Raw genomic sequence first — 72,089 nt, forward strand, 5'->3', positions numbered from 1 at the left:
TAATTAAAGTGAATATCCTTGAAAGAGTTAAATGAGTATCCTATCCATTTTAAAAAATAAAATTAATAAAAAATATAATAAAGTCTCTATGAAAAAGATACTATTTTCTTGGAAATTAAAGCCATGATTGGCAAAATTTAAAAACACAATACATGGGCTAAATAGACAAATGAAAACCAAATTGGTAAGCTGGAAGATCAAGCTAAGGGATATTCCAAAAATGTGTTAGAAAAAAATAAAGAGGTGCCATCATTTACTAAGTTACGTGGTATGAAGTATAGAATCAGACACTGATTTATCTTTCTAATGGGAGTTCCAGAGGAGACTCACAGAGAACATAGAGAATGGATAGAAGGAAATAAAAAAAGATATAGTAGAGGAAAATGTCTTAGTGCTGAAGAAACACTTCAGGTAGAAAAGGACCCAGAGAGAGCTGAGCAAGAATAAAGCAAACTTCTAAAATTCAATTTTCAAAAAAGGCAATGAATCTCCTAGAAAAATGGATAAAGAGCATAGATAATTCACAGAAGAGAATATGAGTGTGCCTAGTAAATAAGTGAAAAGAGCTTAATCTTACATATCAGGGAAATACAAGTACTTTATACCCATCCAAGTGGCATAAATGAAACACACCACAATATCCAGTGTTGATGATATGATAAATCAGCAATTTCATAAATGTCATTCGTTGTGGCCTGCCAGAGGGCATCTTAGTAGCAGCTATGAAAACCTTAAATGTAATTCAACACTTATGTTTCTAGGAATCCATTCTTTTTTTTTTTTTAAGATTTTATTTATTTATTTATTTATTTATTTATTTATTTATTTGAGAGAGAGAGAGAGAGAGAGAGAGAGAATATGTGCAAGCAGGGGGAGAGGTAGAGGGAGAGGGAATCTCAAGCAGACTCCGCACTGAACATGGAGCCTGACACGGGGCTTGATATCATGACCCTGAGATCATGACCTGAGACAAAATCAAGAGTAGGACGCTTAACTGTCTGAGCCACCCAGGCGCCCCTTTAGAAATCCATTCTGCAGAAATTTTCACCCATGTCCACAAAGACCTATGGACAAAGATTTTTATTGAGCTATTGTTTGTAATTGTGATTATTGGAAATCATGTTAAGTGTTCATTAACAGAAACACAAATTATGTTGTGTGAGTGTGTACATTATGCACGTGTGCACCCATCATGGAGTTCCATGCAACCATCCTAAAGGATGAGGTAGATGTTTGTGCTCTGATAGAAGGTGATTTCTAAGTGAAAAAATATCAGTGTTGAGGTATTGGGGTACTTTCATTCTTCGTGCCAGTGTTTCTTCAGCTCAGGGAAGCTTCCATTGACTATTTGATTATTTCATTTCCTCCTCTGAGAATCTTATCAGATGAATGTTCAAACTTTGAGGACTGTGTCTCTTAACTTTGCCCTCACATCTGCCACATCTTTGCCTATTTGTGTGCCCTTTTTAATAGAAACATCAACAGAAGTTACAAGAAGTAACTTATTCTTCAGTTGTTCCATATTCAATTACTGAGTTTAAAAGAATTTTTAATAGTCAAACTTTTATCTCCATTGTCTTTGTTTCTATTTTCATATCAAGCTGGTCTTCGATGGATGCAATGTCCTCTTCAATTCTTTTGGGGATACTAATTGCATTTGCAAATAATAAAGTCTCCTTACATTTGCTTTGTTAACTTTGTTTCCTTGGAAGTTGGGTCCAACTACCTGTAGGGCCAGGTACCTATCTTTTGTGATGCTGGCTCTTAAATATTTTGCTTTCCTGCTTCTGTCTGCCCTCAGAATCAAAATTTAAAATAAAAAAAAATCTAAATTTTGGTGACCCAAGAGTTGTCTAGGGTATGGGGATATGGGTTCTCTGCATACTTCTGGTGGGAGTATAAATTGATAGCCATTTGGAAGATGATTTGAAAATACCTTTAAAATCTAAATGTGTATAACCTTTTTTTTTTTTTTTTTTAAGTAGGCTCCATGCCCAGCATGGAGCCCAATGTGGGGCTCATAACCCTGAGATCAAGACTTGAGCTGAGATCAAGAGTTGGACACTTAACCAACTAAGTCACCCAGGCATTCCTAAATGTGTAAAACCTTTGATTTAATCATTCCTCTTTCAGTTTTGGAACCCTAGAGGAATACTTACCCATGTGCACAGAGATGTTTACTGCAACTTTGTTTGCAGATGTGAAAATAAAATAACCAAATAAGTCCACACACAAAATCGGTATTTCCATAGGTACTTACATATGTGAATAAGTGCATAAAACACAGTGAAGGTTAAAGAGCAAACATACTAGCTGTTATCTCTAGGTAGATACTGAGATTGAGTGATGTTAAGGGAGATTTATTGTTTAAATGTTAATAAGAACATATTAACAAACAAATGGCAGAGGTAGCCATACCCAGGCTCCCAGGACAGGCACCAGTCTGGCTTGAGCTCAGTGTGTGTGGGGTGGGGGTGGGGGGGTCCCCACAGAGGACAGGATCACAGAGAATGTAGTCGAGGATGGAGCAGGACAGCTGGTGTTCAAGCGGCCGAGAGTTCTTTCCCAAAGCCCTGTTCTTACCAGGGAGGGAACTTCCAACTGGACTTCAAGAGACATTTTAATTTATTTATCGGGATACTGGAGAAATATTTCCAAAAATTCTCATCTCTCATAATAATTTGTAGAAAGGGGACTCCATGGTCAACTAGCTAGGGCAATGTTCCATGCTATTGTTGGTTTGCAACCCTCTGGGGAGCTTCACCGGTGAAATCTAAAACCAGCCACATATGGAGGGCAGGGAGAGATGAAGAAGGAAGCAAGCCACCCCAGGTTGGTAGGTGGCAGGTGTTCTCAACACCACATCACATCTCAAGGCTGCGTGCTTGGAGCAGCCTCTGGGAGCTGGGAAGGCAAGGGGAACCCACGTTCCAAAGACAGGGCAGAGGTGAGGAGTTCCAAGTGCCTGGGTCCAGCTCATAGGTCACCTGGCAGTCATGTCTTTGTAGTGACCATTCCCAGCAACTGTAGACATTGGGATATTAGAGGCTCAGGAACCATGGTTCAGACACCTGTGAACGTAATGCTTCTCAAACTTATTTGACTCTGGGACCACCCCACATTTTCTCTAGTAATAGCAATTAACATCTTGGAAACCCACTTAAATTAATAATGTGCGCTTCTTCCCATCCCTTTCCCCCGGTAATGTACGTGAATGGGGCAAGTTCAGGAGGTTTGCACAGGTGCTGGGAGAGAGAAGGAAGCAGGGGACAACATGTTGATGGCCTTAGGTACTGGTCCTTTCCCTAGACCTCTGGGCCAATGTTTAAATCTCCTGAAGAAGCTGTGCCCACTGGGAGTTTAGATTCAAACTCAGACCACTGGGGTACCCAGAGGAATGCAGCTGGGGTCCTGGGGCAGGTGCCCATGCTCTCCAGAGGTACTGGGAGCAGCGGGTGAGGGGCTCCCTAGGCTGGGTGCCTTCCTGGGCAGGAGACAGAGACACAGTCTTCTGGAGAAGAAGAGTGTGAAACTCCTCTCCAGCAACACCGGAGTGAGCTGCAGAGAGGCATGGAGGTCTTCATGGCAAGAAGAGCAATGGCAATGAAATATGGGCTGTCACCATTAATGTGAATTCACTGTACCCACTAAGTGGTGTAATTCTGATTATTTTTTAAAAGGTGGTTGCAAGTCTCTCTGTATTTTAGGGCTATTCTGCCCAACATGGTTGCCACTAGCTACATGTGGTTATTGAGCATTTGAAAAGTGGTTAGTCTGAATTGAGATGTGCTGTACATGCAAAATATACACCAGATCTAAAATATCTTGTTACATGCCAGAATTAAAATATCTCATTAATAATTTTAAATTTGGTAAATGTTGAAATGATAACATTTTGGGTATATTAGGTTAAATAGAGAATATTAAAATTAATCCTACCTGTTTCTTTTTAAAAAGAATTTTATTTATTTATTTATTTATTTATTTATTTATTTATTTATTTAGAGAGAGCGGGAGAGGGGCGGGGGGGCAACGGGGAGGGGCAGAGGGCGCGCACGCGAGAGAGAATCCCAAGCAGACTCCATGCTGAGCATGGAACACAAAGCAGGGCTCCCTCTCATGACCTAAGATCATGACCCGGGCTAAAATCGAGAGTCGGGTGCTTAACCGACTGAGCCAACCAGGCACCTCCCTTTTTTTTATCATATGATTTCACTGATATGAGGAATCCTTTTTTTTGTCTTTAAATTATTTTATTGTTATGTTAATCACCATACATGACATCATTAGTTTGGATGTAGTGTTCCATGATTCATTGTTTGTGCATAACACCAAGCGCTCCACGCAGAACGTGCCCTCCTTAATACCCATCACCAGGCTAACCCATCCCCCACCCCCTCCCCTCTAGAACCCTCAGTTTGTTTTTCAGAGTCCATCATCTCTCATGTTTTGTCTCCCCCTCTGATTTCCCCCCCTTCATTCTTCCCCTCCTGCTATCTTCTTCTTCTTTTTTTTCTTAACATATATTGCAGTATTTGTTTCAGTGGTACAGATCTGTGATTCAACAGTCTTGCACAATTTACAGCGCTCACCATAGCACATACCCTCCCCAAGGTCTATCACCCAGCCGCCCCATCCCTCCCACCCCCCACCACTCCAGCAACCCTCAGTTTGTTTCCTGAGATTAAGAATTCCTCATATCAGTGAGGTCACACGATACATGTCTTTCTCTGATTGACTTATTTCACTCAGCATAACACCCTCCAGTTCCATCCACGTTGTTGCAAATGGCAAGATCTCATTCTTTTTGATGCAGGCACCCCTTTTTTAAGTGTAGCTACTGGAAATTCAGTGGGAGCCAGCCAGAGAGAAAATAAGTTTTTGCCCTTTGGTTTGAGAAAACGTTTTTGGACCCAGACCTGGGGAAGACTCTGAGGCAAATGGGAGGTCAACTGCTTTGTATAAGAAGGTAGAAGAAAAGGAAAGTAACAGAATGGGACCAGGACAGGTGAGTATGGCCTGAGGCCAGGTCTCAGAGGGGAAGAAATGGAGGCAGGGTGGGAGGGAGGCCCAGGAACATAGCTGTAGCCAGAGACCAGGGAGACAGATGGCCAAGAAAAGGCTCCCTTAGTCCCTGAGGCAAGGCTAGCAGTGAGTTTTGCCAGCCGTGGGGTCCGTTTGTAAGTTATAAAGTCCTAAGCTGTAGGACTCCTCTGCTGTCTCCACATCCCAAGGACAGACTGCGTGGGGTTGCGGGGAGCAGGGTCCACGCTGGGGCAAAGCAGGGCCAGGTGAGGACAGTGATGTACAAAGCAATGGCCTGACAGCCAGAGGTGAGGAGGGAAGGTGAAGAGCAAAGGTAGAGACTGAAAGGTCAGGCCACCGTGAGGACAGTGTGACACCCAGAAATCCTTGTTAAGTGTCCACCAGAGCCTTGGACCCCTGGCAGGGACATGCAAGGCAGCTGAGCGGTTCATTTGGGTTTTGAAAGGAAGGATCAGCCTAGGAGGCTGGCCAACTCGAGGATGTTGTAGTGTCCTCAGGCGTGCTGGGCAGTGGGGGTCAGGGAAGTCTGGCGCCAGTGCTGGCTGGATAGGTGAGGACGAGCAACAGAGCAGGGTTAAAATCCACACTAGTGAATCACGGGGAAAGGTCCCGAGGATGCGCTGTCAGGTGATGGAGCAGCATGGTGTGCTCGCAGGTGGGAAGCACGTTCTCCACGTGCCCCTCCTGAGACACCCACTGCCTTCTCAGCCTGCTCTGCATCTCAGGAGGCTGGCCGGCGAAGTTGACACATGCCAGCCTCCTTGCCCCATGACTTCGGGCAGGGACTGGCCAGTGGGGGCCCTGCTGAAGGTCCAGAGGGCAGGAGGGAGTGAGGGGGAGGTACTGAGCTCCTGGTCCTTCCCTGCAGTGCTTCAGGCAGGCTGTCCCTCGACCTTGAGCCCCCTCCACAAGGTTCTCCCTTTCTCTCTCTCACCGGCTTCCAACATCTACTCCTTCCCCTCATCCTTGCTGCTAGGGCTCCCCAGGATCACCAGCCCTGGGCGTTCCTTTGTTTCCAGTCTGCCCTTTGCTTCCGACAGAGCCCCTGGCAGATCTACAGGACATACATATGCTAACTTTTGTGCATGTAAGGGAGGAGGCAGAGTGAAAATACATATTCGAATTTGCATAAAAATACTAGATTGCACTTACATGTGGAATCTTAAAAACAAAACAAACAAACAGAAACAAAATCACAAATACAGGAAACAAATCCCTGGTTGCCAGAGGAGGGGGGTGGATGGGTTAAATAGGTGAAGGGGATTAGGAGGTACAGACTTGCAGTTATTTAACAAGAAAGAAACCAGTGAAAGTAGCTTACCGTAAGGGGGGACAGTGGGAGGAAACAGTGAGCTAGCGCAGAAGTGGAGTAAGATTTCTCATTCTGCCTCATTTTTATTATTTTGCTTTTGAACCATGTGAATTATTTATTCATCAGACAAAAGCAAACTGGAAAGAATCTGCTCCACCTCAAGTCGGATTATATGTGGGAGTCAGTTTAATTCCACCTAGACCTTTCACTGAGGAAACTCCAAATCTTGAGCTGGAAAAGCCAGGGCACGGAGGGAAGTGGTTTCCCTGAGTTGGCTCCGTGGAGCACCCCACCTGCCACACTCCCTCCTCCTGTCCTTCTAGGGCTCCGGCCACAACCACGCAACAACCCGTATACAGGAGAGAGAGCAAAACCAACTTACACAAGAAAGCCGATCAGGAAAACAAGGGAACTTCGAAAAGCAGCATCTCCGGAGGGACAGCATTTGTGCTGCTCACTCCAACCTTGAAGGGTGCTGCTCAGTCTGTGGGTTTTTCTATTGGAAACTTTCAGAAGGCCTGGTAAGATCCATTCCTTTGGCTGGCTTGCTATGTGAAATGCCCCAGGCACGTGCCCTGAGCTTGGAGAATGTTCAGCCCCTTCCTTACTAGACTCCCACCTTCTCCCCCGCCCTCCAGTTTTTGGTAAGTGTTGTCTTCTGGGCCTCCTATGACAGGGACACAGACGCAGAGCTCAAGCCACACCTGGAGAGGCGCCTCTCGCAACCTCGGACCTCAGCCTCACATACAGGGAACTTTGACCTTTGCTATTTCTCTGCTTTGTGGAATAATCAGAGGAACCCACTTGGGAACAGAGCTCTCATTCACAAAGCTTAGTGCTCATGCCTTATTAATCCTCCGAGTCATCATTACGAGGCAGGGAGAGGCCAAATGCTATTATAGCCTTTTAGCCAGAACAGAAGGGTAATGACCTGCCGTGTGTCATGCATGAGTCATGAGCAGAGTGGGGTCTAAACCCTGCTCTCTGGACCCTGGCGCAGCCCTCCCTCCTGGCCCTCAGCAGCGGGAGGAGGGAAAGCGCATATGTGCACACAGCTCTGGAAGGTGCTCTGCTTCTTTTCCAGTCTTCCCTGCTTGCTGTGGGAAGGTCGATGGAAGATGCACAGATGGGCCTAGCGGTTACCTGAGCAGTGTGACCTTAAGTTCAAGGTCAAAGATCGTTCCCCATAGACACACAGCTGACCGAAGAGCTATCTTTCGTCCCCCTTTGGGGGTGGGGTACCATTCATGGCGGCATTGCCCAAAGTGAGCTCCTGGTCCAAGACAATCAGGAAACACTGGACAAGGGACAGTCCGTGCCTCCCTGAAGGATCTTCCCCTGGGCCGTGGTAAAACATGACCTTGCTCTGATACTGTCAGTCCAGGCTGGTTCATCAGTCAGGCCGAATCTGGGGCAGAGACCAGGACAGATCAGTTTTATTTGGGCAGGAGGGCGTCACAGAGGTTGGGGCGGGGGTCCCTGAGGAGGTGGGGCCACCCTTCTCAGAGGCAGACCGAGGGCAGAAGGAAACTGTGTCTGAGGTGAAGGCTGTGGGGAGAGACAAACAGGAGGCAGGGCCTTCAGAAGGGTGCCAGAGAGCGCTAAGGACCAACTGGCTCAGGCTCGCGTTTAGCTTGGGGTAAAAGGTGTACCCCCAGTCTCTTCCATGTGCTACCCCTTTTCCCAGTGCCGGGATAAATCATTTTCATGTGTCTTCACAGTTTCCAGATGGAAACATGACACTCAGAGAGGTAAACTGCCCATGTTTGCACAGCTGGGGAATGGTCAAACTGGAATTTGAACCCCTGTCCGGCTGGAGTCGAAATGTTCCCAGCACTCCCCAGAACATGCCGCCACATTTACTCCTAGATCTGAGCAAGCTGTGGGGAGGCCGGGAAGGAGGGACAAAGGGGACGAGCTCAGAGGTGGAGAGGAAACGGTGAGGGTGAGGTGGAGACCAGGAAATCCTGCGGGTGTGCACAGAGCGCCGTCAGCACATGGACCGAGCTATTTTAATGTCAAGGCCAGGATGCTGCCTGAAAGAATGGCAAAGGAAAAGGTGTTTGTTTCTGCAGTTGGCCTTTAAAATACATTTTTCTTCGCCAGTTGGAGCCCTGGTAAACATCTGGATCTTCCTGAATTAAGCCTTTGACATTTAGGAAATAATTACAGGTAACAAAGCAAATAGGCTTCAGGCTTTGTAGCCAGAAGTCTCCTGCCCTCTGAGATACCAAGCTGTTCCAGCTTCCTTGGTGCCTGCTTTTACTGAACTTGCTGGAAGATGCTCCAGAGGTGAGCTGGCCATCCTGGTAAAGCTTGGCTGAACTGTGATGCAGGAGGAAGGCAGGGCCAGCAGAAGCTGCTGATCACATATCTGGCAAGGCCTGCAGACAAGGTACCTGGATGGTTGGCCTTGTTTGACTCTTCTGCGTTCCCTGTGATCTCCCTCTGCAAGGGGGCCATGGAAGTTTCTGGAGCTGTGTCCTCTCTGGGGTGTAGGACTCCCATCCCTTCTCCAAAGTTCTATAGGAAAAGTTGCCATGCAAGTCAAGCTGGAAATGCCCACCAGTTGCATTGACAGTCATTCCCAGCTCTGCCATGCCGGGTGACCTTGAGCCAGTTACTTCACTGTGTTTCTGTTTTCTCATCTGGAAAATTTGAGTGTTATAATAACATAACCTACCTCGTGGGATCTTTGGGGAGATATGCAAGGCCCTTGGAACAGTCCTGGGGCACCGAGCGCCCTGGGAGCGTGCTGGTATTACTTGTTCTGGCGAGCCTGTGGACATCACATGGTGCAGGGGGTGGGAGGATTTATTGCACACCTTCTATGTGTCGGAGAGTTTCCATAGATGATCTCCTTCAAAGCCTCCCCGTGATCCTGTAAGAAAGAGGTTATCACCAAAGTTTACAGATAAGGACTCAGATAAATCACTTTGCCTAAGGTCACAGAGTTTGGGGACTAGGAATCAGGGTTTGAACACACATCGGTCTGGCTCCAAGCTGAATTATGCCACATTTCCTCCCTGAAGCCCACCAGGCCTGAATTCTCATTCCCGACACTGGACTAGGATACTAATGAAACCACAGCCCTGGAGGCAGGAGCTGGAAACCCAGGCCATGATCACTCAGCCCCTCTGCCCATCATGGATGGGCCTTTTCGGTCATTCTCAATTCCAATTTGAGGGCCCAGTGAGGAGTGGCCAGGAAGAGACACTGAGGGAACTGAAAAGTGAGAACAAACTAGAAGAGGAGTTGGGGTCCTTGGGGCCACGAGGCAGCACACACCAGCAGAGACGTTTCCGTCTGTCCTCCCTGGCTCTGGACCACCTCGAGAAGAGCAGGCCCCAGGCACAGTGACCGGTGAGAGGCGAGCACGTGGGGAAGCAGGAGGGTGACTGAGCACCGAGCCCCGGCCGCCCTACGCTGTGATCTCGTTCAATCTCCACAGTAACCCTACGGCGTGATGATTAGTGGTGCACTTTATAGACCAGGCAGCTCAAGCCCATTAAAGTTAAATGAGTTGCTCAAAGTTACCCAACAGGAACAGTGATGCTGTTCATACAATAGATAATATGTAATGTGCAACTGCAGAGGCTGGGCCCCTCCCTGTGGCTAGAGCTTAGTAATGCCCCAGCCCCCAGGGCTAAGGAAACGGAGGCAGGGCTAGGATTCCATGAGGACAAGGACTGGGCAGCAGAGGAAGGACGAAGGAAGTGGAGGCAGGGCAGAAGGCAGTTAGGGAGACTGGGAACGCAGAGCCCCACCTGGGCTGGGTCAGCTAGGGCGGTGCGTGAGAGCCCGCTAGCGCCTAGAGCAGACTGGGGCCAAACTCGCTGCCTCCTTGCAAAGCACCAGTACGGACCTATTTACCAGCTTTCGAATGGCAGTAAGCCTTACTTCAGCCTTCCCCCAGGGGCTCAGAGGTGGAAAAGCTCAGGAGGGAAACAGAAGTTGGGGAAGTTTCCCAGGCATGGGAGGGGGAGAGGAAGCAGCCTGGTCCAGAGTCGATCGGATCAGATCAGACCCAGGAGGGAACCTGCAAATGTTGGCTCAAGTGATGAGCAGGCCGCAGGGATTGGGGTCATCTTCCACAAGCGCGCATCTTGGGCCTCCTCTCTGGAGCCCAAAGCTAGGTCCCCGCTGTACATCCCCTCAAGGGCTCCCGTATTTCCCTCCAGCTCACATTTCTTGGAATAGCCCAATTCTGCAGGGAACCTCCACCCCTCTCAGCTGTGGGGCCCTGTAGGTCCCAATGGGCCAGTCTCGCCCTCCTGGGTGCCTGGGTCATATCCTGGAGAGAGTCCTTATGATTGGCTCCACTTTCATGACCCGTACACCTCACGGGTCAGCCACCAACGGTGGGTGGAGCTCCCCTGCATCACCCCCACCCAGCCAGTGTCTTCCCTTGGGGATCATCCCGACACACTGGCAGGCATCCTGCTGACAAGTCTGGTCACACCGCAGGAGCTGGGCAAGGCTCAGGCTGGGCACTCACATCCACAGTCCAGGCAAATGGGGAGGCATGTGGCTTCACTCACTGGGAATGGGGCTCAGGAATACCGCCAGGCCCTGGGTGGCTCCTCATCAGAGGACCCTTGGCCATGTAGACAGGACTTTTTTGGTCCTCACAGTTTCCTGCTTGTCCTTAGGTAGAGGTGATAAAAATGCCCCTTAAGAAACTTTGCACGAACCAAGTTGTAGTCTAAGGCTTTCAAAAGAAAGAACAAGGGTAAAGAGGCTTGTGGGCTGCGGAGTTCCCAGTTTATAATAGCAATGCCATTTGCTTGCAATAGGAATGTCAATAACACAGATCTCCCGAGGAGCTGAAAGTGATGAACGCAAACCACACCAGGGCTAAGGAGACCTTGAGGTTTGCAGTCCGTCAGGCCATTCCAGGACTGCCTAATAATGGTCGCACAGCCCCCAACCTCAAGCAGAAGAGCAAGCCTGTGAGGGCCCGGCACCCCAACATGCTGACTGGTCTCTGCAGCCCCTGGGGCAGGCCAGACGGCAGCCTGCTGTGGCAGCACTGTGCACGCATGCGTCCCAGTCTCCAGCTCCCCTTGAGAAGGAGCTGCCCCCACCTGGTTAACCGCTGCCTCCCCAGTGCCCAGCACTGGTCTGGGGACAGAACAGGTCCTCGGGAACACTCGCTAAGTCTGTGGCAGCCCTGTCACCAACCCCACAGTGCCTGGGGGCACATGCTGGGGAAGGTCATTGAAAAGATATGAGTGCCAGTTGACCCGTCAGCCGGACCCAGGCGACCAGAGGCTCCTCACCCCCAGCCCTGTCCTTGGGATGTGGGAATGAGGCTTGCCTTTCCCGCTCCCAGAGGCTGCGACAAGGACAAGGTCTGGAGATGGTGATGTGGTGTTGAGAACACCTGCGCAGCATCCCTGGCTGAACCCACTTAAAGCCTCTCTCTCTATAAACTTTTAAGATGTGGCGGGCGGGTGCAGGGATCCGCGCGTCTCACTGCCACCCAAGACAAGCCTCATAGGTAAGTTCCCTTCGCTATTAAACCGGCTGGAGGGGCCAGCCCCTTTCTTCCATCTCTCCCTGCCCTCCGCACTCAGGGGCCAGCTCGGATTTCACCCAGGGAGGGTTGCAAACCGACAGCACACCCCAGGTACACTGCAGCAGGCTGAGGGACCGTCACCTCTCCGTGCCTTGGTCTCCTCATGGGGGTAATAATAGTCCTTGGCCCATAGGGAGGCTGTGAGGCGGAAGAAACTGCTCAGAGATGAGGTAACAGAGCTCCTCTGTCTTTTTTCTATTCTGTCAGCTGTCTCTGTGGTCCGAGCCTGGTCCGCCCTCCTGGGAGAGTGAGTGCCCTTGTTTTCCCCACCTTCAGGCCTGAGCCCAAGTCAGTGTTCTTGCCTGCCACCACTTTAGCCAAGCCAGGAGAGTCCCCGGCCGGCCATCCTCCTACCCCAGGATCCAGTCTTGGACGCCGCTCCACCCTCATTAACTGTGCGACACGGGGCAAGTTGTGTGACCCCTCTGTGCCTCAGTTTCCTCCTCTGTAAAATGGGTTTGAAGCACCACTTTAGAAGGGGTGTAGTGAGCTTTAGTGTAAGGCATCCAGTAAGGGCGACATAACTGTCTGCTAGTTTTATTAACGGTGCTATAGTACTGTCATGGCATTATCTTAGCTCTCCAGCACCCAGGTGCTCCCCGCCTTTGCTGCCAGAGCCTAGCACATAGTCATCCATCGGATTCACCAAACATCTGCTGGGTGCTGACCAGGTGCTATGCCCTGGGGACATAAGGATGTGCGGTACGTGAGGGATGTCTAGTGGTTCTTTTATCCATTTTTCGGGGTTCTAGTCTGGTTTCCTGATTGTCTAACCTTGCTAGTATTGATGCTAGAGTAACGTCCGCCACTAACCAGGTGCTCCCCATGTCATTCATATACACATTACCCAGTTAGATCCATGCACAGCCCTAGTGCGAAGTGTTGCTAAACTTCGTTTCCAGCTAAGGAACAGAGAGGCACAGAGAGGTCAGGGAACTTGCCTGCACCCCTGCAGGGAGGGGGTGCCAGCACCAGGATCTGAACAGATGCCTGTTTCACTCCTCACCCCTCCACCATGCTCTGGGAGGCCTGGGAGAGGTAAGACCTCCTCTCCTCGCGGGGCCCACCTCCCTGTTCTGGAGGGCCACCTTCCCCGGGCGCAGTGGGACCCTCCCTCCTTCTATCCCTGAGAAGCTAGAAACCCTTCAGCAGCTTCTTGTCTCCGTACCAAAAAGACTTTCCAGCAACCAGGAGCGCTGGCTTCTTTCGTGGGACTGTGTGCATTCATGTTTTCTTTGGAGGTGCTTCATGGAAAATATTAGCCCACAAACTACATAGCCATTGAGAGATGCGATCCAAAGAGGCACAAGTGTTCCAGAAATCGCTGAGAGTGAAAATGGCCCACAGACGTCCAGGTTCCAGGCCCAGATCTGGGAACAGTGCAGTGACACGTCTGTACTTGAGCCCACAGATGGCTGTTCTGGTCGCAGGTCTTCTGAGAGAATCTCACGACAAACAAAGGCAGAAGATACTGCTTTTCCACATTAGATCGGCTCAGGGACGGAGAAAGAGCATGACTGGGGGTGGGGGAGGGAGAAGGAACCAGGATGTTTACCTCCACCAGCTAGGAGAGGCCCCTGCACCCCCTTGAAAATGCACTTGCCTTTGTTACATACAGAAGGCCCAGACCTAATATCCCTTCCTATTCGTTCTCTTCTGCCCATCGGCCCAGGTGCAGGAGCTGAAGTTCTGTCACGGCCAGCACCATGCAAGGCTCCACGGGGGACGCAGGAAAGGCAGTGGGGGGGCTTACAGCCTGCAGCCTGCTTTTTGTCCTTTGCACATTGCACAATGTCAGCAGTACCTGCTGCATAGTTTTGCAAAATATAACCAAAGTGTTAAAAACATGCCTACCTCTTAACCCAGCAATTCCAAATCCAGAGATTTAGCTTAAGGAAATAATCAAGCACATGAAACAATTTAGCTACAAGAAGGTTCAGATGATTTTTGGGTTTGTTTTGGTTTTGTTTTTTACTTTTTATTTGTTTTTAATAGTAGCAAAGGATTGGAAATGAGCCAGATGAGCAAGAAGAGGGGGCTGGTTACCAAAAGATGGGTGTATTACACAATGGAGTGATATTTGGTCATTATAGTGATTTTGTAAAAGTATCTTTACTGGAAGAGGAGTCTTGATATATTATTAAGGGAAAGGAATTATAAAATATGCTGTGATCATATGTACATTAGGATCCCATTTATGCACATGTGTATGTGTGTGCGCGTGTGCACGCACGCGCGCGTGCGCGCACACACACACACACACACACACACACACATACCTCTCTGCGTATCAAAGTCTACACATGACCCAGTGTTTGGTTTTTCATTATCTTGACAAGGCCTGTGCCGGGGCCCCTTTGTTCACCCCTGGAAGAGTGAATCATCACTTCCAAGGGATCTAAAGGGGCCTTTCAGAAGGTGTGTGTTGGTGGGGGGTTGGGAGTGGTGATAGCTCATGCAGAAGATGCTTTCATCCACGTGGAGGCCGTACCCCTGCTATGACAGGATTCTCTCCATCCCTCCAGCTCCCCATCCTTGTCACCCTCCCTGGAGGGTGATCTTAATGTGATCAAGAGTTTGGAAGGAGAAATTGGACAGGAATAGCCCAAACCCTCTTGGGTCTCTCTACTTCCCTATGTTGTAGATCTCACAGGATAGGCATCTTGGTCCAGCTTTGCCAAGACTGGGTGAGTTAGATGCCTAATTCTGGGATTCAGAATGTAGTCTCTTTGTCCAACATCAGCTTTATTGGGACAAGTGACCTTCTGGTCTCCATCGGCCTTACCATTCCTTTGTTTAATTTCTCAGTGGGTTTGGGACTCAAGTGAGGACATGAGAAAGGGGATGTTATTCACGAGGCCCACTCAAACATCTCAACATTCTGGGCCCACTTTTGGAAGCAAGAGAGTGGAACCAACTCCTTTTGTTCAAGGACTGAGAAGCTAAGATGTCTGATTGCTGGGGGCTTTTGCCTGGAGGGAAAGGCAGCTGGAACTGGACATCAGAAGGATTTGGACTATAAGCTCCAAGAGCATAGGGACCTATGTGGAGTGGGCCATGTGTGGGACTGAGGGACCCTAAGTTTGGGGTGGCCTTGATGGCATGGTATGGAGGGATTAGGGTCACGGTCTGCCCTTGGCAAGGAGTGAGGTCATCGCGAGGCCCCGTTCAGCCCCCTCTCTGTGGCCACAGCGGTGCGGTGTTCCCCACCTTGACCTTCTCTCCCATCTCACGGTTCCACTAGGAAACCCCTTCAGTTCTACCTTCAAATACATCAAGCCACCACCTCCGATATCCTCCTGGTTATTTAACCATTGTCTCTCACTTGGATTGTTGTAATAGCCTCAAGACAGGTCCCCTGCTCCTACTTTTGCCCGTCTGCAGTTTGTTGTCAGTGTTAAACCTTTTTGCCCAACTGCTCTGCTTGAATCTTCCAGTAGTGTCCCATCTCACTCAGAGAACGGCCCGATCCCTTTACTGGCCCCAAGGCCCCACCCAGTCCGGCTCCATGACCTCCCTATCTCACCTCCCACACCCTATTCACACTGACACTCTCTCTCTCTCTTCCAGGCACACTGACCTCCTCTGTCCCTAAGTCGTGCCAGGTACACTTCTGCCTCAGGGCTTTTGCACATGCTGTTTCTGCTTCTGGAACACTCTTCCCCATCCTCTCCTGATGGCTCAGTCCTTCAGGTTGTTGCTTTCAGGCTTTCTCTGATCACCCCACTGAAAATTTCAGCCTGCCTGACACTCCCAAAGCCCTTCCCCTGAATGAGTGAATGGATCAAAAGTTGGGTGACTGATAGTTTTAGTTGAATTTGGAAAAATAAAAGAAGTATGACCTACTGTGTACAAAAGTGTCATGGAGAAATTCACACCAAGCCCACACGGGAAAAATCAGGCTGTATTTACACTAAAATGTTATAGTGGTTTTCCCTTTGGGGGGGGCAGGGAGCTGCAGATGACATTCTTTCTCTTTCTCTGTTTTTATCTAAACATTATTTCTAATTAATCTACAATATATTGTTTCTGTAATGAAGTAAAAGTAGAGGAGTAATTTTTTTTTTAAATGGTGCTTGCTATCAGGGAAATACAAATCAAAGCCACAGTGAGATACCAACTTACACCAGTCAGAAAGATTAAAACTAACAAGATAGGAAACAATAGATGTTGGTGAGGGGATGTGGAGAAAGGGGAACCCTCTTACAATGTTGGTTAAAAATAGAGCTACCCTACAACCCAGCAATTGCACTACTAGGTATTTACCCCAAAGATACAAATGTAATGATCCAAAGGGGCACCTGCACCCCAATGTTCACAGCAGCAATGTCCACAATAATCAAACTGTGGAAGGAGCCCAGATGTCCCTTGACAGATGAATGGATAAAGAAGATGTGGTTCATATATACAATGGAATATTACTTAGCCATCAGAAAGGATGAATATTTACCATTTACATTGACGTGGATGGAACTGGAGGGGATTATACTGAGTGAAATAAGTCAATCAGAGAAAGACAATTATCATATGGTTTCACTCATATGTGGAATATAAGAAACAGCACAGAGGACCACAGGGGAAGGGAGGAAAAACTGAATGGGAAGTCATCAGAGAGGGAGAAAAATCATAAGAGACTCTTGACTCCGGGAAACAAACTGAGGGTTGCCGGAGGGGAGGTGGGTGGGGGGGAGGGGGTAACTGGGTGATGGACATGGAGGAGGGCACATGATGTGATGAGCACTGGGTGTTATATGCAACTGATGAATTATTGAACTCTACCTCTGAAACTAATGATGTAGTATATGTTGGCTAACTGAATTTGAATAAAAAAATTTTAAAAACCTGGTGCTTGCTATAAGTTATAAGACGTCCAGAGGTGAGGATTGTCTGTAGACGTCTGGGCATTTCTAAATCTCTCAGATAGAGACTCTCCCTAGTCTAAGATGCTCCACATCTGGCAGGACGGCTAGTTCTCTACCCATCGGGTGTTCTTTGTGCATACCAGCTGAACAGCTTCTGACTATACCTGAGAAAGGCTGGTGCATCAGTAAACCTGCTGTCATCAAGAAAGGAAGTCACACACTCAACCAATGGCCACCTTGCTTGGTATCCTGGCTTAGCGTGGCCCCTTGAGTAAACCATCGTAAGGTTCACGGAGCTCTGTGGCTGACAGAGCATTTTCATGTGAATCCTATTCCTGGATCCTTGCAACAGCTTCCTATGTTACCTGTCATTCCCTTCCCCAGAGAGGCTGGGGTGGGGGGTTCAGCACTTTGGCCAAGATCCCACAGCTGGCTTCTCCCACAAACAGCCAGGAAGGAACAAGGAGTTAGTCAGAAGGCTTTCCTGAGGGCAGCAGCGTCTGGGCTGATGACAGCTAATGACAGCTAAGCCCTTGGAGTGCTTAGAGCAAACAGATGTGAAGAATGGCAGTAGGGGTCTGTCTAGGAAAGGAGATGCAATGCCTCTCTTATCTCAGCAGTATGAGAGGGCCTCTCAGGGAGGGAAGAAAGACCTCAATAAATGTTTGGGGTAGAGTGCCAGGTCTTGAGGGGAAGCTACTCTGCCATACAAAACAACGTGAGAACTATTTTTCAGCCCCCAGGAGAGTCTGAGAGAGGATAAAGGAAAGGTGGGGGAGGGGAAGATGGAGAAGGGCGGGCGGGAGTGGGGGAGGTCAGTGTGGGGCGGCCAGAGGCTCAAGGATCAGAGACATTCTTCTGTTGGTTTGAGGTTGTGTTGCTGTGACTGAACGTGCTCTTGTCTCCCCTCCCAGCCCTTTCTCTTCTGACATAGTTGGCAAATTCTGCTCTGCTCATAAGTATTTCATGTCAGAAGGATTTGTGAGGTACTTGACGGAAGCCGTGCAGGTAACAGCCCAGAAGAGGGGCCACACACACACACACGCGCACACACACGTGTACACACACGCGCGCGCAAGCGGGAGCCAGGGTGGGGCGGGGCAGGAGGGGACACAAGGGGACACAAGCACATGAGCCCTATAAGGGCATACAGAAGTCTGGGGGAGAGCTTTAGGTTCCTAAAGACCACAAATCTGATGGCTCAAGTCAACTCTACCTGGATCTCCATGAGGTGGAGAGAGGTCTGGGGGTGGGGGCTAATATCTGTGTTACATCTACAAGGAAAGTATAAGGGTGGCATTTAGGGCAAATTTATTTTCCTCTCTAAACAATTTCCCTTGTTTGAGTCAAGAAGCTAGAATTACTAAGTGCAAAGAACAACACATTTGTTCCCTGCCCCATTTCCTGCCTTACTTGGGAACAAGGCTTAATGGATCCTTTTCTTTTATAGACAATGCTACCTGCTGAATCATATAGAAACTAATCTTTTCTCAGTGGCGCAGGTTTTCAGATATCAAAGAACTTGAAAAATGCACACAAATAAGGAGCATTTGGGTTTATCCATCAGTCCTCTATGAGTTTAGTCAGCATAGATCAGTTTTCCTGTTTGCTCCGTTTGTTCCCATAGACTGGCAGTCGCCAGCGCTGGACAGAAGCTGGGATTTATCACTGTAATCCTTTTCCTCTTCCCAGGGCTGGGCTGGGGCACGAGGTCACACAGAGCTCTGATCATAGCAGAAGGAATTGACAAGTTTCAGCCTCACAACTGGAAGCATTTCCAGGATGCAAGAACAGAGGCATCCTCCCCTCTCCTTTCTCATTTTGTCCTCTCCTTGTCGTCACCCCCCTCCAAGGAGCATGTTGGAGGGCCTGTGCCTAGAACAGTCAGGATCTCCACTCCAGGAGTGCTCTGGGACCATAATGGAGACAATCGTGAGACAGCTTTATGCCCCACCTAATGCAGTCATAGTCATTACCTGATGCCACCCTACAACAACTGTGGATTAGCAAAGAAGTCCTTGCCATCCCTCGGTGCAGTGAGGGCTGCAGGATCAGAGAGGGTTGGGACTTGGCCAAGATCACCAAGTGAGTGAGAGAGTCAGGAGTTGGACCCAGATTCGTGGTTAGTGTAAGGGCCTTTCAGGTTTGGTTTTTCCTCTTTATTGTCAGACTCTTGGCTCCGTGGATGCTCCAAACGCTGCTTGTTCTCCCTTTACCCCTCACATTGAGCTCTTCCTGCTCTGCCCCACCCCATCTTCCTCAGTGCCCAAGGGGCTGGCTTTGTTGACATCATGTGTTGGTGCTGCACTGGCTGGCTTCCTGGTGGCTGTGTTCTGCAGCCCCAGCCCTCCTCTAAGGCTCCAGCTCCGCCCCCCCAGCCTCTGCTACACCGATTCCTGCTCTCACCCCCTCAGAGGCTGCCTGCTTCCCACTGTGGCTGGTCTCTGGGGGCCTCACCCTCCCCAGGGGTGGTTCCCTAACCCTGCAACCCCCCCTTCCCCCACCGATGTGTCCTTTCCTTAAATTGTTCTTCACTGCACCATTTTGAGGGGACCCTCTGGTCCTGTTGGGCCCCTGGCATGTCACATGGATGAAATGGGGCTGCCCTCAGGTCCCCTTGACCCCTTTGGTGGCCCCTGGGACACAGCTGAAGAATCTCAGAGTCCCAGAGGCACAGTTTGAACCGTGACCTACACACCAGGCCATGAAGACCCCACTCTGCTGTGCTGGGGTGTCTGCCAGCTGTGGGCCCCCCGTTCAGTGCAGCCCAAAGGGGTTTGCGGCCTGGGTCCTTCCCTCCTTCGCACACAGGTGCCAACGAGCCTTGCCTCCTGGAGCTCTGGGCTGTCCCCCACAGTCCCAGCGATGCCTGATCTCCGGGCCCTGGTCCCTCCCCCTGCCTACTTTGCCCCCTGCACGGCATCTGGGAGGGGCCCTGTCATGGAACAGATGTCAGGAGGCTGCCCAATGGCCCTGTCCTCGCCAGGGTAGCTTCAGTGTGAGTGCCCCCGCAGCAGCCGCCCTGCCATGTTCGCTCCCTGAGTAGGGGGTCCGGGGCCCATCGTCCTGGCCCAGCGCCGGCACCAGAGAACACAGGGCTTCGCCACCCCCGCCTCCCTCCAAGGGGTTTGGAAACCTGCTTCCCTGCGTAGAAACTGAGGATTCAGTCACCTGCCCCTGACTTCAGCAGGGACCACCAGGGCTCTGGGTGTGTTCACATACATACACATACTCCTAAGCGGAGGCAGGAGAGCCAGGGGCGGCCCTGAGCACGTACGAAGACTCTTCCTCAGAGTCCTGTTCCCCATCCTGTAGGGCAGGAACCTAAAGCATCTCCGGGTGGGGCACTCAGAGCCGAAGACTGCAGGGAAGGTGGCCCCCCACCCCAGCCAATGGTACCTGCTTTGCTTCCATCCTGGTCGGCACAGAAAGGGGTGGCCCGCGAGCAGGTGGCCTGAGGGCAGGTGCCCCAAAGGGGGAGTTCCCTCGAGGAGGGGCACCCTCCCACCAGCTGATGCCTGTCTCCCACTCTTCTTCCAAGAGGCACTCCTCAGAACAAATCCACAAACTGGCATGCGACTCTGACCATCTGTCTCCAGTGATTTTGATTCCCATCAATCAGGCGCCTTTATTCATTAATAACAATTTTTAAAAAGTGTTTGAATGTCCATTCACGCATTTACTCATTCAGCATCGAACTGCTGGCTATTATGAGGCCCGTGGTAGAGGCGGTGGGGCAGAGACCGAGGAACACAAGCTTCCCTGCGCACCAAAACCCACGGGCTCGTGGACGGCAGAGAGCAGGGTGCCGGCAGATGGGAGGGGCTCTGATCGGCTGTGTGTCCAAGCAAGGGCCCCCCTTCCCCTCCGTGTGTTCTCCCCCACCTCTCTCTGTTCCTGTCTCCCTTCTTGTTCCCTTTCCCTTCCTCCTCTGCCTCCCAGTGACAGGCTGTTTGCATGCTCCAGTGTCCCCCCACCCCCCACAGACGCACACGCACACACACTGTGTCCCTCCTCTGACTCTCTTCTCTCACTCCACCCCCACCCTCATCCTTCCCATGCCTCAGCCGGGCCCTCCCAACCACCAGGAACCCCACACAATCGGAGGGAGGGAGGAAGCAGCCCTCACCACAAGACAAGGAACAGAACTAGGGTGACGGGCCAGAATCATGTCAGATGTTTCCCCGGAGAGGGGAAAAGGCCACAGATGATAATAAAATGGTGCTTGCTGCCATGACAACTGCAATCATTCAGCCACAATACCAGCAGTTTAGGGGCAACAAAAATCAATCAAACGTTTATTTCCCCAGCACAACCAGCATCCCTAAGGAGATGGAAGCCAAGAAGGAGATGTCTTGGGTCCTCCACCTGTCACCTGCCTGAGAACTAGAGTATGGGGCGGGGGTTGGCCCTCCTTTCTCCCATCTACCATCAGTTGTGACATCATTTTCAGCCGTGCCCTGTGTCTAACTCTTCACTCGTGTCAGCCGGGTTGACTACGATGGTTGGGAGTCTACAGGGAGCCCAGGTGAGGAGGCCTGGCCCTGAGCTGGGGTGAGTGGCCCTGTCTCTAGCCAGGACCTGCAGGGCTGGGTGGCTCAGTGCAAACCTTGTTTGTGGACGGGAGGGCGGGAGGCAGAACCCCACAGAACTCAGCAGGAAGCAGCATCATTGTTAAGAACAAAGCCTAAAACCAACAGGCGAGACTAAAAATGATTAGCCAGGCTCTATTCTGGCTGTAGCCAAAATCACACAGATTTATCAGGTCCAGCTAAGGAAAGGCCATGAGGGGGTCATTTACACTGCTGTCCTGGGTAGTGTGTGACTGTGAACATGACTATTCTGTAACAGATCTCCTCAAGCCATGCTGTGAGCTAAGCCAGTTACAGGGCCACAGGTGGGGTATTCCTGAGGGAACGGTGACTTCTGTCTCCAGGGAAGGCACCACCTGCTCCGAGAGCGAGGCAGCACATGAGGGCCCTGGACGTTTGTTCACTCATTTATTCTGCCTCGTTAGGATGCCAGGCAAGGCTGAATGGAGGCGTGAATCAGTGCTCTCTTCCTGCCATATTCCTCCCACCTCCCCAGGCATCGTGTGACTGACTTTCAAGGGTCTCTGCACTTAAACATATTGCCACCTGCCAGAAATCTCAACCTGTGCGAGATCTTGCTGTAAGCACGGAAGCACGGCCCGGTGTGTGTGGGGCTGTTGTAAGGAAACTCGTATAAGAGAATCCACCTGTGCCAGGGCATCTGAGAAGGGGGAGGAGGTGGTTAAAGATCGCGCCACCACCGCCCATCCCATTAAATAGGATGAGTGGTTCCTAGCTGGATGGGCATTTGTGAATCCCATTCCCCTATTGGCTACAGGAAGCTTGATTTGCATATGGATCAAAGAACAGCTACTATCGCTACTGGAAATTTCCTTCTAATTCACTGGCATTGTTCCACAGGGCGAGGGGAAGCAAAGGCTAGATTCACTCACAGACGGGAGCCTCAAAGCCAAAACATCAAGGGAACAGCTCAAAACGTCAAAAAACAGCCTGACCTAAGTTCTCCCACATTTCATCTTTTCAAAAATCACAAGAAAAAGATGAGTGATCCAAAAAGAGCGAATTCACTTTAATTTCCGCTTAAATACCTCAAAGCAAAAAAGTCCAAGGTTTCAGACTCTTCTCCCACCTGACAGACAGGCCCTCATTATTCTCCCCTCTCCCTTTCCCAATTGTGCTGAAAGTCTACTTTCCAAGCCGGCGGGGGCCTCCGCGAATCGAGCCGGCGGTTGCCAGAGCATGCGTATTGCTTCGGAATAAAAGAAGTTGAACATTTACATCCGAACGTCTCATTGATTTACCACATTGCCACAGGGGTCTACAAACAAAGAAAGACTGGCTTTGAAACATATACCATTGCAAAAACAGTTTGGCAGGTTCTTAAAAAAATGACACGTACACTCACCATATGTCCCAGCCATTCCACTGCTAGGTATTTACCCGGGAAAAAAGGAAACACATGTCCATACAGAAATTTCACATGAATGTGAAATAGCAGTTTTATTTGCATTTGCTAAAACCTGAAAGCAATCCAAATGCCAATCAATAACGAACAAATATGGCACAAACAAAATAACCAAACAAATTGTGGCATAGTCAATGCAGTGGAATACTACTCAGCTGTGAAAAAGGAGAGACCGTGGTACAAACCACAATGTGCATAAATCAAAATAATTATGCTGAGTGAAAGAAGCTAGACAAAATTTACATAAAACTTATTTATATAAGTTTTTTAATATATTTATGTAAGTTCTTATAAATAAGAATTTATATAAAACTAACAAATGCAAACAAATCTGTGGCGGCTTACAGGAGATCAGTGTTTGCCTTGGGGAAAAGGGTGCAGGGAATGAGGGGATGGAAAGGGGACTTGAAGAAATTTTGGGGGGTGATAGATATGTTCACTGTCTTGAATGTGATGATGGGTTTACGTGTACATACATGTTGAGACTTGTCCACTGTACATGTTAAATGTATTTTTATTATATCAATTATGCCTCAATAAAGCTGTTTCTTTTAAAAAAAGAACCATGATGTGCACCTAACGGGGACGACTTATATACCCCTGCCTTAAACAACTAGAAAACCAGAAAACAATATATGGAACAATAATTTCCAACACTGGACAACAGTCAAGCCAGGACTGTGATCTCTGAGAGAAGGGAACAAACAGGTGAATCCTACAATGGTACCATCTCACTGCCTAGAGAAAACCCAAATGAAGCCTGGTGGTCTCTAAGAGTGAGGAGACAGGAGTTCTGAATTCTGGAAGGTCAAGGCAGCTCAACTTTGCAGGGCAGAGTACCAGAGCGGAGCAGCTCTACAAACGGAGACAACTCCAGAGACTGTCAGATAAAAACCTCAAGTCTTTAATTTCTGATCGGTGGCTGCACATGAAGAAATTCCTCGAGGCGGGGGAAAGAACCACCTGAAAGTCTCAGGACAATTTTTGGAGTGCTTACAGGGCTAGAAAGGACTGGTATTCTCACTAGCTGAAGTAGAGACCTTGTAGTACATGGGTAGCATCCTCAGAAGGGTATTGCCTTGAGGTGCCTGGGTGGCTCCGTCAGTCTGCCTTCCGCTCAGGTCATGATCCCAGGGTCCTGGGATGGAGCCCTGCATCGGGCTCCCTGCTCAGCGGGGAAACTGCTTCTCTCCCCCCACCCCCTTGTGCTCTCTCTCTCTCATGCGCTATCTTTAAAAAAAAGAGAGAGAAGGGTATTGCCTTAATAATAGAGCTAAATGAGTCCTGGACCTAGCACAAAATTTAAAAGTATTTGGTGAGACAGTCTGTGTTGTGTGAAATGGAGGTCTTGGTCCTTGGATTCCCCATGAAAACATTTACGTGGGAATCCGAGCTCATTGAAAGCCAGCCAGAAAGAAAGTAGCAAGCACAAAGCAGTTTGTTAAGGTGGAAATACACTCTCAAGGTGGGAGAATGGGCAGGTTCCAGGAGGCAGAGCTGGTCCATGGATTGTTTTGGGTCTCTCTGGGCTGGGAGGAGCTATGACAGAGAGTGAGGTGGTCTCTCATAGAGGCTGCTTCCAGGCATTTGGGAAACTCCTCCCAAAGGTCAGGAGGGGAGTTTTTGACCCTATGAGGTATGTACTGGAAAAGTCATGGCAGCTTTCTCCAACAGGCGGGGCCGTACCTGCAAGGCAAATGCATTATAATGAGTTGGGGGTTGCCCTGGGGTGGAGGTGGAGGAGGAGAGCGCATGCTTCGCACCTGTGGCTCTTAATCGGTCAGGCCCAAGGGTCTTGGAAGCTACAAGGTCAGGATGCTGTGCCCCCAGGCTTTCAACATGTAGCTTATTTATCACTGTCCTGGCCTCCAGCTCATGTCTATCATTCCCCCATCATGGACCTGAGACTTCATCTGCTTTGGGGCATTCCTTCTGTTGCTCAAGTCTGGCTTCTACCGAACAAAAGCAAGCCCTGAAAGGATCAAACTGTTTCCAGGTAACTGTGCCAGAACAAAGTCCAACACTCTTTCAAGGAATAAAACAAAACCCAATACCAAACACTGTAAAATTTTCATTACCTAGCATCCAATGGGAAATTAACAGGCATGCAAAACAGCAGGAGAATATGGCTTGTAAACAGGAGAAAAAAAGAAAAAAGAAAAGAAAAAGGCCCAGAAGTGGCAGAAATGATGGAACCAGCAGGCAAGGGTATTAAAATAACCATTATGAATCTTATCAATGGATTCAAGGATGTTAAAGCAAAACACAAACTCAACTATGAGAGAAATGGAAGCTATAAAAGAACCCCCAAATGAAACTCCTGGAGGTGGGAAATACAACATTGGAGAAACACATCATGAACAACATTCATTATCTCAACAGTGGGATTTGCTTACAGGCTGTCAAGTGATAATCGAATCACCACTCCCTTGGAGAAGCATCCCTGGCTGGAACAAACTCCATATTTCACGCTATCGCAGTGCTTCAGCCTCCTCTTCAAAGCACTTGCTATCCCTGTCATATTTCTGTTGTTCGTGGGACTATCCGATGCATGTCTGCCCTTCCCCCTGCACCGGAAAGTCCACGAGAGCAGGACCCCATGTTTGCTCACGGGTGTGCCAGCACCCAGAACACCGCCAGGCTGAGGAAAGCACTCAGTAAATAGATCTGGAATGAATGAGTGAACTCTTGTAATCAGCTTGGCATTGGATTCATCTGGCAGTTCTAGTTTAAAGCATTGCCTCTGACTTCCTTTGTCAGTGCAGGGATGCCAGCTAACCCTGGGCTACAATCCTCCCTGCAGGCTGAGTCCTGAATCAAGTGCGAACAGAAGACTCACTGAGCCCTGGAGCAAGTTGCTTAATGGCACTGACCTCTGGGTTCTCAGCTACTACATGAGGTTCCTGAAACAGAGATCTCTGAAAACTGCCCCAGCTCTGCAGTTCCAGGATGCTGTCGTGGTCCAGTCTCCAAAAACGCTCCTCCTTCTCCCAGGATCCGCACCTCCCAGTATACATGCCCTGTAGATGCTCTACCGGCACTGAATCTGGGCTTTCTGTGTGACCTGCACAGTAGGATGGAGAGGGCTGTGTGTGACTCCTGAAGCAAAGTCATAAAGGGCATGGTGGGTTCTGCTTAGGTCTCTTGTATTGCTAGCTCTAGGGGATGCCAGCCACCATGTCCTGAGAATACTCAGGTAGCCCGAGAAGAGGTCCTCATGGAGACTAACTACTGCCCCATTCCCACTGCACTCCCCTTTTCCTTTTTCTCATGAGCTGTTTTTCACTCCAGTTTTACCCGCACTCTGCTTCGGATTTTCTAGGTGACTGGGGGACTCCTGACCTGCTCTCTTGAATGAGTGTTCCTGTTCCATAGTCAGTTTCGAATATATTGCAAGCATCTGTGGGCACATAGCAGGCATTGGTTAAATATTCACTGCCTTGGTCCAGGCCTTCCAGAAAGCAGAACCTGACAAAGGATTAAGGTTCTAATAATTTAGTTAGGAGTAAGGCCAGGCCAATGGAGGTGAGGGAATATATAATGTGAAATCCCCTGTTCCTCCGTGAGTAGGGAGGGGACACCAGGCTCTCTTGGCATGGGGCTTCTCTGGAAAAGCGGGAAGGAGTCATGATCTGGTGATCATGGGAGAAAGGAAGGTGGAGGAATTTATCTGCCCTGCTCCCATCTTCTATCTCTTAGGTCACTATTTGCCTCACAGGGAGCTAGCTCCCTCGATGATCAGCCCTTCATAACTTCCCAGGAAGCTACAGTCCATGTCCCACAGTGAGGAATTTCATCCAAGTCCCAAAGTGGAGAGCATCCAGGAGCGAGTGGGCACCAGCCAAGAAATGAACAAAGTCACTGAGCAACCTAAGAAGATAGAAAGATGTGTGTCTTGTATCGTTACCTTCTTGGTTCCTTTTCGAATTCCTCAGATACTAACTCACCAGCACAGCCCAAGGAAGGCCTGGATTCTTCTTTTGACTGCATCAGTTCCTCAAGTATGTAATGTGGGCGGAGATACAACAAGTGTGTATATTACTGTGAGCGGACCCTCGAAAGCTTGAAGACAGACAGACACACTCAAACCCTGGCCTGCAAAATACAAGACTTCCTCTTCTGCTGGCTGGAAGGAGGTCTTCTCTCTCAGCAGAGGGTCTCTGAAACAGTAACATTCACCCACCAGCTTAGAAAAGTAACTTAATTGAGTAGAGCTGGAGCTTTTGGGCCATCCCTGGGCTATTTTAGACAAAATTAAAAGGCCTTGAAGCCCACATTTTTTTGGTAGGAGAAAAGGTGTTTCCTCCCAAGAGTTTGCGAGATTTCTTCTTAGAGGTAACCCCTGGAGAGTGGCTGCGAGAAGCCCAGAGAGGCACCATGAGTCCCTCCAAATTCCAGTGTGTAAGAGGCCTCGGCCAGCGCTCGTTAGCAGATGAGGATGGATGGTTGGTAGATGGATGGACAGGTGGATGGATGGATGGTTGGTAGATGGATGGGTGGGGCAGATGGGTGGATGGACGGATGGACAGATGGATGGATAGGTGAATGGGTGGGTGAATGAACAGATGAGGTAGCTGCTCAGTTTCGTGGATATCTAAGAAGTGTTGTCCTGACACCCTTAAATGCCCCCTTTCCAACAGGCAATCAAGGAAATCATTGCTATGGTTTTTACTGTCTTGAATCAGTCTCTCCAACATGCATTTTCCTTGTCCCTGACGCAGCCACCACCTCCAATCCCCCACCCTTCTGGCTTGTTATCAGCCCCATGCTGTCTCTTTGCATTAAAGTGACAAGAAGCAGCACAAAGCTGACGACAGGAGGCTGGAGCTGTAATTTGCACTGACATTCACTGGCGTGATCCACTTACTGCCTGGTAAGCCAGAGAGGAGATTTGTCTGATTTTGATCCCAGAAGAGAAGTGACAACCCCTCTCTACTCCTGCCATTCAAACCAAGATGCCAGGCTGGTCCTCAGGCTTGGGTCCGGGCTGGCAATGCCCAGCCGCACCACATGGGGCTTCAGTATCCTCTTTCCTTCCTCGGGTCAGAATTGCCTTTCAGACCTGACATCTGGCAAACCCTGAACAGGGGCTATGGTCGGGGGGTGGGTGGATACCACGTCATTCTCTCAGCTAGGGGCAGTGCTGTGCACAGGGCCTCCAAGGACTCTCCCGGGGAATTAAGGACCCCTGGGATGTCAGACCCTGGTTGACAATAGCTCAGTAGCCCTCTTTTTTTTTTTTTTAAGATTTTATTTATTTATTTATTTATTTGACAGAGAGAGAGCACAAGCAGGGGGGAGCGGCAGGCAGAGGGAGAGGGAGAAGCAGGCTTCCCGCTGAACAGAGAGCCCGACGCGGGGCTTGATCCCAGGACTCTGAGATCATGATCGGAGCTGAAGACAGATGGTTAACTGAGTGAGCCACCCAGGCCACCCCCCACCTCAGTAGCCCTCTTTCTGCCTCCATACCCCCTCTCTTTAAACTCTCCCAGCTGTCAGAGAAATGACACCGAACAGGAGGCTCACAAGAAGCTGAAGCGAGGAGTTAGCCTGTGGGCACAGCCTGCTATGTCATCTCCAAAGCCCAGTGCAAAATGAAAATATGGGACCCCTTGTTCAAAAAGGCAGAAAAAAGTACCACTAAAGGTATTAAAATAGAAGGCTCTTACCTTTCTTCTGTGGTCTCTCTCTGACTTGTCATGGTGTTTTTTTATTTGCTATATAATGCTGTTCTAAGCAAACATAAATAAATAAATGAATAAGATATTAATTATTATCATGAATTCTACCTTTCATCTTTCTGTTATACAATGACAGTTTTAAATGAACCTGTAAGAGCTTTTAACTCAGATGTGGAATCACCAAAATGACACAATTCATATCTCCTAATTCATAAAGCACATATAATTCATTTCTATCAGAGCAATGGAAATGCTGCATGATAGTGTTCTTATTTCACTTTTCTTTTTTTAAAGATTTATTTATTTTAGAGAGAGAGGGTGTGAGCAGGGGGAGGGGCAGAAGGAGGGCGAGAGAACGAGAGAGAGAGAGAGAGAGAGAGAATCTCGGGCAGACTCTGCACTGAGCCTGGAGCCCGATGCGGGGCTCAGTCTCATGACCCCGAGATCAGGACCTGAGCCGAAACCAAGAGTCCGATGCTTAACTGACTGAGCCACCCAGGTCCTTGTTCTTATTTCACTTCTTGAAACACATGCATTCTACCCACTCTTTGTATCGTTCTCATACTGACAAGTAGGGAAGATGGAAAGGAAAAGATACTATGGTCGCCCTGTCTTTACCATTCCTCCTGTGTCCTCATTTTCAGTGTCGGTGGTTGGTTAATACAGGGAGGCAACCTAAGAATACGATAGGTTTCCTTGGCCTTTCTTGGAACCTCAATGTCTTCTTTCTGCAGTCCAAACCAGTTGTGGTTGAATAGCAAGCTTGACTCCCCCCTCCTCTCCCCTGCTCAGTCAGTCATATTGGTAACACGCTTCCCTTGTACTCATTGTGAGTCTGCAGGAATTTGGTGCTCATGGGGCATCGAAAATGCTATTTGAGATGGGGCAACAGGGAATGACAGGCATGCACATTGCTCACACATCTCTGCCTATGTGCATGCTCCATTGTCTCCTTGACTTCTCTTATAAAACACAAGTTCAAAGATAAACTTATAAAGAATTTCAAGGTCATGACAGCAAAGTATTACTCGGGGAGCCAGGGAGCCGTGTGCTCCCATGGAACTGGCCCTGTCCGTCACGGTGGTGGGATGTGAGAGCTAACACTTAGAGCTTTATATGTGGGAACTCATTAAGACTTCCTGGCAAGTGCCTACAGCAGGTAAGTTTTTACCCCACTTTTCAGGTACAAAACATGAGGCACTGGGAGATTAAATGACTTGCCAGGTCACAGTACTGGCCACTGGTGGAGGCAAGATGCAGACCCAAGAAGTGTGGTCCTCCAGTCCATGCCCCAGACCACTAGGCTAAACTGCTTCTCAGGACAAATCAAGGAAAGACTTGGGGGGCGGAGCCACACAGTTTTTCCTCTTGTGTCTGTATTCAGGTCCATACAGCAGCGTTGAGGAATCATTCCCTTCACGTGGGAATCCTTAACTTTACTTCTTTAAAAATGCAGCCTTTGCTCAAACGCAGGTTAAGGGGCTTAGCAACAATTTAAAGATGGTGAGGGGGTGGGGATGAAGTTCACACCGGGAGGCCTTGGAGTCTATGGGTCCAAATAAGTCAGAGGAGGGCAGCAGGGGGTCCGAGGAAGCCCCTTCCTCCCAGCTGCTGTTAGACTCAGGAGCCTGGGAGTTTTGCACAGGAACCCAGCTGGTTAAGGCCTGGCTTGGTCTTTCTTGTCCCTTAGTAAACAGTGTGCATGCGCACAGGCACACACACACGACCCAGCTCTACCTCCAGGCTACATTCTTAGAATGTGTCCCTTTACCACCCCCACATCTTCTTTCTCTCAATGTGACTCAAAACCATTCCCCACTGGCTGCCAGGAAAGCAAGAAAGGCATTGCTGAGCAGGTTTCCCTGGTCTCCCCTTTGCATCCAGAACACTGGCCTGAGTGCGTCAGCAGGGGGGAAGGAGGACAGCCGGCCAGGATGGAGGGACATGGTAACTCCCTGTTGGTGCTTATGTAGGTGGGAGAGGGCAAGGGGAGTAGGGAGGACAGGGAATGGAGGACTTGGGGAGGGAGGGGCACAGAGGAAGTCAGATAAGCACTTTGTACAAGATCCTGGAAGATGAAGAGATCAATGTGTTGCCCAGTGGTCTTACATTGACCCTTATTGGTTTATCAGTCACCAGTCTAGACCCATTCAGCCATTTAAAAAAAATTTTTTTATTAACATATAATGTACTATTTGTTTCAGGGGTACAGGTCTGTGATTCATCAGTCTTACACAATTCATAGCGCTCACCATAGTACATACCCTCCCCAATGCCCATTCAGCCATTTTTGTGACCAACCAAACTAGTTACCTTTCCTCTGGAGTAGTGTGTGCTCTCTGATTAGCCATTCAAACAAGGGTGATGTCAAATGCAGCTGTGTCTTCCCTCTCTGTCCATGAGACCCCTAGCCCCCTACCAAGAAGACTTCTGTGTCATGTGCATTAATGCACAGTTTGTGTTTTTCACTGAAATGTTCCTGCAGACAGTGTCCCATCATTCAGGAATTGAAAACAACAAATGTAACATAACTGGGTACTGACCAGTACAGACTGGATATCCAGACTTGAAGAAAGAACATCAGGGAAGGGAAGCTGTGGCTTAATGCAATTGCTTTCATCATTCTGGTAAGAGCAGCCACGCTTCTCCCCTCTGGTATTTTTCCTTTTTCCAGAATGCGGAAGGCTTTCTCTGCTTTTCCCATCTTCCCTTGCACAGTGCCTTTATGGAGCTCTTCTTGACCAGCACCAGCATGGGGCAGAGTACCCTTCCCCCTCCTGCTTCCTTATTTGGGTTGTAATATGTTATATTTCTCTCTGGACAGGATGTTTGGAAAGCAACAGGCATGTATTTGATGCGTGGTGCAAATGTCATATGGTGTGGCTAATGTCATACCATTGACAAAAGAAGACAAGAAAAGGCTCCCAGCAGATGGCTTGGTGTTACATTTCATACTACACACAGTTGATTCCTGACAGCCCAGAGCAAACAGCAGTCACTCTATCAGTGGGAGAGATGCAAGGTTTCATGTTGTCTCAAGCAAGAATTCCCCCAAATGGCTGTTTTGGGGTCCTTACCCACTTGTCCATAAATTTTCTTTTGCGTGGTTCTTTTTTTCCCCTCCTCAAAGATACCACTGGTCTCAGGGCTTAGGGGCAATAATTGTTGTTCCTCTCAAAATAAAGGTCAGGGTCCTTTGTACAAAGTAGAGTTTATGACCCACATAAAGTTGGGCCAACACGATCTCTACTAAAGGGCCCCAGAAAATACCTCACTCCCCGCTTGCCACATCTGGCCAATTTGAGTAAGAAAGGCTCATGGATGTAAGAGCATATGAAACCAATTACGGCCTCTTGCTTATCTTTTTATAGACAGGCCAAAGAAATCCCAAAATGTTAGCAAAAAAAAGGGGGTTGAGAAAAAGTTAAAAAAAAAAAAAAAAAAAAAAAAAAAAAAAGGTGTTTTCTTTTCTTTTTTTATAGTTTTCTGCCATCATTTTCAAAGTCTCCAGCAGAGAGCCTGACACTATGAAGATACAGTTTCTGTTTATAAAAGATGGAGAGCCTGCTCCTATCCTGGTTTGCTGATTTCCAGATTTCTTCTGGCTTTAGCACAGGAGAGCCAGGGCGTTGAATGCCGAGAAGGTGGAGGTTGATCCCTGGCTGGCTGACCCCATGTCTGGGTTAATCTCTACCAGCTACCAGTCAGGTAGGAAGCATCACTTGGCTGCAGGGCCACTGTGGACCATTCCTTTCAAGTTATTATAGGTTGCCACGGAAACAAGGATGTCTTAATGTTAAGAATAATTTGCTCCTTAATGGAAACAGTCTTTCTCGAAAGGAAAGTTAACTGGGAAACCATTTGAGTCATCCCCAGTTGCTGTCCCCACCCCACCCCCGCCCTACTTTCCTCTGTTTGCCTAGAGGTCTTAATTTTGATGATCTATGAGGTGTCAGCCAGAAGGTCTTGTGCTCTGCTGTGAAGCACTATAAAAAGGCAGATGTATGACTGTGTCATCCACAAATACCCTAGAAAGTTAAGTGTTAAACCAATGTTAATAATAAATGTTTTGCTCCAAAGTAGGTTATGGTAGCATCACCAGAGCCCTGTGAAGTATAACAAACTAATAAAATCCCAGGGAGCTCAGGAATACCTTCTACGCCTGCCATTGTGTTTACGGTACGGTCAGGAAAGTTATTAAATGCCATTCCATTTTTTTCTGCCTGAAACCCTTTGATGCCCCTCCACATCTGAACTTGATCTCCAAAGATGGGAAGTCTTGGGACGAGAAATCCCCAGGGAATGGAGAAATGACTCTTTAAATGTCTTTTTAAGGAAACATGGCCACTAACCCATCACATTGCCTCAGCCCAGTACCCACCACCACTTTGCTACAAGGCCCCCTTGATCTAAATGGGGGAGGTGATCTGGGTCCTGCCTGGCCTCCAATCATAGGGCCCTGTGTTGGTCATTTAGGAACCACTGCACTTCACTTTGGCTCCTGCAGAGGTTTGTCTGAAGAGAACCCCCAGGTAGGGAGCCTATAAGTAGGGCCACATGCTTATGGGTGCAAGAATTAGAAGCTTACTTTGTTGCCCTGTCTTTGCTCAAGAGAATTCCAAGCCAAAATTCTATATTCTGGCTCCAACATATGTAAACTCTTGACAGCTCCTTATCTTCCATTGCTTCTCTTCCAACAGGAAGAGTGTTTGTTACGGTCACTGTTGTTATATTCTATTAGAAGATCCTTCCTGGTGCAGGAAAAAGAGTCAGCATCATGGGGAAAATGAGCTACGGTCAAGAAATGAAAATGTTCCGGTTTTAAGCTAGGTTCCCCAGAAGCAAATCCTGACAGATTATTCCAGTGAAAGTGACTCATTAGGAAGTGTTCCTGGTGTTCTCCATGTTCTGTAGGGTGGGGAAACGGGCCTGGGGAGGGAAGAAGAACAAACAAGGCTGTGATGTCAAGCCAAGTCCCTAGGAGGGTAATGTTGGTACAGCATAGGTCACACCTAAGTGTCCCCATCAGGGATGAGGGACTTGGAGAGTTGGTAACCTCTACCCCTCAGTCATTGGTTAAGGGCTGCAGGAGCAGGTCATATGAGGCACGGCCAAAGCTGCTGCAGCAGCCTGTGGCTTGTCCTCTGACACAGAAATGCAGGTGACCATGGGAGCGGAAGCACCAGGAGAGCCCATGTGCCCAGAAACAGCAAAATGATTGGAAGGAATAACAACATAGGACTGACAGCCACTGCTATACACCTGATCTGCAAGGGAAGAAAGACTGAGCTTATTTCCAGGTTAATTTGTTTGCTCATCACTCATTCATTCACTTAGCAAACATTTACTGACCCCCTGCTCTATTCCAGTCATTGTGCTAAATGTTGTAGATACAAAAGAAGAAGACAGTGCTGATCTTGTAGTCGAAAGCTAGGTGTCATCGGGTGGGTGGGGCACATGTGCTGGAAGGTCTGTTACCCCCCTCCCACCTCAGGTTTGGACCCAACTATTCCTGGCTTCCATCTAGGTCTCTTCTATGAAGGGCCAACCCTTCTACCTGAGGGAGCTCTCTGTATAATTACATAATCCAGGGGCCATAGGTCTGTGCTGCTTAATGCTAATACCACACCTAGAGATCTCTGGATGAAAAGCACAACATGAGTGCGAGGTATTATTAGTAATAAAGGTGGTGTTTAGTAATACCAAAATAAATAGGCTGACAGGAGTTTTGCTCTGCATTTAGGGAAGTGTTCCGGGTCTCCTAGGCCCTTTATCTAAGAATCAAATGCTCCCAACCTCTATAAAACAATCCTGCCCTGGTTTGTCTTAGGACCTGAGCATTTTTCTGGCATCTGCGCTTCGGTAAGTGTCCTGCTGATTCCAAGGACCGGGGCCGTGGGGGCGGCATCCCAGCAGCAGTCCAGGCAAATGGGTTACCTAAGGTCACATCCACCTAGTGCCCTCGACCAACAGGCCAGGGCCAGGAAGGAAGGAAAGGGAATTGGAGTGGAGACTGATGGCAAAGTGTTTATCTGTAGAGTAACGTGGGTTGGGAAAAGTACAGTGTCCTTGCCCCTCCATGCTTGGGACTGAAGACTTGAAGATCAGAACAGGCCCTCAAGGTTGGCATGCCAGATAAAACAAAGGGCACAAAGCTATATCCACACTTCAGATAAGCCGTGAATACTTTTTTTTTAGTATAAGTATGTCCCAAATAGCTCATGGGATATGCTTATAATAAAACCTGATTTGTTGCTCATCTGAAATTCAGATGAAACTGGGCATCTTATATTTTTATTTGCCAGAGTTATCAACCCTGGCAACCCTACCCCCAAGGTCTTCTCCAGCAAGACTTTACTCCTTTAATTCCCTGCCCAGGTGAGAAACGGAAGGCCAGATAACCATGGGGGACTCCATTTCAGCCACACGGTGGGTACAGATCTCTCCAATCCAGCCATTTATCTGAAGTCAACTAAAATTACTTTTTAAGATCTTCAACTGTTGCTGGGATGAGGAATGGAGACCCCAAACTGTTCTTTAACTCATTCTTAAGTTCCCTAATGCCAAACAGAAAGCCCAGCTGCCCTGGGGAGATGGCCGGCAAACATGTTCATGGGCAGGAAAACTGAGGTACAGAAATAACTAAGGTAAGACTCTCTTAGCAGGGGCTCAAATTCCAGGATTTCTTTTTTGAATGTAACTCCTTACATTTTTTCGCCCTGTGATCAGCTTCTCCTATGCTTATGAAGACAACAATGCTTTATGATTTATAACTGCCAGAATGGAAAGCTTATGTCAAACTGAATGCCGTGTGCAGATTTTAAAGCCATAGGGAAGTACAACCATCCCCAAACCTCAAACTTGTCAGCCCTTTTCTCCTGCCATAGCACTTTCCTGGCAATTACTTCATTTGAGCCTTGACATGGTCTTAGAGGCAGGCAACACAAATGCTATTGCACCCTTTGGCAGGTGAGGCAGGTCAGGCCAACACAAGTCGAGGGCTTTGTCCAGAGTGACAGGGGGTGGGGGGTGGCAGAAACCTCATTTATGGCCCTGGTCCTTCCCATCTGAATCAGCTGTTAGGAAATAGACCTGGAGCCAGGGTTTGGACTTTAGAGTCAAGGTCTGGGATATATCACTGAAGGATTCTAGACCTTGCCTCCCATAGCATATCTGGTAGAGGCCACACATTCATTCCATAAATCCATATTGAATATGTATGGTGTGCCAGGCATGGTCCAGGTGCTGGGGACAGAGCTGGGAGAGGCGGACAAAGTCCTGGCCTTCATGGGGCTTCCATCCTGGAGGTGGTGTCAGATGGTGGAAGATAGGGACAGAAGGAAAGGGTGGGAGGTGAGGCTGCTTTATGGAGGGTGAAGAGGAAGCTCTTTCTAGAGAGGGGATGCTTGAACCACCAGTGTCTTGTGCCGTCTGGGTCCTTGCCTTAGCGGACAGAGGGACCGAAGAGCTCCAGGATGGGAAGAAGCTCAGTGTCTGAGGGACAGGGTGGGGCCAGAGGGCCAGAGTGGAGCTGACAAGCTGCAGAGCAGGGAGATGAGGTCTGAGCACCAGGCAGGCCATGGTCAGGAGTTTGGATTTTATTTGAATTGTGATGGGGAAAGCATATCTTAGCTCTTCTCACCTTCTCCTGTAAAAGTCAAGAAAGAAAGAGGATGTGGGCGCAGGTGCAGAGCAGGTGGCATGGAGAGTCCATAGAGACCCTCACAGATGAAGGCCATGAGTCCCTTGGCTTTTGGAAGGGGCAGGTGACATCTCTGGCTGTTGCCTCCTGTTCGATGTTTGGCTCCTGGAGCTTGGAGTTTTCCCAGGATGTAAAGTTCTCTTCCCTGAAGCTTCAGGTCTTCTCCTAAAAGCTGGTAGTTACTCTGATAAGGCTTTAGATCCCGCTGCTGTAATTTTTAGGCCCTGGTGGCCTTTGGACACAGGCTGGAATGTCCCAATGTGCCTCTGCAGGCTGCCAAGAAAAGACAGTCCAAGTCTGAAGTGAGGGTGAACAGAGCAGGGCCCTGGCACAGTGGCCGAACACTTCATACACCCAGCTCCTTGGACTCGGGAGAAGGCAATCTGTCTCCTTATCCAGGGGCCGTGTTAGAACATTTAGACTAGTGGTTCTCAAAGTGTGGTCCCTGGACCAGCCGCATCAGCATCAAGTGGGAAGTTGTTAGAATTGCTAAGTCAAAACCTCCTGAGGTAGAGCTCAGCTTTCCGTGTTTTAACAAGTACTCCTGATGATTCTAATATCGAGTAGTTTGAGAACCATTGCTTTAAGGGAAAGCTGGGCAGATGGTTTAAAAAAAATTCTGCTTTAGATAAGACTTGGCTCTCAGTGTAAAGTCAAATCAGAGCAAAAACAGAAACCTTCAGGGCACAGGGATATGTGATGCCAAAACCCCAACCAACCACTGAGTCTAACATCTGAGTTGTAACTTCTCCAATTCAAAAGAACTCTGTGATGAAACATATTAATAAAGAATAAACTTTAGCTACTTCTCCCAAATAGGTTCCGAGCCCTTAGTTTATCCTTGGCGCACTCTGGATGCTCCTGGGGTGGATATTAATTCATTCATTCTCACGCTCAGCTGCTGAAGATACAAAGATGGTAATACCCTCAAGTAGCTTGAATTAAAGAGAGGAGTGTGACTTGTAAATGAAACATTACAAAGCAGAGTAGTAAATACTACAAGAGCGTGGTGGGTTGGGGTGAAGGAGACAGAGGGAAGGAAGGAGGAGGGTTATCTCAGCCCAACTGGGAGGAAGGAAACATGGGAGGTTGGCAAGGGTTAACCCAGTTCACCCCGTCCGGAGGCTGAATCAAATCATGATGCAGTCAGATGGGAAAGCTCCAGCCCATAACCCTGCCTTCTCCCGGAGAGCAGAATTGTCTGCAGAGCCCAGATACACCCCATTGTCATAACCGTGTGCTTGGGCTGTGAGCGGGGGAACCGGAGGAGTATGGGCACCACTCACAGTCTCAGCCCCCTGGTTGCTGACCAGGGGCTCCTTTTCCTGATCGGTTTCTCACTGGTTGGTTGGTCAGCTCCAAAGCTCAGCACCCACTTCTCGGTAAAATCACCCTGATAGACACTCCCAAACCTCCCTTCTACCACAGAATTCTGTCCATTAAAGTACTTTCAATTGAGCAAGGAAAGACTCAGAATAAATCCCTGTTTATATAAGCAACAATTCAACAACTCCAGGCCTTCACATGCAGCCCAAGTAATTCTACTCATCCCCACAGCGTGGCCCACCTTTGATAATTCATTCATTTGAAACGATTTATTCTGCCAGGCCCTGACTCAAATGCTTACCCCATCATGTTACCGATGATTGATAATTATGCGAGAATTTTTAGCCTCAGTAGTAATAAAGAACATAACAATGAACTGCTATTTTTCACCTGTCAAATTAACAATGCTTTGTTTTAAAGAAAACAGTGTGGAGCCTGTGAGATGGGTACCTATAGCACCATCATTAGTAAGAGCACCTGGGACATCTTTCTGGAAAGTAATTTGACAGTGTGCATCAGAACTAAATGTTAAAACTGATTAAACAGTTTAAGGAAGTTATTGGGGGTTTAGACAAATATTCATATCAGCTACTATTTATTAAGCACATACCATGGGCTGTGCATCAAATACAAATGCATACATCAAATACATACAAATTACCTCCTCTACCAGCCAAGATGTTCACAAACACATTGTTTTTAATGACAAAAAATCAGAAACAAGTGACATTGCAATAATAAAGAATGCTTAAACAAATTAGAATGAGTCCACAGAACATAATACTATGCATGAAAAACTTTTTTAAAAAGATTTTTGAATGCTGCAGGAAATGCTTTTATATATACAGTAAGATTTTAATTTATGAAATACATATAATAAACATATGTGCATTAAAAATAACAAAGAGATGGGGCACCTGGGTGGCTCAGTTGATTGAGCGTCTGCCTTTGGCTCAGGTCATGATTCCAGGGTCCTGGGATCGAGCCCTGTGTCGGGCTCCCTGTTTAGCAGGGAGTCTGCTTCTCCCTCTCCCTCTGCCTGCTGCTCCCCCTGCTTGTGCTCTCTCTCTGTCAAATAAATTTAAAAAATCTTTAAAAATAAATAAAAATAACAAAGAGAAATAAGCCAAAATACTATGAGGTAGAATGAGAACTTTCACTTTTTATGCTTTCTGTATTTTCCTATCTTTCTACAATTGGCAAGTAACCCTTTTATAATGAAAAGGTTATAAAGATTAAAACACACAGGCGACTTCCCCCTGGGTATAAGGAACTCCTTATCTCATTGTTCCTCCAGACAGCTGCCTCCTGGTCCAGTCCTGGTGAGTCATCCACCTTGTCTGCTTTTTATTTTCTCTTTGCAAAATGGACATGATAATCCTGGCCTTTCCACCTCATGAGGTAGTTCTATGTCGCCGTCAAAACCCCAGGTGAATGCTAATCACTGGTATTACTAACACACTAATGCTTTCTGGGAGAGGTGAATCCCAGTGATTGTGACATCACCACTGAGACTCCCATGAGGAAGGAATGGGCTCCTGGGACAGGGTTTCCCATGACACCTCCTCTTCCCAGAAAACTTCCTCCTGCGTAGGTGTCCAAGAGGCGCTGGAGGGGACTTGTATATCCAGCAGCCACTGCGGCTCCCAAATGACTGAAAACCTCGGCAGCAGACCACTGAGCCTCTAATCACACACTGCAGGTCGGTCGCGTTTTGGCTGAAGTTGACTGGCATCAGCTGGCTTGGGCTCCAGGCTGCAGTATGGGGCCAGGTCTGTGCCACATGGCTCTCATCCTCCAGGGACCAGCAAGCTAGCTGGGGCATGTTCTTCTGGCAATGGCAGAGGTGCAAGAGGTCACACCCAATCACATCAGCACATTTCACACTGCTGTATGCGTCACATCTGCGAAGATCCCTGGCCAAGCCCAAAGTCTTGGGCAGAGAAGTGTTCCCGTCCGGAAACTGTAGGAGGATCTGCAAACTCACATGGCAAAGGGTGTGGATGCAGCCAAAGGTGGAGACTTGGGATCAGTGACTCAATGTGGTGCTAGAATGATTAGGGAGCTGTTTGCCCCCTGCCCATCCAGACCGAAGGAGCTGTGCCTACGCTACACCCCTTCTTCTCTCATGAGCAACATCCAAGGGGGCTTGGCTTGGAGCGCGGTGGGGCTCTCACCTGGGCTGCAGTGCCAGCGAGCATGAAGGCAGGCCTCGACGCCATCCATCTGTTTTCCTCGTCTACTTTATTTCCAAACCTGCAGCCTGGAGCCATATTTTACATGCTTTTTAATTGGCAGCATTCCTGCTTCTTGCGTTGCCATGGTTTTAAAAGGTTGTGTGTATTTTTATCATCTCAAGACCACATCTCAACCACTTCTCTGGTGTGTAAACATCTTTATGACTGGAGTCCTCCCTGGGAAGACCAAATGGATGTGTCCCCAGGCTGGCCTGGAAGGATCCATCTGACGGTGTGGTCTGTCTCCTGGGATGGGGGATCCACCCACCAGGACAGCACCAGAGGAAAGCAGGGAGCTGGGGGAGCTTCGGCAGATGTGCCTGATCAAGGCTGAGGAGATGCCTCCACAGAAATAGCAGAGATGGAGAGTTGCAGAGACAGAGCCTAGCGTTGGGAGCTGGGAGGCAGCTGGCCATGCACCGGGCCTGGGCTTCAGTCTTAGTGGTGACGAACAAGGCCAGGCAGGAGGGTGAAGGACCCAAGTGCAATCTGTGGCCCTGAAATGTGGGGTCCAGCATAGACCAAGGGCTTCTCACCAGCAGGGACCCTGGGTTAAGATGACTTCTTTTAAATGGAACAAGATGACTCGGCACAACTACAAAAGAGGAGTCTCCTTTTCCTTCTGAAAAGAAGCAAAGATGTAAGAGAAAAATTTGACCTGGTCTGTAATTCTGCCAAATAATGGTGGAAGCAACAGAGCTGTTCCTGTTGGATTTACACCTGCCTCGCGAGAGCTCCCCGTCACTATCAAAAGCCAAGGGTTGAGCCTCAGTCTCATTGTGAGAAAGATCATCAGATGCTGCCCCCAACACCTGACCAGCACTCCTCAGAACCATCAAGGCCATCGACAACAAGGAAGTCAGAGAAAGTGCCACAGCAGGGAGGATTTTAGGATCCTGGGGAGGAAATGTAATGTGGTGTCCAGGATGGGATCCTGGAACAGAAAGAGACATTAGATGAAAACCAAGGAAATCCAAATAAACTATGGACTTTTGTTAATAATGTATCATTCATGATACATTGAATATTATACAATGAACATTAATGTTCATTAATGAGCCTCACATGGGGCTCCTCGCTCAGTGCAGGGTCTGCTTGGGATTCACTCTCTCCCTCTGGCCCTCCCTCTGCTTTCTAAATAAATAAACAAACAAACAAATAGATAAATAAAATCTTTAAAAACAAATTAGTTCATTAATTGTAACAAATGTACCAGCTGATGTAAGATGTTTGTAAATACCGGAAATGGGGTATGGAATGTACTGGAACCTTCTGTACTATCTTAATTTTTCTGTAAACCTAAAACCGTTCTAAAAAATAAAGTCTAATTCAAAAAAACAAATCAAGGGCCAAGAGCACACACCTGGAAGCCAGGTTGCCTTGGGTCCAATCCTGTCTGTCCTCACCTTGGGTAAGCCACTTAACCCTTCTGTGCCTTGGTTTCTTCTTTGTAAAATGGGAATAATCACAGTAGCTCTGCTTGTCCTGGGGACTAAACTCTGGAAGAGTGTCTGGCACCAAGTAAGTGCTGCTAGTGTTTATTTAATACATAAAACTAAAGGTGTGAGTCCACCTCACATGTTCTTTGAAACAAGAAGAGCACACATTAGCTGAGGTTTTTTTTCTTAAAAAAAAAGAAAAGAAAACAAGTGTTGGTGAGGATGTGGAGTAAAGGAACTCTTGTGCACTGTTGGTGGGAATGTAAATTGATGCAGCCGCTGTGGAAAATAGTATGGAGATTCCTCGAAAAAAATATAAATAGAAATACCATACGATCCAGTAATTCCACTATTGGGTACTTACCCAGGGAAAACACTAACTCAAAAAGATATATGCACCCCTATGTTTACTGCAGTATTATTTACAATAGCCAAGACATGGAAGCAACTCAGGTGTTCATCAATAGACAAATGGATAAGGAAAATGTGACACACACACACACACACACACACACACACACACACACACACAGGAATATTATGCAGCCATAAGAGAGGATGAGATTATGCCATTTGAGACAGCATGGATGGACCTAGAGGGTATTATGTTAAGTGAAATAAGTCAGGCTGAGAAAGACAAGTACCATATGATTCCACTCATAAATGGAATCTAAAAGAAAAATGGATAAACAAAAAGCAGAATCAGAACTATAAATACAGAGAACAAACGGATGGTTGCGGGGGGTGGGGGGACAGTTGGGCAAAACAGGTGAAGGGGAGGGGGAGATACAGACCTCCAGTTATGGAATGAGTAAAGCACAGGAATAAAAAGCAGAGCATAAGGAATACAGTCAGTGATATTGTAATAGGGATGTCATGGGACAGATGGTAGTTATACTTGTGGTGAGCGTAGATAGCATCATGTATAAACTTGTCAAATCACTAAGTTGTACACCTGAAACTAATGTAACATTATGTGTCAACTATACTCATATTAAAAAAAAAAAGGAGCATGCTCAGGGCTCACTTTGGGCTATGCTATTGTGTAAACCCTGCAACGTGCCCATTCCCTGCAGCATGGCCTGAGTTCAGCTCCTCCTGCTCTTTCTCTTGAACGTTTCCCATCCTTTGCCAGGTTCAGATGAGATGCGCCCACCTGGAAACCTCCCCCAGAGTTGGTATCAGCAAAGGCAGATTCACTGCCTCCTTCTGTCCTCCCTCTTCTTTCAGCCCTGGAAACATCCTACTCAATTGGGGACGCAGCAATATTCCCAGACACCCCCAATCTCAGCACCCTCCCCCAGCCCCAGACTGCCCAGCTGCCTCTCCTGCCAGCATGGACACCCGTCCAGCGCTGAGCACCTTGGGAAGGAAGGGCACGTCACCACCCAACAGGATGCTTGGGAAACACGTGTGTTCCTTATTGCTCAGGAAGAGGTCTCCCTCAAGAACAATCCTGATCTTTGTCCAAACGATTGAGAGCTTGACACAAGTCATCTTCCTGTGAGCATCTGAAAAAAGCCTGTGTCCAAGCAGAATCAGACGCACACATCTGCTGTTTCCTTCAGTCCAGAGCTCGGGTTCCTGGAGCTATTTCCTGCTTGTGCTCATGGCCACACACCCCCTCTGGGGCCATAGGTAAAAGGAAAGCCAAACACTGCTCCGTCCGACGTGGCTGCCACTGAAAGTCTACAGCTACAGGATGGAGCTGAATCTCCCAGAACTATTCTCCGGTGGGTTCCCCCACTCTCTGCTGAAGAGGACTGTTTTTGGCCCAAACTCTCGAGACACTAGCAAAGGGGGTTGTTCAGATGACCCTCATTTTACAGGTGAAGAAACCGAGACCTTCTGAAGACAACAGAGACTTCAGCCATGTTTCCTGTTTGGAGAAGGGATTGCCATTTCCCATCCACCTTCTATCTGGGCTTAGCTCATTTTCTTTGCTTTTCTTTGCTCTCCATCATGCCGGTGTTTGGCAATGACCTACATAGACCACATGCCTAATAATAACATGGGCTTTGTTAGCACCTAACATTCAAGAGCCTCTGGGGATTTGGCAAAAACAATATTTACTAAATCATCTGCTTGTTGCAAACAAACCCTCACGCCTCTGGGGCAGCCTTAAAGAGAAGACACTGCTGGCTGGGCGTACCTGACACAGCAGCCCCTTGACTTTTTCTCTTTTTCATTTTTTAATATGGAAATCCTGCCCCTGGCTCAGTTGCACGGGGTCAATATTTAACATATATAGCAACTAGTATGCTCAGGTATTGACCAGCCAGAATGGATGTCAGCCAGGGTACCCAACTAGGGCCCTACCCTCACCTCCGCCCCCTGTTGGCCAGGCAGTGCTCCTGAAGCTGCAGGATTAGGGGAAGGTCCAGAGAGTTCCAGGGAAGGAGTCTTGGTGGTCAGGGCAGCAGGACAATGGCTGTGCCACGTGATAGGGAAATAATTCAGTGTTTAACCAGCTGACTGCCAACCCTAAATGCAACATATTCTCAATTCCTAGAGAGTACAGATCCATACCACCCGGCTGGACATGGACTTACCCATAAGCCTATGTGATGGTTGATTATGGCAGGCCAAGGAGCAGAGGTGTTTGGATTTAAGAACCTTGAGGATTTCATTTTAGTACCTGCCACCTCCCCTCTGGGCTACTGGAGCTGGAAGTGCAACTGGAGATGGGTTGGGTGAATAGATGTAGGAAGTGGGCGTCAGTGGCAAATGATAGCATGAGATGGTTGAAGCTGGAGAAACCCAAGAGGGTCCCCAAGTCCAAAGGACAAGTGTGGAGTTAGACCTGAGAGACAGGACAATCGAGGCAGATGCTGGGAAGATCCTAGAGGGTCAAGAGGACCAGAGCATAATGAAGCAAGGGAGTCTAAAACCATCGCCTCAAAAACTCGACCATCCTTGCCATGGGAAGCGTAGCTGTGGTTCAGTGTAAGGAAGGGGTAGAGCTACTCAGTACTTGCCTCATAACCTGCTTGTGAAAAGATTTTCCCGAGTGTTTGCAGCTAGCTCACATAGCAAGTTCCTTCTAGAAAAGTTGTTCCAGATGCCAAAGCTGATCCGTCAGAGACCTTCCCCATTCGAAGGGCTACTTCCCACTGGGAAAAAGCATGATTTAGATGAGTGATCATTTCCATCAGAGTCCAAATTCTTTATGACTTGGGCAGTACAGATATTCTAACATAGTCATTTTCAAACTGGGCTGGAAGGCCACTGGTGGGATTCATGAAATCTCTGATGGATGCAAATTGCTCTACAAACATGTGAGTCCTTACTTCTGCTTGTCTGAGTGAATGCCACACAATCCTCCAACTGTCGTTTATGAAGAACTCATCGCTTCTTACCGGTAACTTATTAAGTGAATCACTAAGGATGACTGAATTTGGAATTTGCAAATCCAAATTAGTGTGTGACTAGGATACTTTTACTCTGCATTCTACCCAGACCCAGTCATCCATGCCACATGTGGCAATTTTCAAAACTCCTGCTGGGCATGCATCACTGTGCATGGCCAGAATGCCCCGACTTAAGAGGAGGCAAGCTCTGTTACCGCTTTCATCAGTTGTTGCTACTATGTTATCCACGTACTACAGCTGGTTACAGATTATCTGATCTTCTCTCCAGTGTTTAGGATCCCATATTCATCCCATTGGTAGTTGGGGGCCATAATTGTCTAATAACTAGATTGGAAGAAATGCCTACATTGTGGTTCAGATAGGAATCATCGATGCCCCTACTGCAAAAGCAAGCGTTTACATAATACCACCCCTCTCCCTAAAATGCAAGCTACTTGTACAGTGACACTTTGTGCAGTGACACTGTGGCAAACAAGTCACATCTTTTTTCCACTGGAAAGTATGAAAGGGTAGAATGGGTGCAGAGTGAGGTCTATCACCCCACCTAAGTGGCTTGGAGTAAAAAAATGTCTAAAGGTTATTGCTCCCCTCGGGGAAGTTTTTCTAAGTGTAATTTTATTTTTTTAATAGATTATAAATTCCTGTGACTCAAAAGTCAACACAATACTAAAAGGCAGAATTGAGACATTTCATTCCCACTGCTCCCCAGTCTACATGGATCCTCCACCCCACACACTAGAAGTCACCACTGTAATTTGTTTCTTGTAAACCCTTCAGTGTGGCTTTACTCAAATAGAGAGTATTTTCCCCAAAAAAGAGGTTTTAAATATCTCACTAATGCACAGAGCTCCCCTGACCTCACATTAAAAGGTAATGTTAAATAAGGTAGATAAATTCAGAAGTGACCCCTGGAGACTGAAATTGTCTCTGAGGTTTTTCTTCCTATGAGTGTCAGCAGCAGCGACCTTTTTTAAATACACCTGGCTCTTGGGAAAACAATAGAATAGTTTTTCTCTGGCTCCCTGGTTCCTCCGCTTCCTCCTGTGTCAATAACCCCCGCAAAGGTCTCTGACAAAGTCTCACCTCCACCTCCACCAAACTCACCTGTCTAGAGGCCCATCACATCTGTGCCTGTGGGGATGGGTGAATGGATTGTCCTGCGTACAATATTCAAGGAAGAAATGGCTGGCTGGCTCAAATCAAATTTCTTCCAACTGGAAACAGTCCTTTCAAAATTGATCCAGTGGAGAAACTTGATTCTGGAGCACGTCCCAAGCATGCAATATCCAACCTATTTATGGAGTGTGTATCATGTGCCAAGTGTTATGGCAGGTGCCAGGAGGAAGGGTGAGCAGGACACAGTTCCTGTCCTCACAGGCCTCACAGCCTCAGGAGAGGTACAAGACATTGTTATAAGAGCCTTCAGGAGGGCCCCCTAGCTAGGGTGGAGAGCTCAGAGGCTTCGCAGGGGAAGCCTCATCAAAACTGTGATAAGAGGGGCAAGAAGGTTCAGCTGGACAGTGAGCGGGGGCCTGAGGTGACATTACATGCTGAGACCTCAGCATGAACAAACCAGTCATTCCTCCTCTCCAACTGGGACCTTGTGGAGAAAATCCTGGTGATCGAAGGAGTGACTTTAACGGAGGTGTAGGGGCAGCAGGAGTTGGAGGTGTTTGGGAGAGAGTGGGGGTGTGGAATCCCTCACATCACAACACTCGTCCTACTCTGTGCCAGGGCAGTGGGCGGGGGGGTGGTGGTACCAGCCAACAGTCAGGAAATTAAATGCCTTCTCTCCTGAGGACCCCCAAGTTTATTCCAGGTACTTCATATTGCTTTGGAAATCTCAGAAAATGTCATAGCAATGGTAGCTTCCACGGAAAGGCCTCAAAATGTACATGAGTCAGAAGGTGAATCAATCAGGTTCCCAACAGAAAAGCAGATGGCACATTCATAGCAGGATAACCTGGGGAGGGGTTATTTATAAAAGTGTGGGTGTGTGTGGGCACAACCAGTAGTACAATGGCTGGGTCCTCACCACTTTTAGGCCCAAAGGAAGGAGATTGGGGGTAGGTACCAGAATTTGCAGGGTAAGGGTGTCTTGTTAGGCCCCCGGGTCTTGAGAGGAGCAGTGGCCTTCAGCAGAGGTGATCTTGCAGAGAGAGAGCCAAGGCGCATAAATTCCTCAACCTCGCTCTCCTTCCTTCTGGCAGGCTTCCCATGTAGCTGAAGCCAGCCCTAGGAGAGGACACAGGGCCTGCCAATATGGTGCCGGACACAGAGCAGTGTGGGGCAAAGATCCGGGGGGGCATAGGTGGCAAGAAGACAAAAGGAAACCCACCAAGACCTCGCTTGACTCAGGGCAGTGGGAGACTGGACAAGCTTTTTTCTCTTCTTCATGCTTTTCTCTGCTTTTCTAATATTCTCAAAATGAGCACAAGTGACTCCTGGAATTGCAGAAAATATGATTTTTAGATTTAAAAGGTCCAAGCACCAACCACATCTACAACCATAACAGCAACAAGAAACGTGGACCAAGGAGGCCCCACTGGGCAGTACAAATGCCTTTATTAATTAGAGCAGAAAAGGGAGGCCTCACAAAAAATTCTTCTCCACTTTGAACAGCCAGCTGACGCTTTCCCACAGGATACCGACCACAGAGAAAGCAAATGCAACTTGCATTCTCAACTAAGCTCTTGGGAAGAAGAGTCACCAGGCTCTGAAGAAAGTGACACCCAAGCCCGTCTTGCTTCTCTGAAGTGAGGCTTGTGTAGAGGGAGGTCATCATAGGGGAAGCCACTCAGCATTCCAGGGACATGGGTTCAATCCCCAGCTCAGCCACTTCATTGTGGGGGAACCTCAAGCAGCAGACTGTGAGTGCTGCCCCAGCTCCTCCCCTCCTGAAGGCACCGTGAGGGCCCCTGGCCTTGCAAATTGCCAGAACTTCTGCAAATATTACTTGCAAATGAAGGGGAGGAGGGCACAGAAGATAGCCACTGCAAAAGGCAAGAGCAAATGTCCCAACTGCTCCCTCTTTCATGGCCCACAACATCTAGGAGGCCTGCAGCACCGATCACCTTTGGACAGAAAGAACACACCTTCAACTTGGGTGAATTGAGGAGAAACCCATGGGCCAGAGGCACGTACAATCGATTCCTCTATGTTCCATCAGATGGCCTTTCTATCTTCTCTTGTTTCTCTGCCTTCTTCACTCCTCAGCTCTGCAGACTCAGGGAGCCCAGACCCTGACCGGAGTTATCTTGTGCAGCTCCCTCCCTACTTCCAGGGTGGAGGTAGACCCTCAGGTTTGGAACTTTCAGAGACTTCAGAGGACAGAACCTATGATGCCCACCTTTCTCTTGCTGCTTCAGCCACTTTTGGCTGTGTGATTTCAGTGTGGGATTGTACTAAAAGTTCCCTGTCCCTTGAGGAAGGAACAAGATGGATGAGGCCAATGGAAACCCCATCTCACCACATGAGGAAAATCATGGCTGAAGAGGGTGTGAGAAGGAGGCAAGACAAGGAGATGGAAAATTCACAGTAAAGACTGCATGAAGCCTGAAAATGTGTTCACACTTGGTTATTGTCCTCAATCTCTTCAACATGCAACACACTCACAGCTAGAGCCTGAAGGTTTTAAGGTCAAAGGGAAATGCAGGGGCCAAGGAAAACTCTTGTTAGATGCTAGACCCTCCTCAGACCCTCTCACCTCTCATGACTTCCACTACAGCCGGGAGGGAGGAGAAGGAGCCATACGCCGGGCCCTCTTGATACTTGAAGGCATTGCACCTGTCTTCCTCCCTAGTTTAAACATTATAAGCCGACCCCCGGCATTTTTGGTACTGAGAATGGGTGGGTGCTGGACACAGGGACTTCAGGAAGAGAACAAGGTATGAAAATGGAGCACTTGTCCTTCCTGCAGGATGGGGTTGTGGCTGAAAGTATGGATTTGGAGGTCAGATTGAGAAGGTCCAAAGCCCATCCCCTCTGCCTCCTGTCATCACTTGGGCCCTCTGGTCTACCACTATAAATAGGATAACCAGGCCTTAAGTGCTTCCTAAGGCAATGCAATGTAAAATACACAAGACCAACTTGGACACATCCTTGCCTTAAAAAAATTGACCCTGAAACTAATCAAGCCTCTGGATCTCTTTAACAGTTTACAGAAAATATAGGGATTGAAGAAGAAATTAAGCAACACTATAAAGACACAATCAGCCCAATCCAGAATGTGGGATGTTCTACAAGATAAATGACCTAGCAAATCAACAAATCAACAGCATGGAAAAGGGAAGAAAAGATATACAAAAACAATGGATTGTGGATCACCACATCAAAAACTAATGATGTATTGTATGGTGACTAACATAACATAATAAAATTTAAAGATTTATTTATTGAAAAAAGAAAAAAGAAAAGAGTGGAAATTGTTAAAGAATAAGAAAGACCCAAGAGGGGCGCCTGAGTGGCTCAGTCGTTTAAGTGTCTGCCTTCGGCTCAGGTCATGATCTCAGGGTCCTGGGATTGAGTCCCACATCAGGCTCCCTGCTTCTCCCTCTGCCTGCCCCTCAGCCCGGCTTGTGCTCTCTCTCTCTCTCTCTCTCACTCTCCTTCAAATAAATAAAATCTTAAAAAAAAAAAAAGACCCAAGAGAGAGGAATATCAAAAGAAATGCGTGAGGCTTGTTTGGGTCCTGATTTGAAAATAGAACAAGACAAGACAAAACAAAACAACCCTAAAGAGACATCTTTAAGAGAACTGATCTAATATTAAGGAATGACTGTTAATTTTGTAAAAGTGAATAATGGCGTGGTAGTTATATTTCTAAAAAGTCCTTACCAATTACAGATGCACCCTGAAGTATTTATGGCTGAAATGACACGGTGTCTGGGATTCACAGAGTCAGGGAGTAACAGGGGACAGAGTTAAATGGTTGGGGCTGGGCAATGAGTGCCTGAGTTTTCATCATACCCTTCTGCCAGCATTGTGTATTGTCTGGAAGTTTTTATAGTAAAACCTTTTATAAAGTCACCATTATATGGCTACAAGTCATGTCTGGTGCTGGATCAGACACCTTTGGTGCCACCTCAGCATCTATTGGGCTGAGCAGGGCTCGCATCCATGGCTGGGGGGTAGTTCCCTGCAGCTTTGACCTGCTTCATTTCCAGAATGAGCCACGGGTCTCTCTGACTTGTGGCAGGGGATGCCGGCTTGAGCCTGCTCAGCACATCCCACACCCCGCCAGGAGGAGCCCCCAAGTTCAGGGGAGTTAGCGTCCCGTGAGCATAAGTCCAGGTGCCTTGCTGTAAAGGTGCATAAACTGGGACTGTGTGAAGGGAAGGGACACCTTCATGACAGCTGGTCGGTGACAGAGCTGGACCAGGGATTCTGTCTTGATGGCTCCCACAGCACCCAGCAGAGGGCTTTGCCCACAGTAAGCTCTCAATAAGGATGTTTTGCATGATTAAATAGAGACCGTAACAACACAACACAATTAACAATAGAAGGTTCTAAAACTAGGTCTTCTTTTTTTTCCATATGACTGGTTTTAAGACCCTGAAGTATTATTTGAGAAAACGAATACCTGTGAAGGAAGACAGTCTCTTATGCTCTGGCAATACACTTCCACATCGGTGGTAAAACACTGAGCTTACTGTCTCTTAGCTCTACCTTCAACATAACGAACCCAAGTGTCCACACAGGTAAACAGGTGTGTGTGTGCTCCATATTGCTGGAGATAAAAATAGCTCATGAGCTTGGAAGAACAATCTGCTTTAATTCTATTTTCAAATTCTAGAATTTGAAAAAAATGCTTTGAAAATAATTGGCATTTCCCCCCAAGCACAAATATTTTAAATATTAACATGAATGAGATAACATGCGGAGGCAACTCCTCCAGCCCAAGTCCTCATGACTACAGGAATCCATTCCTTCTCTTCTCTTTCCACGCTCTGCTGGGGCTTTCAGGGAGCTGTGACAAAATCAGCAGGATTGCCAAAGTTTGAAAAATAAGCAACTTGGCTATCAGGTAAAAATATACAAAAGATACCCATACCCTCTTTTTTTGTGTAGAGAGCAAGGAAATATTTTTTATTAGAAAACTGGCAAGCAGAAAGCTAGTTGAGTGATGAAGGTTCCAACTGTGTGGCTAACCTGTTTAGCCAGGACCAGATGGTTCAGAGGGCCGGTAATGAGATCCAAAGTATTCTCTATCTAGGTCAGCATTGAATCCAGCCTAGGTCACAAACAACAGAGTGGTTTGGCCAGATGTGTGTTCAGAAGCTGATGGAAATGAGAGAGTGTTCTAAGATACATACATATTTGACTTTGGGTCTAATTTGTCTCCTTTTTGGGCAGGCTTTCGTCCTGAGTTCTCAGATGGGGTTGTGGAAGGAAAACTTTCTGTATAGATCTGCAGTTGTGGTTCTTTCCCAAAAGATTGCAGAATGTCATTGACTTTCCAGAACTTTAAAGAAAAACAGTGTCGGGGCCCCTGGGTGGCTCAGTTGGTTAAACTTTTGACTCTTGATCTCAGTTCAGGTCTTGATCTCAGGGTCGTGAGTTCAAGCCCTGTATCGGGCTCCATGCTGGGCATGGAACCTACTTAAAAATCTTTTTTTTTAATTTAAAAAAAAGTTAGAAAAAAGAAAAACACAGTGACTAGTATGAACCAGAATGCAGGAAATCCTCTCATACATGGTAGATGAGTGTAAATGATTACCACTTTTCTACAGATAAATTTGACCATATATATCAAAAAACCCTAAAAGTTGCACAGTACTCCACTTCTAGGAATTTATTCTAAGGAAATAATCAAGAATGTACCCTAAGATCTTATTTATATTAAAAATAAAGATAAAAATAATAATAATTTTTTTTCAAAAATAGAGCAATGAACTAATCTTATTGCCCAACAGTAGGGGATTTTTAAAATGATGGTGCGATGCGCTATCTTCAGCGTTATCTTCAGAACAATATTGCAGAAATTTATTCATTGACATAGAAAGACAAAAAGCTGGTTATAAAGTAGCCTGACCTCATTTTTGCTTCTCAAAAGCTTTTTATCCACAATGCATATGCAGGTGCTTAGAAAGATGTATGAGCAGTTGGTCACAGTAATCTCTGGGTAAGAGAGTAAGAGTCACATTTTCTTTCCTTCTTTGAGTTATTTGTTTTCTAAACTTTTTTATAATAAGAATTTACTTTTATGTTTGCTGTTGAAAGGCTATTTAAAAACAGAAATTAAGAGCTGTTCAGGAGGATTCTCTGTAGTGGCCAAAAGGCAGGATGGTGGAGGTGTCATCCATGGAAGAAAAGAGGTATGGGAAAGGAACATGCAACGGACTCTGTACTCTTTCAGGGGAGATGTGATGCTAAGGCACTGAGCCCCAAACTTGCATGGAATGACCCTGCCGTGGAATTGAAAAGAAACCTCTGCGGTCCTCCCACAGCAATGCAGGGCTGCCGGTGCACCTTAGAACTGCCAGGCTGCACCCAGTCAGCACACTGAGAAGAAGCCTTCCACTGGTGGGGCTGGACCCGGGTAGAGGCGAGGGGGAGGGGCAGCTCCTGGGCTGGAACAAAACCCAGGCCACCAGCAGCTTTCTTAAAAGTTACTCTTCTTGGCTTATTCCTCATTGATTTAAACATATAATTTCTTAATCCCTCAAGAGCAGTCTTTGAAAGTATGGAAGAAACCCATATAAACATCAAGAGAGAATGGAGCCAGCCAGCCAAAGGGGGATTTTTTCTTTTTTTTCAGCTTTCCCATTCTGAGGTGTTTCCTTCTACCAACAGATGTCTCAGTGCCAGGGGAGCCCAGCTCTGGATGGACGCTCCTTTTTCTCTTTGTCCCTCTGAGGTCTGGAATAAGTGTCCTCCCCCTCTTAGCACATGCGTGTCCTCAATTAATTGTACAGCAGCCCGATCTAGGATGGTAAATCCACCCTGGAATGCTCACTTGAGCTCAAAAAGCAAGCAAGGCAACAACCCAACCGAAGGTTTTGAGCTTCCCAGGTAAAGGCAGGGCTGACGTGCACAGCTTTCCCCACGATGGGCTCCTGGGCTCCGGCATAGCAGACTCAGGAGTTAGGAAGACACATGGTTCAGAGGTGACGGTGCCCAGACCTGAAAGACCCACGAAAGACCAACACAGGCATCCCCGGGGCCAGACTCTACTTGACACCCCTGAGTGCTACAGAGGAAGGGCTTTGGGACCACACAAAGCTGATTCTGAAGAATTTGGAGGCCAATGGCACTATTTATGGAACTGCTTGGGATAACTGACAAAACTCTTGGAGTCTTAGTACCTTTGTTTGTAAAGTGAAAATAACAAAACCCAGGGAAGTTGCAGGAATTAAAGGAGACAGGCCCGAGGGCCCGGAAGAGTCTCACAGAGATGTGCAGCACAGGGCTGAAGAAGAACTCCCGGAGTCCTACCCTCTGAGTGGTCATCCTGGGAACAAAGACAACTAATCATCTACCCCAGTATCAGCCCTTCCTTGGCCAGGCAACAGCTCCCTGGAATAAAGCTCACGTGGCCCAGGCTCTCCTGTAGCTAGATGTGGTCATGAGAGATATTCCGGCCCGCGGGACACTCCATTTACATGGGAGAGTCATGTGCATCTGGGGTTTGGGGGAGAAGTGGGCCCTGCACCCACCACCCGCCATTCTCCTGGGCCCGAGCATCATCTAGATGGTTGAAGCTGAACAGTCAGATAATCATATTGGGCTGCGAGCCGAGGATGGCAGTGGTAAGGCAGAAGGAGCCTGAATCCCTAATAGCTTCCCAGAGCCCCACCACAGCAGCCCAGATGCCCTAACTCTGGATTCATTTACAGGACTGAAAGATAAACTCCTGTGTTCTTTCAGCCACTGTTGTTTTAGATTTTCACTCCTACGTGGACAGATCCAGTCCTAACTTAAACATCACTCATGCTATATGTAAAGCTGTGAAAATAAAGGCTAGCGGCTGACCACCCTAAGAGTTGTCTTTCATGTTCATATAAGCCCCCCACACCCAGAGCCTCTTATATCACACAGTGCCAGACTGACCAGGCTCTCTCTTGTCATAGCAAGTCACCACGCACCCAGAAGTGTTTCCCCACTGATTCAAGGAACAGGGCTCCTCTGTGTGCACCCAGCACAAGAAGACCCCAGAGTCGCTGAATCTATTTGAACACCAAAGACAGATTATGTTTACAAGAGTCAAAGCAAACGCTTATCCACCTATCTGCAGAGTGGGGGCAGGAGGCTACAGTACAGTATATTACAGTATGTAGGATAGCATTTAATACGATACTATATAGCATAGTATTCAAGCTTTGAACTCCAACATTTCAGAGACATTGTTCAAGATCCAGGAAGACCTGCTGCTCATAAACTTTTAGGGATGATTTTTTTTTCCTTTAAACAGAAGATTTATTTTCATCTCCCCTTTCCTGTTTCTGTTTATTTTATAAGGGACCCCGATATGATACAAGAAGCGTGTTTTGCACTAATATTCTTTCCTAAAGACTTGTCTCTGATAGTGTTTTGTACCAAAAAAAAAAAAAAAGTGATTTTCTTGGCTATTGCTTCTTTGAGGTGGCTTATTTCCTTGTTAGAAAGAATTGCAGAGTTTATTTTGGTGGTTGCTTGGCTGGTTTGTTGGGGTTTTGTATGTGCGGTAAAATATACATAACATAAAATTTACCATTTTACCCATTTTTAACTGTGCAGTTTCCTGGCATTAAGCACATTCACCTTGTGGTACAACCATCACCACCACGTGTCTCTGCAATGTTTCATTTTTGTAAACTGAAACTCCATACCCATTGAAAAACTTCCCACTCCTTCCCCCTACCCCCTCGGCTCCTGGCAACCCCCATTCTACTTTCTGGCTGGATGAACTGACTCTTCTAGGAACCACCTGTAAGTGGAATCACACCATATTTGTCCTTTTGTGTCTGACTTATTTTATTTGGCATAATGTCTTCAAGGTTCATCCCTGATGTAGTGTGTGTCACAATTTCATTCCTTTTAAAGGTTGAACAAAAATACTCATTTGGGTGGCTACACCACATTTTGTTCATTCACCCATTCACCTGTGATGGCCTCTTGGGTTGCTTCCACCTTTCGGCTATTGTGAATAATGCTGTTATGAACATGCGGATACAGAGTTCTGCTTTTGAGGACCCTCCATACTGTTAAGGATTGCTTCAGAAGAAGAGCATGAGGGTGTAGTTTTTCCAGGAGTGGTTAAAACAATGATTCCCAAACTGGATTATGCGTCAGAATGACCTGGGAACTCTTACATGCAAGTTCCTGATTGCCCCATTTTCCAAGACTACTGAATGAGATTATCTAGGGGAGGAGTTGGGAATCTGGAATTTAACACAAGTTCCCTGCGCCACTCATCTCTGGGGTGGCCTACGGGGCCATCAGGGGCAGGGAGGAGGGGTCCAGCTGTCCCAGCTGTGTCTACTACACACACCCAAAGGGAGACAAGCTTTGTTAGACACAGGTCCCACGCCGCTTTTCTCTCCATATGTGGCAGAAATTTCTTGTAAGAAAGTGAAGGAGTGACGAAAGCCGTCTTCCTATCTGATGAGGAACCAGAGTAACAGCTCTTACTGCTCAGAACTCAGGGCTTACTGGCCTGAACCTCCTTCGTAATCTCTCAGGAGTGGGCAGAGAAGATGCCGCAGGGCGTGTTTTTACACACTCTTCCTGAGACAGGATCTGATTGGCCCTGTTTTTCACTATCCAATATCGAGGGCTCTTATTTGACAGTGCCTTGGGTCAAGCTTTCTCATAAGTGATTTGGCTTCCTTCGACCTAGGCTATCAGAGCCTTTACTAGGGATTCCCGATTCAATGCTAGCTGTTGGCCTCTGCCAACAGTGTGTGCTTCCAGGAGTGTTTGTAAGGCTGTGTGGATCCTCCAGGACAGGCACTGTTCCCCAATGAATGCTGTGAGCAGAGCTTTCCTCCTCTGAGCACCTGAATTTTTTTTTTTAAGTTTCGTTTTGTAGTTTGCTATAACATCATTGTATTGAGCTTAGAAAATTTGGAAATTATAGGAAAATAGAAGGAAGGAGGAAAAAAATATGGTCCTAATCCCACTTCCCAGATTTTACCATTTTTGTGAATTCCTTCCTTTTTTCTCTGCATAGCATTTTCCCATGTTATTATAAACTCATACATGCATTTCAGTGGGTGCATGGATCTACCATGGTTTGCTCAATTCTTTGTTTACTTTTAAATATTTTTAGTTATTTCCAACTTTTCTCTATTGAAAATGGTATTATAATGAACATCTTTAGACCGAAAGCCTCTTGCAATATTTTCCCTTATAGCAAAGGCCAAGAAATAGGATTATTAAGTCAAAGTCATGAACATAGTAAGGCCTTTGATATATGTAGCCCATCTAATTTTTGAGAGGATGGGTACCAAACTGCACAACAATGGGCAAATATAGAAATGGGCACCGTTACCTAGATCCTAGTCTAGTGGTTGGACGCTGAATGATTTTGCCCTCAGGGGACATCTGACAATGTCTGGAGGCATTTTTGATTTTCATAAGGGGAGGGATACTACTGGCATCTGTTGAGCAGAGGCCAGGGATGCTGCTAAGCATCCTACAATGCACATTATAGCTATACACAACAAAGAATCATCTGGCCCAGAATGTCAATAGTGTCAAGGTTGAGAATGCAACTCTATTGTAACCATCACTTGGATCACAACCCATTCAGGGAGAAAAAGACAGAATCTTATCAGTTCAATTTCAGGGCCCAGCTGTCAACTGCTGTTGCTTCTGTCTGTGCTACATGATGTCAGTGATGAAAACCAGTCTAAACATCAGCTCAATGTGTCCTTATCCAAGATTGGCACCCTGCTCCAGAATCAGATTTCATCTTGACCAACCCAGGGCACTACCTGAAGCACCTCTTACCCTGGGGCCCTGAGAATTCTTACCAGTCAGCTGCCCATGGCTTTCAGTCCAGACCACTGCCTCCCATCAGAAATGTTCCAATACAATTCAAAACAGGGGATCCATATGCTCTGATTTTGAGAAATTTTCTGGCATCCTATGCAAATTTACCCATACATCATCCCTTCTCAAACCCACAGTACCCCTGTGCAATACAGCCAAACCCTAGGACTTTGAAGACAGGAATTCAAGTCACAGATCTAATGTGTGGTAAAGACAGCTAACTCTTCCCAGTATCTATTCTCCTTTTCCTCCACGGTAATAGAATCTGCAGTTTTTAGGTGGTCAATGTCTTCTCAGAATAAACACCTCATTTCCTAGATGTTCTTGCAGCTATCCAATGGCTTGTAAGTGGAAGTGTTGAGTGTGACTTCTGGTGGTGTCCTGTCAGAGGCAATGCACCCTTTTTTACTGATGGCGTAAATAAATGTGGACATGCTGGCTTGATCTAAAGCAGCCATCTTAGACCAAGAGTTGGAAGTCAAGTTTGGAGGATGTCAGAGCAACAAGATAGAAGGAGCCTGGGTCCTTGAAGATGGTGGAGTTACTGTGCCAACCCTGTACTCTTTACCACCAGGCTTCACTATGTGGGAGAGAAACAACCCATGTTTAATTTAAGCCACTGTTATTTTGGTCTCTGTTACAACTGAACCTAATCCTAAGTGACACATGATCCCACTTCCTCATTTGAAAGATAAAAATGCAGGTCTGAATGGACTATATCAGGCTTGGTTCATTGTGCCTTTTCTGCCAGCTGTCTGGGAGTTTGCTGAATAAGAAAAAAAAATGAATCATTTAAGAGAAATGGTGTATTTTGGGATACCTTATGAGATTGATAACACAAGAGAAGATAAAAGACTTGAATTGGGAGGAAAGCAAAGGCTTCAGAATATGTGAGATGAGATTTGGGGCACAGCAAGGAAAGAGAAAATAAAGCATCAGCCCTGATTTTTCAGGGTTAGATCTCCTGAATCTGAGAGTAGTTAAAACTCTAACGACACTCTTGTTGATGTAATGATCCATTTTTAGCAGTCAGCATGTCTGAATGCAGAGACTGTTTATAGAGCAGCGTAATTAATAGATACTTCATGGAAGTGATTGTTGCTGGTTCAATTATTCTTTAAGAGATTGGACAGATCAAGAGACTGCTCTGGCAAGAGAATCACCCTTTCTTTTCTCCCCTTCAAGATAAGTGAACACTCATAATTTATTAAAATTATCCCTTTGGTTTCATTTCACTCACAAAGGAAATGTATGCAGCTTCTTAAAATATACAGATTTATTTCTCCTAGAGTCTAGCAGGTAAAGAGAAAGATAATCGGCATCCTATTGAGTTAGAAGAAAGCTGTGTCTGCATATTGCCTAAGCAACCAGTCGCTCAGGACAATTCTGCCAAAACACCCGTCGACTCTGTGAAAAGTTCATCAGCCTGGTTATGTGACATCCCACAGCCCTCTGTTTGCCCTTACCAGATCGAGTAGCTGAATTTCTTATTTTCTATTGCCTCTATTGGCAATTTTCTATTGCCTCCTAAAGACACTGCTGCTAGTAAAGCTTTGACTTCATAGAGGAAGTCATCTATCTTTAAAACTCTCCACAGGGTGACTTCCCTCATGACCATCAGAAAATGCTCTGCAGAAATAAGCTTCCATTGCCTACTGGAGCTTGAAGAGTCAAATGAAGCCTAGTTCCTGGGACAAACAGAAACAATTAGAAAGAAGACCATTAATTGGCCTTCCCCCTTTTCTTCTTCTCTGTGCCCAGAAAATGGTTTTTCTTGGCTCTAGGACTAAATGGAGTGAATGCCTGGTCCAGATTTGCTTGGATCCTTCTTCTCTAAGCAACTAATTCTTGATGGAAAATATGCTTATATCAGGTAAGCCCACACCAAAGAGAAGGAAAAGCCTCCATTTATCCTGTCTCTTTGATTTCATTTCAGCCTCTGGAGGCAAAGTCAGCTCAGGCAAGCCTCATGCAGTACTTCACGGCATAGAAAACTGTTGGGTCTGGCTGGCTGCACTGTTATCATAGAGTGACAGAACCTTGCTTGGCAGCAGCCTCTTCAGCAGGTTGCTGTGACTCTGAAGGCTGTTTGCATCACAAAAGAGTATCTGAGCTGCACCAAGATTCAACCTACAAAACATGTAGGTGACCCACCCTGTGTACATCCACCTTTCTATGCAGTTACTCTTCTCATCTGTGACTGGCCTACTTTCATATCTACTTCTCTCATACTCCTTAGTCTAGCCAGTTCCAACTTCACACGAGCTGCCACACCTTGGTTCTGTCTGCTAGTTTAATCCTTCACTTCAACCAATGGTGTGCCAGAGCCAGCTCCCATTGGCTTAAGAAAGCCAATTGTGCACAGCTCTTCATAATGTCATGTTCAATAGCATCACATTGGTAGCTGGAAATCAGGCATGGTAAGGATAATTACAACACAGAAACCAGCAAAATCTATAAGAACTTCCCCACCCTGACCCAGAAAGCCGATTAAACGTTTGCCACCATGTGCCGGATCTATCCCTTTTGAAAAGGGATAAATATGTGTCCGTTTATCATAGTCAATGTAAATAATACACTACATTAAAAAATAATTTAAAAAATAAAGAATTTTAGGCCAACCTTAACTGGATTCTGGTTTGAACCAACTAAATGTAAAAAGATATTTGGAAAAATTTGAAACCAAATATAGATAATATTAAAGAACTCATGTTAATTTTTTAGGCATAAAAATATTATGGAAGAATAGAGGGGCACTTCCTCAACTTGATAAAGAACATCTACAAAAAACCTATAGCTAACTTCATTACTTGAGAGAAACTAAAAGTTTTCCCACTAAGGTCATGAATGAGTCATGAGAAAGATGTTCCCTCTTCTTTTCAGCATTGTACAAGAAGTCCTAGCTAATGCAATAAGATAAGAAAATGAAACACAAAGGATACAGATTGGGATAGAAGAAATAAAGCTGTCTTTGTTTACAGACAACATGGTTGTCTATGTAGAAAACCTGAAAGAATCAATAGTAACAACAAAACCTCCTGGAACTAATAAGGTATTATAGCAGGGTTGCAGGATATAAGATTAACATACAAAAGTCTATTGCTTTTCTATACAGCAGCAATAAACAAGTGGAATTTGAAATTAAAAACATATTACCTGGGGTGCCTGGGTGGCTCAGATGGTAAAGCATCTGCCTTCAGCTCAGGTCATGATCCCAGGGTCTTGGGATCAAGCCCCGCATCAGCCTCTCTGCTCGGCGGGGAGCCTGCTTTTCCCTCTCCCTCTGCTGCTCCTCCTGTTTGTGCTTTCTTGCTCTAATAAGTAAATAAAATCTTTGGAAAAAAAACATATTCTCTATGTCAACTATACTTAAAAAAATATTTTGAAAACCACATCATTTACATTAGCACCTCCCAAAATAAAATACTTAGGTATAAATCTAAAAAATATGTACAAGATCTATATATGAGGAAAACTACAAGACTCTGATGAAAGAAATCAAAGAACTAAATAAATAGAGAGATGCCCATGGATAAAAAGACTCAATATTGTCAAGATGCCCATTTTTCTCAACTTGATCTATAGATTCAATGCAAGCCCAATCAAAGTCCCAGCAAGTTATTTTGTGGATATCAACAAACTGATTTTAAAGTGTATGTGGAATGGCAAAGGACCTAGAATAGTAACACAATATTGCAGGAGAACAAACTCAGACAATTGAAATTACCTGACTTCAAGGCTTACGATAAAGACACAGTAATCAAGATTGTGTGATTAGACAAAAAGAGACAAAAGAATAGGCAAATAGATCAATGGTATAGAATAAATAGTCCAGAAATGGACCCACATAAATATAGTCAACTGATCTTTGACAAAGTGGCAAAGGCACTTTTCAGGAAAAAAAGTCATTTCAGTGAATGGTGCTGGAACAATCAGACATCCATATTCAAGAAAAATGTATCTAAACACAGACCTTATGCCCTTCACAAACTAACTCGATGTGGGTCACAGATTTCAATGTAAAATGCAAAACTATAAAACTCCTAGCAGGTAACACAGGGGAAAATCTAAATGACCTTGGGTATAGCGATGACTTTTTAGATACAGCACCAAAAGCACAATCCATGCCTTACAATTGAGAAGCTGAACCTCATTAAAATTAAAAACTTCTGCTTTCCAAAACACTCTGTCAAACGAGTAAGAAGACAAGCCACAGACTTGGGAGAAAACTTTTGCAAAAGACTTATCTGATGAAGGACTGCTATCCAAAACAAAGAATTCTTAAGACTCAACAATAAGAAAATGCAATCTGATTTTTAAAATGAGGAAAAGATCTTAACAGACACTAAAGAAGATGTACAGATGGCAAGTAAGCATATGAAAAGATGCTCAACATCATATAATCATTAGGTAATTGCAAGTTAAAACAACGAGATACCACTACACACATACATATAAGAATGGCCAAAACCCTAAACATTGACAACACCAAATGCTGTCAAAGATGTGGAACAACAGAAATTCTCACTCATTGTTGGTGAGAATACAAAATGGTACAGCCACTTTGGAAGATAGTTTGGCAGTTTCTTACAAAACTGAATGTATTGTCACCATACAATCCAGCAGCTGTGTTCTTTGGTATTTACCCAAGTTAGGTGAAAAGTTATGTCCACACAAAAGCATGCACATGGATATTTATAGTAGCTTTATTCATGATTGCCTAAACTTGGAAATAACCAAGAGCTACCATCCTTTAGTAGGTGAGGTGCATCTAGACAATGGAATATTATTCAGCACTAAAAAGAAATGAACTATTAAGCCATGAGAATATATGGAGAGACCTTAATGCATATTACAAAGTGAAAAAATCTAATCTAAAAAGGCTACATACCATATAATTGCAACTATATGATGCTCTGGAAAAGGCAAAACTATGGAGACAGTAAAAATATCAGTGGTTGCCCCTCTGGAAAACAGTATGGAGGTTTCTCAAACAGTTGAAATTAGAGCTACCGTTCGATCCAGCAATTGCACTACTGGGTATTTACCCCAAAGATACAAATGTAGGGACCCGAAGGGGTACATGTACCCCAATGTTTATAGCAGCAATGTCCACAATAGCCAAAATGTGGAAAGAGCCAAGATGCCCATCGACAGATGAATGGATAAAGAAGTTGTGGTATATATACACAATGGAATATTATGCAGCCATCAAAAGGAATGAGATCTTGCCATTTGCAACGACGTGGATGGAACTGGAGGGTGTTATGCTGAGTGAAATAAGTCAATCAGAGAAAGACATGTATCACATGACCTCACTGATATGAGGAATTCTTAATCTCAGGAAACAAACTGAGTGTTACTGGAGTGGTTGGGGGTGGGAGGGATGGGGTGGCTGGGTGATAGACATTGGGGAGGGTATGTGCTACGGTGAGCGCTGTGAATTGTGCAAGACTGTTGAATCACAGATCTGTACTTCTGAAACAAATAACGCAACATATTTTAAGAAAAAAGGAAAAGAAGAAGATAACAGGAGAGGAAGAAAAGGGGAGTATGTCAGAGGGGGAGACGAACCATGAGAGATGATGGACTCTGAAAAACTGAGGGTTCTAGAGGGTAGGGGGGTGGGGGGATGGGTTAGCCTGGTGATGGGTATTGAGGAGGGCACGTTTTGCATGGTGCACTGGGTGTTATGAACAAACAATGAATCATGGAACACTGCATCAAAAACTAATGATGTAATATATGGTGATTAACATAACAATAAAAAAAATAAAAAAAAATATCAGTGGTTGCCAAAGGTTAGGGGGTTAGACAAATAGGCTGAGCACACAGGATTTTTAGGGCAGTGAAACTATTTTGCATAATGGTATAATGGTGGATATATGTCATTATACACTTATCAAAACAATAGAACACGCAACACCAAAAGTGAATTCTAACATAAACTACAGATTTTGGGTGATCATGATATGTCATGTAGGATCATCAATTATCACAAATGTACCACTCTAGTGACAGATGTTCATAATGGAGGAGTCTATACGTGTGGGGGGGCAGGGGGTATATGGGAAATCTCTGCACTTCCCACTCAATTTTGCTGGAAATCTAAAACCGCTCCAAAAAATAAAGTCTACTTTTAAAGAAATGGTATTCTGGTTATGTAGGGAATTGTTTCTGTAGTTTAAAGAAGTATTGAGGGATTAAATGCCATAATATCTATAATTTAAAAAACACGTCAGAAGAAGAAACAAAGCAAATATGGAAAAATGCTAACAATTGTTAAATCTCAAGGACAGATGTAGGGAGGTTTGTGCTACTATTCTCCATTTCTGTATTTTTGAAATTTTTCGTAATAATAATGTAAAAGAACTTCCAGCCACGAAAGCTATGAGTTTGGGCAATCTCAGGTAGAACTGTTCATATCCGTCCCCTACAATCTGGGCCTGGGTTACTCAAAAAGTTGTAAACCTACCAGGTTGTGATTGTCCCAGTGAAAGCCTTTATAGCACACATTTGTATTGGGCCGAGTTGGCCACTGGCCAGGGCTCTGCCTGCCCCTGTGAGCACACGGGACGGAGCTGGGGTTAAGTCTGCAGAGGGCAGAATGAGGCAGCCACTGACTAGTAGCATTTTGGGCTTTCCCAGTCAGGCTGGAGGCAGATGTGTGCAGTACACATTTCACTATTTAACATTTGTGCTTTTTGTAATCATATAGACTGACTGAAAACAACTGTTTTTCAATAACCCTCCTAGGAAGCCCCTCCCATTTTGTTCAGTTAAATGTTTTAGTTTCCACGAACTGCATCTGGCATGGTTATACAATTCTCTGAGCGGCAAATACCGTTTAATCGAAATAATATTTTATTTTTAAAGATTTTACCCATTTTTTTGACAAAGAGAGAGACAGCGAGAGGGAACACAAGCAAGGGGAGTGGGAGAGGGAGAAGCAGGTTTCCCGCAGAGCAGGGAGCCTGATACGGGGCTCGATCCCAGGGTCCTGGGATCATGACCCAAGCTGAAGGCAGACGCCTAACAACTGAGTCACTAAGGTGCCCCTCAAAATAATATTTTATTTTATTTTATTTTATTTTTTTTTTTTAAGATTTTATTTATTTATCAGAGAGAGAGACAGAGGCAGGCAGAGGGAGAAGCAGGCTCCTTGCTCAGCAAGGAGCCTGATGTGGGACTCGATCCCAGGACCCTGGGATCATGACCTGAGCCGAAGGCAGACGCTTAACCGACTGAGCCACCCAGGCGTCCCCAAAATAATATTTTAAAATATCTATTTTCTTGTACTGATGCCTCCCCCTTTTCTTCCAAGGGGAATCCTTTGGCCTTGGGGAGTTTTAGGGATCTTATAAATGCAAAGAAAAAGAGTTCACATTTAGCTTCTAGCAACCAAACTAGGTTTTTATTTTTTTGGAAAGATTTTATTTATTTATTTTAGATCAAGAGAGCATGCAGTGCAAGTGCAGGGGTAGGGGGTTGGAGCAGAGTGGGAGGGAGAGGGACAAGCAGACTCCATGCTGAGCAAGGAGCTGGTCACGGGGCTCAATCCCATGACTGGGAGATCATGACCTAAGCCAAAACTGACTGAGCCACCCAGGTGCCCCAAAACTAGGATTTTAAAACAAGAAGTGTCTTTAGGGAAAAAGTTTTGTAAGTCCTTCTATCCTTACCCTTTAGGGAGAATGGCAGTCCTGGTGGACCTGGGGGTGACCCCAGCCTTTTAGGTCACAGAGTCCTATTCAATCAGGAAGAGGAAGGGGGCCAGGGAGGGAGAAACCAGTGTTGGGTATATGTCCTAAATGCTATCTCTGGGCTCACGTAGTGTGTCAGATGAATGGAGAAAACTGGGGGCACCACTTCTGCCCATGTCTCATTTGGGACTCTGGGAGGAGCTTACCCCATGAGCTCCCCACACAAACCTTCCATAGGAAGCTACATCAGAGAACACTCAGAGGCACATGTGATCTAGCAGAAGGAGTTTGGCTCTTGTGTGATGGAAGGTACCCCACAGTCCCCATGTACCCTCTCGGGGGAAACGAAGCTGAATTGAGAGGCACTGGGCCTGCCGGGAGCCCCTGGTGAAGGTGAGGTGGCCCCAGAGCAGAGGAGAGTGGGACAGACACTCAGAAGACTCTGGTGCAGAAGCAACAGTGGCCTAGTCAACCTGAGAGAGACCGGTCTGTGAGTGACGGCAGCGACACCAATAGGACATGCAAACCCAGTGGTCCCCATCCACGCAGCAATCCCAGCCTGCTGCTCCATGGCTGAGACTGGCCCTCACATCTGTCCAACCATCCCACCCTCCCTCTGATACCACAGGGTCCTGTAAAATACAGCCCTCTCCCCAGTATTTACACATCACCTCAGAGGAGCAGAAAGTGGAGCACTTTCCCCCAAAGACCTAGAAAGACTGTGTCAACGACTGCATTTACCCAAGCGCACTGGACCTAGGTAAGCATGAGCTGCTCCTCCCTCTTCCTCCTTCTGCCCAACAGGGAGGGCTCTTCTGACAAAGACTGAAGGAACTATAGTTCTTTTGCTCATCTGAATGCAACGTGAGAAGATCCAAATCATGTTACAGCCAAAGTTTGTTCTGTGGCACATCCTTCTCCCAAGATGCTCACGATAAGAGTCTCATGACCAAACAAATCTGGGAACACCTCTATCCTGAATGCCCCTCCTGGAGCTGTACAACACACTTTGACATATCGAGGGTTCTAAAGGTTTTGCAGTGAAAAGCCTGTTGAATCTTTGTTGATCTCAGCACTATGCTTGGCCCCCACTCCTTCCCTTTGGATAATCTCCATTAATGTCCCAAAGTACATGTGTTCCCATGAACACGCTAGAACCTTGTTCAGTGGAAAAGAAAGTTTGCTGGGCTCACCTATGGAAAACCACATTTAGGCTCCAATGGGCAGGGGGGCGGGGGGTGGGAGGTTTATTTTCACTTACCTCCTTGCAGAAGAAATGAAGCATCTCCCAAGCAGTTCCCAGGTGGCTCAGGCACATGATGCAGACACTTTCCAGCATTTCCAGCCCCTTGTTGACAGGCACATTTGTATGATTAGGGTCAGGTATATCCTGCATGCAGAACTTGACTCTAGCTGATTCATGGTTTTCATTTTGCTGCCGGAGACAAGTTGTTAAAATGCAAACACATATTTTTGGTTTTCCTTCACAAACCATTGACTGAAGTGGAAAGAACACTGGATTAAGTGAGGAGTGTAGAAAAACCTGGGTTTGAAGCTCTGCCCATGCACTAGTGGACAACCAGCCCCAGTTCAAGTGTCAACAAAACCATCAAAGGCAAATGGACGTGGACTTGGACCCTTCACTGAAAACCCTCCCAGAACAGGATGTGGGCTTCCCAAATTCCTTGCGCATTCCTACATATCACTCCCATGGCCTCCTTGCCACCTTAGCCTTCCCTGTGTTTGTCCCTCAGACTAAGACCTAAGCAGTCCTGGATTGTATCTGGTGTTTCTGGGGCCTCCTAAGAGCCCATGTCCTAACTCCCATCCCCTTCCCCTTGGCCAGCTATTGATTTAGGGCTTTTTCCCTCTTCCCTGCTGTGGCCTGATGACTTCAGCTGAACCACAATGCTGAGAGCAGATAGTCTGTAGCCTTGGACATCCCATAGAGCCTTAGATTCATTCCATAATGACATTAATAAAAGATGCCTGTTTTGTCTGCCTTGCAGGGCTGTTAAGAGATCAAAGGAATAAAAGTCTACCTAAGTCTGACGTTCCCTGGAAAGCCCAATACAAATGTCCCTTGTTATAATCTATTTTTATATAATTTAATTTTTGATGTTACACAGTATCTTTAGTGACTGTCCAAACAGCCAGTGTTGTTATCTGTTTTCTCATCTAAGAAAACAAAAGGTTTAGTGAAATATTTTCTACTCAGAAAAATCTTAAATTCGGAAGGAGGGGGTCAGTGGCCTCAGATCCATACCACGAAACACCCCTGTGAAGAAGATGCTCGGGCCTGCACAGACAGGTGCCTCCTACACCATGTTCCTGCGCTAGTTGATAGCTACAGATCCAGTTCCTTTTCATTTGGGAACTGCTGACATTGAATTTTCACTGGCTTCGATTTTCTGTTGGCCTTCATTACTTCCTTCCTCCCTCCCTGGCTTCCAAGCTTTTGTGATGTTGAAACCTTTGGCACACAGGGCTGCTGACATACCTTTTGTACACCAAGCTGTTGTGCTCTACTTTTAGAAGTAAACACAATCACATGTTGTTTTAAGGAGCTTCTGGAAACCGCTGGGGGAACAGATTCTGTCCAGCTCCGACAGATTTTGAACAGAAAATCTCCAGTTCTTCTAACTTCCCCATGTATTAGTGGAATATCTCCTCCAGATCCGAGTATCAACAAAACCATCAAAGGCAAATGGGAGCCAAGCCCTGGACTCTTCACCACTTTCTTCACATAGCACGTGGGCTCAGATATTCTGAACCAATCACATTTCTGGCAGCACCATCAAAACTCTCAACCTAAAATCAGTCTTGGGGAAACTGAAGTAAGGGCAAAACCCCTGGAGAATACTATTAAAGCACTGAAGGTGAAAGGGATACATTTTAATACCCCAACAAATCTCCCCCTGGATCAATTCTTAGTCAAATGAATCATGGCTGCACTGGATTTCTAGTCGAATCAGTTTCCCCACTCTAGTACTGCAGTCCTCAGAGAGACATTGACCGACAGGAATGATTCCAGGGATGAGGGCCAAGGTAGCTCTTCACCCTGTTGGCAAGTGAGGTGGCTTCCTAAGGCAATCAGAGCCTAAACCTGATTGGAAAACTCCATAACCCCCAATATTTGATTATCTTCTTGTTCCTGTGTAATTATAAGGTTAGATTCTATTTGGCAAAGCCTGTCATCTAGTCCACCTTGGAATTTCCAGTTGTAAGACACTGGCAATCACAAATCCTCACTTCCTCCCTTTCCAAAAGGTGAGATTTTGAAATCCTTATCAACTCTCATGTGTGGGGAGTGCTCAGGTACAACATTTTCTGTTCACAACTATTCTCTGGTAAAGCTTCACTACAATCCCACAAGGATAGGGCAAGTATTACCAGTCTCATCTTATGGTTGAACAAACTAAGGGTTGGAGAGTTTGAAGAGGTTCCCCATGGGTCCTACTGTTGGTAATGACAGAGTTACCAAGTCTCATGTTCTTTCTTTTCATTCAGCAGCTTCTTAACCTAAGCCTTTTGTCTGGCTTCAAGAGATTGCCTAGAAAAATTTATATGTACATGCATTTTTCTAGAAAGGGGACCTATAGGTGTCATGGGATTTCCAAAGAGATGCAAGATTCAAAAATGGCTAAGAACACACTGACTGTTTCGTTTGGCATAGAGAAGGTGTTCAACATTTCCATGCTGAATTGAATTGAGGATAATTGGGGTTGGGGAGATGGGCCTCAGAAGGGTAGCACTCTGTTTATCCAGAAGAGTGCCCTGTGGGGAAGGACTCCTGAGTTGCCACAGTTGAGCTCCTGGTCCTGGTAATTCAGAGAACACATTGCAGAAGTTGGGGAGCAGGCCAGGACAATTTCCTGATGCACATATAGCCCAGAACCCAGGACCAACTCAGCTCACCTGGGGAGGACATATTCCTAAAGAAGTTTATCGTGAGAACACTGTTGAAAGAGAGAGAAATTGCCAACCCCTCCCCTGGACTTGGAGTGTGGTGGCCAGTTTAGGGGTTCTTTGGTCTTCTAGGACTTCTCTAGAAACAAAGAAATGAAACCTGCCTCAGGGGATTCCTGCCTTCAGCTGGCCCAAGGCTCATTACAGAGTGAGACAAGGGCAGAGTTGAGCTTCCCAACCTCATGCAGAGAAGATAAATGAATATGGGGCTTTGGCAGAGAGTTGAAACAAATGTGGAGATCAAGGAGCATCACTGTCAAGCCAGTTGTCCTCTTGGCAACTGGACCGGCTTTGACTCTACTCATTTGGGCATCTTAAAGAACTAGGCATGTATGATGGTTCAGCATCCCTTCAGAGACATGAAGTAAAATCAGGACATTTTTGTCCTAACAACAGAATATATATATCCCCTCTTGGCTAGCAGGACACATGCTGTTAGAATGTGTAAAATCTGATGAACTTGGGTAGTAGGAAACAAGCATAAGAACCCTAAGTCAGCCTTCCAGTTTGGGCTATTTTGGTCTTTGTGTTTCACAGGATGTGTTTAGAGGAGAGATTTCCGTGACCACTGAAACACAGAGAAACTCGGTGCCCAGAGAAGAATGAGGGGAAACAAGAGCCTGCGTGTGTGTCCCCTGGTAAACAATGAGGCCGGAAGCATCTATCTGGAATGCAGTCAAAACAAACAGCCGCCCGCTGAAATGCTGGGTACCCGTGTTCTCAAAATGCAGCGCCTCTTTAACAAAACTTTGCTGGGGAACAGATATAAAAGGATGGGTGTGGTAAGGAGCTGTATGGGAAAAAGTTGGGAGCAAAGATTTTTTTAGCAGCCAAATAGTATGTGTTTGTGCAGAAGAGACAGAGAGAGGCAGAGAGGGAAAGAGAGAGAGAGAGAGAGAAGAGCGGAGAAACCGAGATTCAGTTGTTGGAAATGCTCTACAATTAAAATTCAGCCCACAATTCATCTCAGTCCCTTTCAGTGGAGTCCTGGCACTATACTCGGGTTGTGGCAGCTCCTTGAGCGATCCTGAGTATAATAGCCTGGGAAGAAATATATGATATGTTTCAAGATCCTTGAATTCATCTTAATCAAGTTACAATGATGGGGGAGAGGTTCAAGCAGCAATGCTGGCATTATTTTAATTCACCTAGTGGAAAATTACTGAAGCATATTTCATATAATTAGGGTCAAGAATGGATTTGGCATCATTTGAGGCAAAGGCCCCAAACACAAAGCCGATTCAGCTGGCATGGTTTCTAGCCTAGAGAACAGCAAGTCTGGCAACAATTAACCAGGCAAGAGGAAATAGTAGAGAGACCACTGTTTGGCCACCCTCTGCACAGACCAGGGCAAAGAATCATGGAACTCCAGCAATTAGCAGTATAAGGGACCCACTGGAACACAGCAACATGTTGTGAGTAATGGCTTGTGCCTGGAACATCTCAGGAAGTTTTATGAATGTTAATTTAGTTGTGCAATAGTCCAGGAAAGTAAGTGGTCCTTGTTTTGCAAACACTAGGCTTGCTGGGAGCTGAGTCCCCCTGAGACTCACAGGTGTCCTGGGGTGAGTTGACCCTAGATCCTGAGGCTGATAGATTAAAAAAGAAGAAGAAAAGAAGTAAACCTATATTGTTAACCACATGGCTGATGAACAGAAACTAGATTTGGAACAGAACCAGGATGCTCAGCACAGATGCTTCCATTCAGGACCAAAAAAGAGTTGTCCTGAGCCTTAAAGCTGTCAGCTGTGTGCAAGAAAGGATGACAGTGAAATCCCCAAACCAGCCTCACGGCATTCTTAGGCCATAAGTGTCCAGTGAGCTGGCTGCCAGTGTGGGGAAGTTTGGGGTTCAAGTGTGGTAACATCTTGGCTTGCTGGTGGATGCTACGAAGTCAGAACCAAAAGGCACACACAACATCATTGTGATTACTTTGCTTCCCCCTTAGGCTGCTCCCAGTAGATGCCTTGGGGATGAGACCAGTAGGCTTGTCTCTGGGCAGATTCCAAGGGGAGTATTGGGAAGCAAAGTACCAAATTCTATTATACACAGCAGAGCACATAAATCGGTAGATATGAAAATGTAAGCCTCACAGAGGTGACCTTATGTAAGAGAGACCCAAATAACAGTGGCTTGAACAAGATGGAAGTTACTTCTCTCTCCTGTAACAGCCTGGACATCAGCGGTCCGGGGCAAGTCTGATGGCTTATGGTGGAGGGACCCAATCTCCTTCAATCTTGTTCTCTGCTGTCCCTAAGGCATTCCCCTCATCTACATGGTTCAAGATGACTCATCACCGCCATATGCCCATTCCAGCAGCAAAGGAGAAGAGCAGGACCCTCCTCTACCCAATAGGATATTCCACACATCCTTTCCCAGTGGTCCGAAGACAGTCCTGTGCCACACCTACCTGCAAGGATGACTGGAAAATGTAGTTTTTTTTCCTGAGTTGCCATGCACCCAACCAAGAATTGCATTTCTTTGGAAGCAGGAAAGAGGCAGTCTGAGGGCATAGGGGGTGATGGCAGTCAAATCTTTGGCTCCCTGTTAGAAGTCTCCTCCCCTAAGCTCCTTCCTCAGTTGCCCCTCCTCTTCCTCCTCTCCCCCGGCACTTCTTTTTCTGTGCCCCACACAGCACCTCGACTTCCTCTTTGCCGCATCCCCTTCCTCCCTGGCTCCACGGTCCCACTCAGAACTCTCTTTTTGTCCTCCTCTTTTCATATTCTCTTCTTCACATGAGCTGGAGAGGCTTAAAAATAAGGAAAGACAAAGTCACATCTCTCATGAACATCTGGCAAGCATTTTTTTCTGGATGTAACTCCATGTATTATGTTGACCACTTTAAACAGTTACTTCCCTAAATATAGTGGAGGCCTTCCATAAATAAGAAGTGGCTCTGACATTGTACTACGTGGGCTCAAAAACACTAAATAAGTTTCAAACACACAAATCAAAGACACTAAATACATTTCAAACACACTTCTCTCTTTGTTCTGACTGGTGGAGACATGGATGGACACATGTAAGAGACGGAAAAGGAAAGGGATGATGGCCAGACCATATATGACAATAAGACTCTGACTCCCATAAGAAGCCCAGGGAGCCAAACCACAACCTCTGCAGCAACTGGCCCAGAACAGAGTCAGGCCTTGGTCAGTAGCTGCCAGCTGCCCTATTTTTTTTTTTTTGCCACCACTGCCCCTACAGTCTTCTCCTAATTCAAGGCCAACCAGAGGAGCCAAATATCAAATACGCTCCCCTAACCAATCGCATAGGATGCCCTGCTTCTAGTTTATGGGTCTCTGGCTCACCCATGTCTCCTGCCTCCAGCCTCTAATCAGAGGACTCCTGAAGCCATGGCTTTTCTCCCCTGTCAAGCTCTCCCACCCTTCTGGTCTGCCTTGGAGTCCCTACCAAAGGCAAGCGCTAACTCTCTTGCTAGGGCAAGTTCTGGATAAATAGTCTCTGCTTGTACCTGTTTGTTTATCTTATTCATTTATTTTCACACTTGCAAAAAACTCAGTGAGCTGAACATTTAAGACCAGTGCTCTTTATATTGTTTACTCTGTATATCTCACCCCCCCAAATTTTTAAACCTTAACTTTGCTCGACCTTCTGAATAAAGAAAAGATGGACGATATTAGGGGGAGTAAAAGAAAAGCAAAGAACCTGGTAAAACAAAGTAAGCACCGTTGGCTTCACTGGGCAATATAAGAACCAAGAACTTCTCATTGCTAGTTCATTTGAAATGCCACACGCAGACTTAGGAACAGCTCCTTCTTTTTATGAAAAGGCCATAATCACTGTGCTAAAAAGGGAGATTGAAAGACAAGATCCCTAGAAGTTGCACATCCAGAGTTTCTGGG

The 72,089-nt window shown here is 46.5% G+C and overlaps 1 long non-coding RNA gene across 1 annotated transcript; it reads right to left on the reverse strand.

Annotated features, from left to right (window-relative positions):
* Positions 1-26,790: 26,790 nt before the first annotated feature.
* LOC141371602 (uncharacterized) lies at positions 26,791-38,973 on the reverse strand. The gene is made up of 3 exons (XR_012376688.1): positions 38,446-38,973; positions 28,489-28,551; positions 26,791-26,979 (listed from the first exon to the last, which is right to left on the reverse strand). It is a non-coding gene; the product is annotated as an uncharacterized lncRNA (long non-coding RNA).
* Positions 38,974-72,089: the final 33,116 nt, after the last annotated feature.

The sequence above is a fragment of the Callorhinus ursinus genome, unplaced genomic scaffold (assembly GCF_003265705.2).
Source record: "Callorhinus ursinus isolate GAN/ISIS: 27379988/994484 unplaced genomic scaffold, GSC_fseal_2.0 scaffold1, whole genome shotgun sequence".
Lineage (NCBI taxonomy): Eukaryota > Metazoa > Chordata > Mammalia > Carnivora > Otariidae > Callorhinus > Callorhinus ursinus.